The sequence below is a fragment of the Punica granatum genome, chromosome 7, assembly GCF_007655135.1.
Source record: "Punica granatum isolate Tunisia-2019 chromosome 7, ASM765513v2, whole genome shotgun sequence".
NCBI classification, from domain to species: domain Eukaryota; kingdom Viridiplantae; phylum Streptophyta; class Magnoliopsida; order Myrtales; family Lythraceae; genus Punica; species Punica granatum.
This window is the reverse complement of record NC_045133.1, coordinates 9,894,958-9,967,046: the sequence shown is the minus strand read 5'-3', so window position 1 is coordinate 9,967,046 and position 72,089 is coordinate 9,894,958. Positions and strand designations below refer to the sequence as shown.

The 72,089-nt window shown below is 38.4% G+C and overlaps 2 protein-coding genes and 1 pseudogene across 2 annotated transcripts; all 3 read right to left on the bottom strand.

Annotated features, from left to right (window-relative positions):
- Positions 1-20,280: 20,280 nt before the first annotated feature.
- LOC116214383 (caffeic acid 3-O-methyltransferase-like) lies at positions 20,281-25,674 on the bottom strand. Its single transcript, XM_031549797.1, has 6 exons — positions 25,560-25,674; positions 22,940-23,030; positions 21,406-21,461; positions 20,831-21,145; positions 20,664-20,728; positions 20,281-20,583 (listed from the first exon to the last, which is right to left on the bottom strand). Exons 1-6 carry the CDS (start codon positions 25,672-25,674, stop codon positions 20,281-20,283), a joined length of 945 nt encoding a protein of 314 aa, XP_031405657.1.
- Positions 25,675-34,944: 9,270 nt separating this feature from the next.
- On the bottom strand, positions 34,945-39,820 carry LOC116213165 (annotated as a pseudogene).
- Positions 39,821-46,362: 6,542 nt separating this feature from the next.
- On the bottom strand, positions 46,363-46,983 carry LOC116214382 (pentatricopeptide repeat-containing protein At3g26630, chloroplastic-like). The gene has a single exon (XM_031549796.1). It carries the CDS (start codon positions 46,981-46,983, stop codon positions 46,363-46,365), a length of 621 nt encoding a protein of 206 aa, XP_031405656.1.
- Positions 46,984-72,089: the final 25,106 nt, after the last annotated feature.

Sequence of the window (72,089 nt, the reverse complement as noted above, 5' to 3'; positions counted from 1 at the left end):
AGATTCTGATTTTCAATCAGATGTGGATGATAGAAAGTCTATCGCCGGTTATATATTCACCTGTAATGGAGGTGCAGTTAGCTGGAAGAGTTCTAAGCAAGAGACGACTGCAGATTCCACCACAGAGGCTGAGTATATTGCTGCATCTGATGTAGCGAAGGAGGCAATTTGGATTCGGAAGTTTGTGACTGAACTCGGTATTGTTCACTCCATATCGTCACCAGTAGAGCTGTACTGTGATAATACTGGAGCGATTGCTCAGGCAAAGGAACCGAGGTCACATCAGAAGTCCAAACACATTGAGTGGAGATATCATATTATCAGGGAGATTATCGGGAGAGGCGATATAGCTGTGCAGAAAGTAGCTTCAGCAGATAATGTCGCTGATCCACTCACGAAGGCCATGACGCAGCAGCAGCTAGAGAAACATCTTGAGAAGATGGGTCTTCGATACTGTACTGAGTGGCTCTAGTGCAAGTGGGAGATTGTTAGTGATATGCCTTAGAGCTTGATTTATGTATTTGGATAATTCCTTTTATGGCAATAAAGTTTATTCTATTATTCGTATATTGTCTATGTTTATTAGAATAAAGTCCTTAAGATATTTTGAATGCTTCATTCTTAAGAGTTAAGAATATGAGTGACGAAGTAATTTGGTAAGAATATCTTTAAACTGTTCACGATCGTAGAAGACTTAACTGGACATTATTTCTCCAGATAGATCGTCTCCTCTGTCTGTTTCCATGATTAGTATACAGATACTAATAAAGATGGAGTAGTGAGTCTCATGCTATTTGATAACTGTTATCATGACAGATATGTGGGTACTTATATGATAAGTAGTCGAACGTGACGTGCAGATAATGTTCATACGGTAATTTACTAATGTCAATGAATGTTATCTGGATCGTATTAGTGCATATAGTCCTTAGACTTGAGATGGAACGCTATCTCAAGTATAGGTAATTAGGATTTGCTACTGCTAATGTATTTGTGCTTAGCGTGAGTATTCGGCAGATAGTGGTCCTAGTTAGTTATACTTGGAGTTAGGTGTCTGATCAAGATGGGATTCACTAACCTGAGTAAACAGGGAAAATGTCCTATGGATATGATTTTTATTCTGGATCGAGAAATCCTCGGCCGGGGTAGATAGAGTTTCTATTCAAGTGCTACAGATCTAAGAATGAAATTAGAGAGTCCATATGATCGGCTTTAGAGTTTGGCATTTACCATAACTTTGGCTAGATTGAGATCTTGTAGTGAAGGGATTCAATGCATGGTATATACGATCAGAGGTTCATCAGAATGTTTCAATTATACATTCGTCATCTTTTGGATTGTCACGATATGCTGCTAGGTGTCACTCGTGAACTTTGGGAACCAAGGGCATTTTGGGAATTATGCTTTCGATTACAGAAAGAGTTTCTCGTAGTATCAAATGAGTTGATACTATAATCCCATTGCCATTTGATGATGAACCTAGTTAGTCACACACATTAAGCGTGTCTAAATCGAAAATAGAATTAATTCTAATTAAGGAAGTTAATTAGAAATTAATTATCGAACGAGGTTTGCAATGTGGTTGCAAGGGTGCTAGCACATCCTGAAACCGAGTTCAATATCAAGGATAAATCTAATTAAGGAAATACGATAGTTTCCTTATTTGAAGAGTTTCTGTAAATAGATCGTCTATTGATCGAAACTCGTGTCAAGGACTTGTTTGATCTTTCTTTCTTACAACAAGGGCAAGTCATTGGATGACTTAAATTGTGCGGACTCATTTGTGATTTATTAATTAATTCGGATTAATTAATAATTGCATTTTAGTCCCTAGGGTAAGAATATATATAGATATGTTCTTACGGTTAACCCTAGAGGTTAATTAATTGAAAAACCTAATATTAGAAAGAGAGGAAAGAGGAGAGACGGTTGAACAGTTGTTGCCGTGAACTCCCAAGGCTGATCGGAGTTCTTCTCGGATCCGATTCGGCGTTTCGGTGTTGTCCTTGGCGTCCTTGAAGAGATCCTTTCATTCCGTGACGATTCCGTTCGAGATCGGTGACCTAGATCGGAGTGTACGGGTCGAGAGGAGTCTAATCTCGGTGGAGACGTGCTTGTGTGGATGAGCTAGAGGTCGGACACTTGGACGGCTAATTTGATCGACTCGAATAAATAAAGTTAGTGAAAAGTTCGTAACTTTTTTTATGGATTCATTGTGTGATGTTATCTATTCGTTTAGAAGGCGATTCTTATGTCAAGATGTGATCTTGAAGTTTTTGATTAAACGAGCACGCGATAAAAATTTGATTTTTACCGTAATTAAACTTTCTGCTGCGTACGTGCTCGATTTTCCAACATCTTCTTCATTTCCAATGGTGCGTAGAGGTGTCCCTTGATGGAGCACTCTCCAACTCCCCGTCGGAGTCTTGCCATCTCCGGCTTCGAGTAGATTTATAGCGAAGAGTGAAGTCAGCTCTCAATTCTTTAGTTGTCGATGACTGTGACGACAGAGGATATGCCGAACCAATTATGACCAGTCTGAGGCTAACCCGAACCCTATCCAACCGACCCAGGTTGACCAGACAGTGTTTGATTCGATCCAAGCTGACCCGCTCTGACCCAATTGACCCGCTATCTGCCTGATCGCCTCCTGCTCTAACCGACCAGCACCCAACTAGCAAACCGCCCTTAACTAGTGGCACTAATGGTCTCTTCCTCCCCAGTCTATCTGACTTTGTCTGACTCTTCCCCCTTCAAGATGGTGGCTTCTACTCTATGGAAAATTGCTATCAATGGAATCCCCGCCTTCTACTACAAAGGATTGTACTCTTGGCCCAATCAATAGTACCGATTGCCTGCAAAATTGGCCTTTCAATGTTGCGCCTTTTGTTGTTGGTTTTTGTAAGTTTCAACTCATTGACAATATTCACTACTTTGAACCGATCAATGAAGTTAGGTACCTTGACTTGATAGACTAACTGGTTTTGATTAGTTATGCTACCATTGGTTTGAAGCCATCGAAGGATCCTAGCTGAATTGGTTTGAATGTCTACGGATTGTGTCGTTTAAGAATTGATTGATTATATTTGTCTAAGGGTGTCATCTGTGAACGGTTCCCGCGTCGGGTACCGATCGAAGACTCCTCTTGGCTCCGTCTTGGGTCCGTGTCTCTGTTCCCACAGTAGTAGCAGTCTTTATATGGATTATATTATGCTCTGCTTTTCGGTTTTCACTGAGTCCATATATTGTTTAGTTTCAAGAGGTTAAGAATGAATTACAACAATTGAAATGATTTATGTAATTATATCTAGATTTACTTGTGCATTAGTCACATATTATCTTCCTTTGCAGTAATCTCAATGGATCTGCTGTATTTTTCTGTTTTTGTAATGTACCATCATGAATATTTTTCCCTCAAACTAGTTTTTATTATCAATGGACATTAATTGATTATTGAGAAAAAAAGAAAATATTAGAGGGAGAAAAAGTTCCAATCATGATGGCATATAAGAAAATATGGCTAGCTTGCTTTTTTGTTTTTTATAACTTTTTTTTAGTTATAAATGAGTTCCATGAACCTAAAAAGATATAGAAGAAGGCAATATAGAAATACTAGTTTCATTAATAAGAAACGAATCCAAAACCTCTTAATCTCAATTGAAGATGATATTATTGCACAAAATCTTCCTTCTCCGCTTGTATTGCTTTTTAGGCAAGTTGATGAAAGGGAAAGAACTTGGGGCCGTGGGACCCGATTGCTCGGTATCTTCTGCATCATAAGGGATGGGATGGGACCTAGCTTGAACATCAATCAAGATCCATCAACGCTCATGAGTTGCTTGCCCTCACGTTTAAGATAAATGGCGCCATCTATACGTGTCTGGAGTAATTGGTCGGGACCATGCATGCCCCAGCTCTATCCACTCCACATCCAACCCTTCTCAAGGATTATCTATCTATCTATCTATCTATCTATCTATCTATCTATCTATCTATCTATCTATAAAAAGCTACCAAATTGCCACATTTGTTGTCGTCCTACTAAAAAATAGATGTCGATTACTCGAACTATGCTATGTTAATTTTGCTTTCCCCTGAATAGTATAGAATACGAATATGACCAAAACAAATGCTTAGACAAAAGTTATCTCGAAGTCCGAGTTCGTCTTAAGACTTCGATATGACTTAATTACCTCGCTCAGGGCCGGCCTAAGTCATATTGTGGCCAAAGGCGAAATACCAAAATAGGACCTTGCATTTATTAAATAAAGTTGATATAAAATTTTATGTCAAATTATTTTCTAATTTTTTGAGATGCATATTTACTAATTAGATTTTTATAATTAATTTTTTAAAATATTTCTTTGTCAATTGATAATAAAACTAGTCCATTGTATCTTTGTTAAGACATTGTAGATTTTAAGTAAGATTTTATTAATTTCAACTTTGAAAAACTTCTTTCTACCGAAATTACTGCTACATAAATCTTTAACATTATTCTATAGAAATTGAGGATTTGCATGTATAATTGCTAATTGAGTTTTTTTTTAATATTTTGCAAAATAACCGTTCGACTGGAAGATTTTTTGATGACTTCCATTTGACAAGAATATGTGTCTGTTTGTTCTGCTTAGTTTGTTTTAATTGGCAATTAATGATTAACTAGTCAAATAAACCTTTATTCCGGTAAGATTAATCAAGGGAATTAATTAGGATTGTTTGTTAGTTGATAGGAAGAGTTAAGAGAGATATAATTGGAAAGTCAGAAATAAAATGGGTTGATGGAGAAAAAAAAAAGGAATGTGGGAAATTAATAAGGTAATAGTGGACTAATTAATGACGGTGACAGACAAAGATATAGATTATAAAATTAAATGAGGTCTTTGAGGCCTTTATTTATAATAAAATAAGCAATGGTCCTAAGAACCCGGAGGCCTATAATTTTAGGGGCTTAAGGCGATGGCCTTTCTGGCCTAATGGGCGGGACCTCGCTATACTTTGTGACGAATATTTTCTGGTTTAGTAAGTTTTGAAATCGATATACCACATATCCACAGAGACAAGACATGTTGTCTCTCCGCCTGTCCTTCTATCTCCGGTCAACATTGAGAGACTAAGAGTGTGTTTGGATTGAGAGTTGAGTTGAGTTGAGTTTTGGTTTTAATTGGTTTGTAATGATTGTATTGTTGAATTATGAGAAAAAGTGTGAAAAAGTAATAAATAATTGAGAAAAAATAATGATTAAGTAATGATTGTGTTGTTGAATTGTGAAAAAGTAATGAATAGTTGAGAGAATTTAATATTAAAAATTGAATTGAATGGTTAAAAATATTTAAAAAATAAAAAAAAGTAATGATTGTGATGTTGAATTGAAGATAAGTGAAGTTGAGTTGAGTTGAGTTAAATTTTGTTGCGAAAACAAACACACCCTAATCAATTGCTGAGTCGATTGGCTCGATGACTTTGGTATGAGTCGCTAATAGGCATTTTATGGTATTTGTGTTAATTTCCGCAAAATGCAAATCGGAATCCTTCATTGAGAAAACGCAATTGCTTGTGTTACTTCTACATGTTCAAACTATATATTTGATGCAGCAAAACAAAGTATTGCTAATCCAAATTGCAGAGGTGATTTCTCTAATCATGATGACGAGTGTCACTACAAGAACTCCCATGACATACAAGCCGTCTCTGATGTCAAAAAACTTCGTGTCCGTGAACCCTGTGGCCTTTGCTAATTCGTCTAACTGTTTGGCGGTGTGTTCTTTGCCCGTTGAGATTCAAAAGAATTACATGGAACTCACGACATCATGGCGATCTCTAACAAGTCCTCATGCTGGTCGTCATCGCCCGAATCGTGATCGGGAGTTATGACCTTCATGACCATCAACTTCCCCTTCTTAGGGAGTGCCTTCCAGCAATTCCGCAACAGCTTCTTACACTGTTCGCCGTCCCAGTCATGGAGTATCGCCTGAAACACACATCAAGTAGTACATATTTGTAGAGAAATGTAAGGGTCGATAAGTACCATTCTATGACCATCCAAAATATGGAACTATATGGTCCGCCCTTAGGGCACAGACCAGTCTTGGTCTCTCTCGATGTCACTGTATTATTAATACGAATACGAGGCCCCATTAACATTTGTTTGTATAATGGGATGTGATGGATTATGGAGGGATGGGGTGGAGTAGGTTATGGAAGGGTGGGCTGGGTAGTTTATGAGGGGATTCTGTTAATTCTTTATAATTCATGTTTGGATAGCATCAAGAAAAAATATTGTGAAATAATATAAATATATTATTTTACTATTATACCATTTCATATAATGCGAAAAAAAAAAATAGATTTTATAATATTTACAATATATACATATAGGTATATATATATATATGTATGTCCCAAATGTATAATGAATAAATATATATATAATCATATGTATATATATGTGTATATATATAAATATATATATGAGAATCATGGTAGATAGAGGTGGCCGAACAATAGAAATAAAATATATAATAGAGTTTAGACTATATATATATATATATATATCATAGATGTGTGTATAGATAAAGAAAAGGATTTATAATATCTATATATGCATATATATACATTTAGGTGTATATATATGAGCGAGCAAATGTAATATAGTTAGAGAGGGCATTATATTGCAATTTTGTGAAAAGATGAGGATTAAAAGTGATTTTTGACAACTTATTCGTTCATAATATCGCAAACTGATAGAACGAAAATACGAGTCGTTGGTGGATTATGGAGAGTCAAGTAATCCCACCATAACTCTTCATAATTCTCTATCTTTTAATTGCCAAACATGAATTATTTTAATCTCTCCATAAAACTCTCCTCCATATTCCCCATAACACTCAATCCAAACAAAGTGTTAGCGGTGATCCAGTAGTTTCAAGAAGTTAAGCAACGGTACAGTTAAGGGACTGAATGATCTCCCAAAAATCTGAGGTCCTACATACTATTGCTATTGCTGGGACTTGACATGACCGTCTCCCCATTTCATTTATTCATGGGATTAATTAACACTGCCAATGAAAATCTATTTTTCTGACCACGCTAATGAAAACCTATTTAGAAAAAAAAAATTCAATTTTAGATGAAATGGTTGTTGGCATTCCTTCCCCAAGGTTGTTGGCATAAGTACTTCCTTAAATTAAAAAAAAACTAAAATCAATTTATGGAATCATTAAAGTAATTATGATTTAACTTCAGCCCAAGAAAGATGCTATTAATTTATATTTCTAAGTTCCACAAGAATTCTAGTATAATTTGCCAAATTCTAGAGGGAAAATTCTTACATGATCTCTTGTCATGTGATATGAAATCATCACAGTTAAACGCGGAACTCTCGTAAAGTGGATGACTGTGATCCCCATGTCACATGATATATGGTAATGTAAGACCCTACTATTCTAAAGATAGTGACTTGGTCCTACCTCTCACAAAGTTCTCTGATATGATATGATTAACAGAAAGAAAAACAAAAAAAAAAGAAAAAAAGGTTCTCTGATAACGATGCATGTGTTAGGCCACGCAACCTTATCTATCGATCTGATATTTTCTCAGGAAATATTTAATTTCGTATCATGAATTTCTTTTTTTTTTTGTCCTTTTTCCCCGGGTGAAAAAGTATCATGAAATTTGATAGATTGGATCTCTTTTTTCTCTTATTTTTCCCCTGTTAATCTCAATGTTGAACAATTTCCCATATTGCACCATGCATTATGGGTTTTGGTCTTATTTTGCTTTCCCTGCTCGAAAATTTCAAGAGGAAAACCTTCAATACTTGATCATTCTTATTTACTTTCTTTAAACCTTCTTCATAATTGCAACTTTGAAGATCTTTTAGGACTTCTCAAGGACTAACTAGAATATCACAATAAAGAGCAATAATTTAAAACTACAATGAATATTGAAAAACAGGGTGCACAATGGGATAAATGAAAAGTTAAGGCTGCAGACACGCTAAAGTCAATTTTGAGGGTGTGATAATCGAACCAAGAGGACTAATCAATGCTGTAGATAATGGCCCAAATGCACCAAACGGTGGATCAAATCGAATCAGGCTGATTCTGATAATCTATGCTGAAATTGAATATAATTACTCTGAACATCCATTAAATTACGTTTGAACATGTTATTTTCTGAAATTATTAATTTTTTAAGCAGAATTTCTATCCAATGGTTTATTCCTATTAATACTCGTCTGTTCTAGGGATTTACGATTCATGATTTACATTATTTATATATGTAACAGAACCACCATATCACCACATGAGCATCTTCCATCTCTGAAGTGATGGAACCGGTGGATATCTCTCTCACGACTATTTCCCTGTCCAAAAGCCGGAAGCATACTTGATGAAATTGTGGCTGTCCATCCCGAAATTAGCGTCGGGTAAGTAGCCGATTCCCTTCAGCCTCTCAATTAGCTGATCCAAGAACGAACGCATCTCCAAAGCATTTGGGTCTTTCTTCAGCCCTGGGATGATATTCTTCAACTGGATCCATGATTGCCCTGGGACTTTCTTCAGCACTCTCTTTTGCATATGGCTCCTAATTTTAGCCTCCTCGTCCCATCTCCCATCATCAGCCCATATGTTCGACCACAAAACATAAGGCTCGGGATCATTTGGACTAAGACTGAGCAGCTTTCCACATATCGGCCAGAGGATAGAAATGACTACCATTATGAAGTAACATTCGAGATACCGTTTTGATAAATGAACTGCTTGATCTCATCCAATTGTCCACTTCGACCATATAAATCGACCATACATGTGAAGTGTTCGACACCAGGTTTGATTCCATAAACTTCTTTCATGAGCTCAAAATATTATTTGCCTTGTTCTTCAAGTAACCCCGATGAATGGCTACAAGCACTTAAAATTGCCACGAAAGTTACTTCATTCGGTTTAAGCCCCTTATCCATCATAAGTTTGAAGAGGTGAAAGGCCTCCCTGCCACTCCTCATTGGCGGCGAGGCCCGATATCATTGCCGCCCACAAGCCAACACAAGAATCTCTGCCTCCTTCAAAGATCAACTTCGCATCTTCCAAACTCCCACACTTACTGTACATATCTAATAACGAGGATCGCAATGGAACATCCATTTTGTGTCCAACCTTATGAATATAGGCATGGAGATGTGGATCAAGTCCTAATATCTCAGTGCTGGCACGGGCGGACTGAAGGCTCGTGACAATATACTCATTCACCTCAAGCTGTCCACAGACCATGGATCTAAAAGTCCTAAAGGCAATCTCAAAGTCCCTTTTATGAACGTACCTAGAAATCAACGAACTGTATGAAACTGTATGTCTAGACGGCCGGTGGTGGGTGGAAAGCAACCGAGAGGGGGCAGAAGGAGCAGAAATGGGTGTCCACAAGAGAGGTGGCCCTTTGAGTTTGACGGCGCCTTAGGTGGAGAACGGAGGAGGTCAGTCTCATCTCTTCATCGCATTATTATCGGAAGAAATTTGGGCCACCAATTTCAGAACTTGAGAGATAATGACACCGTTTCATAAGTTCCAATAGATCAAGATCCCCATTAGCGTATTATTTTCACTTACCCCCCAACATTTTACAAGTTTGGCAAACCAGAAATATTGAGGAAAATTACTAGGCAGAGCTGCTAAGGGCAGACTTGAACCTCGGTCACCCGGCAGAGCAGAACTGAATGAGGAGCAGCTGGATGGAGCTAAAGAAATATCAGTCATTTAGCAATCAGATGAACTTATCTAATCTGCATATTTTATTATCCCTTCTCTTTTTGATACTGCAATAGTGAGAGTATTAATTTGGATGTTGCAATATGGGGTGGGATAAAGTCTTATATGTACTATATATATCATGTGGCAATGTCACAAGCCAGTAAACTATGAACATCCAAGATCCGAATGAGGTCCGGACTTTCATGAACCGACGCCTGATATGCTATCTTATCCGAAAGAGGTCAGTATTCTATGAACAGGCACAGAGTGCAAATATGCACCTCTCTACTTTGATCTTTCCTTGTATGGATTACATATGGCTAATCAGATGCTGAAGTTAAAGCATCTGTGTTTGTTCTAATGTCTTCAAATGCCGACAGTTATCCTTCTAATCAGCACAGGAAGATCAAATCGAGGGATAAGCTTGAAAAGATTATGTTCTTGCAAAAGAGAAGACCGAGTAACTTGAGGTCACGAATTCTTTTCTAATTTATGACCATAGAGTTTTGCACTTCTGTATGAATAATTGAACAGAACAAATATCTCAATTTCGTCTTTCTTTCAAGAAATTTTACATAATTCTCGGGATGTTAACCGGTAGAAGCAAGTCATCTCATCTCAATTGTGTAATTAACTTGTTGCATCTTATCTATGAGCTGAAAACATATATGAATGAAGCAATGGCTGAAGCTGTTGATATTAGGGAAAATGATGCGATGAGTCTGAGGGTGAACCAGTGAAGTGGAGGAAGAGAAGATTACTTGCAATTGGAGAGTCCTGAAAAGCACTACTGAGCTCCGCAAGTCGAAGGTAAGTGCTTGCATTCGATCAATTGCATATTTTTCTCCACTTACGTGAAGCTTAATCATGCCTCTCCCAATTTTTTCTTTACCTCATCATATCCTGCATAAACTACCAATCATACAAAAATTTCAGTTTTCCGAGACAAGCATCCGTGCAGCATTGCAGCAAATTGTCGAGTTTACATGAGCTTAGGACAAGTAGTTGGAGCAGATTTCATATGCATCTTTGTTCTCTTCTGAAACCTTGCAGGGTAAACCAAAGGAGGAGGATCCCATGTCACAAGAAGAGGCTATGGGTTATTCCGAGAACCTTGTGGACTTTCTTATGGACTTTGAATGAAAATGAAGAATGATCAATCGTTTTTCCATCGGAGATTAAAACCAGGATAGGAACAATCAATGTACATCACGATGATGTGTCGTGAAATTAGTCCTGGCATTTGCGGAGGGAAATTTTGCTAGAGTATCAGAGATGGTTTTTGCACAACTTTGTGTATTATCATTGGTGTAGTGAAACTGCATTCTGAGCTTTGCGTGAACCCCACAATCATTAAACCCAGCACCACCTGCAGTAATCATGAGAAATATAATTAGCAACGGTTCGTAATGTCTAGAAGCTGTTGGATCAATTTTTTATCGTGGAATCTACACCAAAGAAGTTGATATGACGATAAATATGTTCCGGGACGTTCATCAAGGGACCAGATAGTTTTTCCACATATGCTGGCTCTTAGGGGTGCTCATGGCTCTTATGACGAGAACTGAACTGAACCGTTTCGAACAACAAAGGTGCTTCGGTTGGTCACTTGAGTACCGATCTGATCCGAACCATTTGACATCCAAAAAACCGAATCATTTTGAACCAGTTATTTTGGTTCTGTTCAGTTTTTGTTCCTTTTGAATAGCCTTAGTGTCGAGTTTGAGTTGAAGAGAAGAGAAGAAGAATATTTTTTTCACTTAAGTTATTATAGATTGTACAATTGTATATTAGGAACCCGTATATTTGGTATTTGACATTTTCGGTAGTCTTGGATATTAGGCTCATGACAATTAATTAGTTTCCTCTTTTGTAATACTACACAGCCTATATACTGTGTCAATTGATTCAATGCAAAATAAGTTGGATTCTTCCAATAATTCTCATGGTATCAGAGCATCTGTGCTCCTGGACCGATTGAAGTTTTTATTTTTATTTTTTTTTCCTGCAACAAAATGTCTGATGTCAGTGATGATGAGAAGAGTCCAAGGTTGGACTCTAGATCATCAAAGGATAGGAAAGCAGGGGACGACTCAGTAAGGAGCATGGAGGTCCCGCCGGTTTATCGACTTGCGTCTTCTGACAGCACAGGAGCCCAGGTGATTGGGTGCACCCTCAACGGTGACAACTACCTAACATGGTCACGGGCTATGCTAATTGCGCTTCAAGCCAGGAACAAGCTAGCTTTCATCGATGGATCTCTGGAGAGACCAGACGATAAAGACCCTCTTAGAGAGAGGTGGGAGAGGTGTAATTCCACGGTCTTGGCGTGGATATTTAACACCATGGAGGGGAGTCTCCAGGCCACCGTAGCTTACACGGTGGGTGCCAGAAGCCTATGGGACGATCTCAAGGAGAGATTTTCCGAAGGGAATCAATCTAGGGTTTTTCAAATCAAGACTGACATTTGTCTTCTCAAACAGGATGGATTGAGTGTTCGGGAATACTACGGCAAATTGAAATTACTGTGGGACGAGTTGGAATTCTATTTGGAACACCCGGGCTGTAGCTGTGGAGCGAACGCAACGATTGCGGCACAGATAGAAGCAGAGAAGTGCTATCAGTTCCTTATGGGACTTACCTCGGAATTCAACACAATCCGATCGACGATTCTCAGCATCAAACCACTGCCGAACCTGAACAAGATATATAAGATGGTAGCGAATGAAGAGAGGCAGAGGATGGTCACTCGGTCGAGAGAAACCGTCCCGGCATCCGCTATCTTCCTTGCCAGAGGAGAAACAGAACACGGACGACCTGGGATTGAAAAGTTGCAGAGCTTTGGGGGAAGGGAAAGTGACCTGCAGTCACTGTGGGAAACCGGGCCACACGAAGGGCATGTGCTGGGCCATAATCGGATACCCGGCCTGGCATTTCAAGTCCAAGGCGGGTGCAGGAAAGGGGCCCAGGACGGGACAGGCCAAGCAAAATGCTGGGCTGCGAGGAAAGGCCCAAACTCAGCGAGGCCCAGATCAAGTGAACGCAGCCCAGACAGTGCAGGGAGCGAGTTCGCGAGCCGAACGCCTAGAGGCCCTACCCGACGAACATTTCCAGCGACTGTTATCCATGCTTTCCCAGGATGTCGTCGACCCGAACCTACTTGTCGGTAATAAATTTAATTTAGTGACTTTGCAGAATGAATGGATTTTGGACACAGGAGCATCACGACACATGACAGGATGTCTTGAATATTTTTTGATATCTATTCCAATCAAGGGCGGAGCACCGGTATATATTCCAAACTGGGGCATGGTGTAAGCCACCCGGGCGAGAAATGTGATAATTGTAGGACTGATGGAGATTACCAACGTGCTTTATGTGCCCAGTTTCAATTGCAATTTAATTTCGATTGCACAATTGTCAAAGGAGCTGGATTGTTATGTGATGTTTTGCTCTGATTTATGTGTTATCCAGGACCGCACCTCGAGGAGGACGCTTGGATTAGGTGAACTTCGAGGAGGGGTCTATTATTTGAAGCAAGTGGCTACTGCACCACAGAAATGTCAAGTAGTTGTGGAAGAGTTTGCAAATATTTGGCAACAGAGGCTTGGTCATCCATCTTGCATGATAAAGTTGAAGGGTATTGATTTAAATTTTTTAGAAATAAGTAATAAGGAGTGTGATGTGTGCCTTAGAGCGAAACAGACACGCTCACAATTTCACTTGAGTATGAATAAAGCTAAATACCCATTTCAGTTGATACACTGCGATTTGTGGGGACCGTATAGAGTCAAAGCAAGTTGTGGAACCAATTATTTCTTGACTATTATTGATGATTTTAGTCGAGGTGTGTGGGTTTATTTATTGCGAGAAAAGTCAGAGGCTCAGTGATTTATCATTGATTTTTATAATTTAATAAAGAATCAATTCAGTCGCACGATCAAAATTCTGAGAAGTGATAATGGGATGGAGTTTTTGTCAAGGGAGCTACGAGAATTCTTTTCTACACATGGTATTGTGCATCAGATGTCTTGCACAAATACATCGCAGCAGAATGGTCAGGTTGAAAGGAAGCATCGACATATCCTCAACGTCGCTAGGGCTCTAATGTTTCAGGCCTCATTACCGACAAAGTTCTGGGGGGAGTATATCTCAATGGCTGTCCACTTGATAAACATCACTCCGACGCCTTTACTTGATAACAAGAGCTCACATGAGGTACTTTTCGGAAAATAGCCTAATTACTCAAATTTACGAGTTTTGGGTCATTATGCTATGCTTACACACGAACCAAAGATAAGTTTGAGCCAAGGTCTCGACGATGTGCTTTTATTGGGTATCCCCATGGAAAGAAGGGATGGAGACTCTATGATTTACAGAATCGGCAGATGTTCATGTCAAGAGATGTGAGATTTTGTGAAACGATTTTTCCTTTTGCCAAGGAGGATGAAAAATCAAACCAACAAGAAGGAGGCGGCCCACTTTTTCTCGAAGATACCTCAGCTGGCCCAAGGAGAGCAATTGGACTTTTTAGGTGAATCTTCATCAGACCGGTCCAAGCGCTGGGAGAAGCCCAGTCGCGCTCGGTAGCGGCAGGCCAACACTGAGGAGGAAGAGAGGCCCAGTGATACAGATGGGCCTAGTCTAGCCCAGCAATCACTAACGGCAGATCACACTGCGGAGCGAATGGGCCGCGGTCAGGGAGGAAAAGATTGGGCAGCCTAGGAAGAAATTTCTGATCTGGGCCAAGTTGAGAGGCCTGCTGGGCCAGTTCTGGAAACAATAAGGGATAATTCCTCCCTGGGTCGAACATAAAAGAGCCCGTCCGGATTATAGAAGCTAGGGGGAGTATTATGGACGCAAAGAGGAGAATTTCGCAATTTAAAAGGGAAGGAGAATCATCCAAAAAGGGAATTTCTTCTGGAAATTTAGAGGATAGTCAAGAAGTGACTTTGCGGCGATCTGAACGGGTTCCCAGCCTTCCTAAACATTTCAAGGATTATATCATCCACACTGCTCGCTATAAGTCCCCTTCTCCTGTTTTGCCCACTACCTTGCACTCCTCAGGTACGTCCTATCCCATTGAGAGATTTGTTGATTATTCCACTGTCTCTAACCAACACAAGGCATTTCTAGCTGCAATTGATTCAAACAGAGAGCCCTCATCTTATCGAGAGGCTGTCCAAAATCCAAGATGGAGAGACGCAATGGCTGAAGAAATTCACACTCTCGAATTAAACAAGACATGGACGATTGTACAATTACCTCCTGGTAAACATCCTATTGGCTGCAAATGGGTGTATAAGGTGAAGCGTCGGGCTGATGGAAGCATAGAACGATATAAGGCGAGACAAGTTGCAAAGGGTTTCACCCAGGTCGAAGGAATTGACTACCATGAGACTTTTGCACCAGTATCCAAGTTGGTAACTTCTTAACAGTGGAAGTAGCAAAAGAGTGGCACATCCATCATATGGACGTCAACAATGCCTTTTTACATGGGGACCTGGAGGAAGAAGTATATATGAAACTACCTCCTGGTTTTTCTACTTCGAGTAATGGAACCATGTGTAGGCTTCGCAAGTCTTTATATGGACTACGTCAGGCATCAAGAAATTGGTTCTCGAAGTTTGCGAAGGCACTTCGGCACTATGGGTTCATTCAATTAGGTGCGGACCATTCCCTTTTTATTTTTAATCGAGGAAATATTTTCCTTGGTGTGCTGATCTATGTGGACGACCTGATCATCGTAGGCAACAGTGCTAGCCACTGTGAATCTTTTAAGGGATATCTGGATAGGTGCTTCCGCATAAAGGATTTGGGACCGCTGAAGTATTTTCTTGGCATTGAGGTTACTAGGATGGGCTCTGGTTTTTTTTCTCAGTCAGCGGAAGTATGTCCTTGATATTTTGGCTGAGTGTGGGATGTTGGCATCACGACCATCACCTTTTCCCATGGAGCAGCGTCATCACCTATCCACGAGTTCCAGTGATTTGTTATCAGATCCAGGCAAATACAGGCGTCTGATTGGGAGACTCATCTATCTAACTATCATGAAGCCAGAACTCAGCTATTCCCTTCACACTTTGGCACAATTTATGCAGGATCCACGCCAAGATCATTGGGATGCTGCTATGCGGGTTCTTCGTTACTTGAAATAGTCTCCCGGTCAGGGAATTTACCTGCGGCCTACTTCTCTGGAGCTCGAAGCTTTTTGTGACTCGGATTGGGCAAGTTGTCCTTTGACCCGTCGTTCTGTTACAGGATACTTCATTATGCTTGGAGGATGCCCAATCTCATGGAAGACAAAGAAACAAACAATGGTTTCTCGCTCATCTGCTGAAGCAAAGTATCGCACCATGGCAACAACCGTTAGTGAGATTATTTGGTTGCGGAATCTATTCATATGACCACACTGACTCACTTATTCTGTGATAATCAAGCTGCAATACATATTGCTGCGAATCCTGTGTTTCATGAACGAACCAAGCACATTGAGATTGATTGTCATTTCGTATGTGAGCATATCAAATCAAGAGTCGTGATTACCAACCATTTGTCTACAAGACTTCAGCTAGCAGACATCTTCACGAAGGCACTTGGTTGAGATCGCTTCCGCTTTATCCTTTCCAAGTTTGGGATTTGTAATCCTCACGCTCCAACTTGAGGGGGAGTATTATAGATTGTAAAATTGTATATTAGGAACCCGTATATTTGGTATTTGACATTTTCGGAAGTCTAGGATATTAGGCTCATGACAATTAATTAGTTTCCTCTTTTGTAATACTACACAGCCTATATACTGTGTCAATTGATTTAATGGAAAATAAGTTGGATTCTTCCAATAATTCTCATAAATGGTTCAGTTCGGTTAATCATAGTTAACCGATTGGAGATGGTTCTGCAACTAACCAAGCCGTTCTACCCTACCGAACCGAACCAAAAACAAACCAGTTCAAGTGGTTTAATTCGAAATAGTTTGGCTCGATTCAGTTCTCCAGCTTGGTTCATTGTTGATTCTTTTTGAACGGCCCTACTGGAGCTCTCTCTCTCTCTCTTTTTCCGCTTGATAAATCATATGCTGGCTCATTGATGGAATCATCAATCTTATTTATAATATATATATATATATATATATTATATAATAACTGAAAATTTCATAAAATCTCCCAACATCTATTAGAGGTGTCTCGCATCAAGCTCGGAAGACCCAAAGACTTGAAGACCCTGAAATGAGAACGACGAATTGACCGAAGGAAAGAAATAAGCAATCAGGAAAAAATTGCCACAACAAAATACTTGAATTGCTACGACAATTCGAACAGAGGCGAATGCAACAAAATTGCCCCGACAATTGTTGCTATTGCCATGGTAAAGTAGGCTGAGAGCCATCTCGGGATTTAGTTTCCATTTTGGTGCGATTCCTTTACAATTCAAAATCCATACAAAGGAGAGATATTTCAAGGTAGTCGGGTATATATCCTTATAGATAAATATTCTTGGATATATTCTTAGGGATAATTAGAGTATATATCTGATAATAGCGATATGGGTCTTGTAATCTATAAATATGGGAAGAGCCTTGGAAGACAATTTACATTGTTGAGTGAGAATCAGGTGCAATCTTTTTGAAAAGTTCTCGGGTTATTTTCTTAGAGTCTCTATGGTTCATAGAGTAAGAGAGTTGTGAGAATTAAGAGGTTTGTTAAACTCTTCTTGGGTTGGGTCTTGTAAAGGGGGTTGAAAAACACGAGTGTGATCTCCATTATAATCTTTTGTTTTCGATCTAGTGGATACTCCTACTCTATTCATGGATGTTTCCTTTGCTTTGAGGATTTTACCACGTATATTTGGTGTTATATATTTTTCGAATTTTTTGTTATTCTAATATTGTTTGGGAATCTCGTTACAACAAGTGGTATCAGAGCACATGTCTCAGAGCTATTGAAGATGTCATGCGTGAGATTCGATGGGACGAACGGTTTCGAATTGTGTCATATAGAGATGAACGCTTTGTTGGTGGAGCTGGGCCTTCAGGGAGCACTAGAAGGAGAGAGCAAGCTGCCCGCGATCCTGTCACCAGACGAGAAGATCGTGATGAGTCTCATCAACTTCGATATCAAGATAAGTAATGAGGATCGAGCCTTATTGCTGTTGAGCACTCTATTTGCGTCCTATGAGAGGTTTGTCGTCGCCTCGCTCTATGGGAGAACAAGTATCACCTTGGAGGATGTCAATGTGGTTAAACTAGAAAGAGTTGTAGAAGAAGGTGACTGTTCACTAGGGGAGCAACAACGAGGGACTTACCATGAGGGGCAGAATGAACTGTTTAAGGCGAAAAGTCCGAGAACGATGAATATGGGGGTGGCAGAGCAAAGCGATGGAAAATATGATATTCTCAGAGTTGCAGCGGATAGGGGGATAAAGACCCTCACTACATCGAGTCGGTTAGGTACACCGTGGATTCTTGATTGGGGTAACTGTTATCATATTTATCGTGATAAAAATCGATAGAGGGTGGTAGAATTCTTATGGCTAGTCACACATGTGATATTGTTGGGGTTGGTAGAGTTAGAATCGAGATGTATGATGGTAGTGAGGTAAGATTGTTAGATGTTAGGCATGTCTTGGTTATAAGGAAAAAATTGATCTCGTTAGGATGTCTTGATGGTCTTGGTTGTAAGTACAGGATCTAGGACGGGGTCATGAAAGTCCTGTAGTTCTACTGGAAAGACTGTATGTCTTGCAAAATAAAACAAGATTTACTTAAGCAATTGAGTGGACTTTAGAAGAAAAGTACCTGGATGTTCTTGGGCACGTAAGGGTGAACTAGTGCAAAGAGTGCAAGATGGTTGGTAAGTCTTCAAAATCCCTTGTGAAAAGTTGCCTCGACCAAGTAGTGTAAGAGCGCATCCCAGGTGAATGTGGAGCCTTGTTCGAAGGCGACATCTTGGAAGAAGGTAGAGTTTGAAAACTCAAGAACACCTGAATCTCAGCCTGTGGTGATAGAGGATGTTCAGATGGAAAGATTTGAGAGGAGACAAAATTCTCTATGGAGTAGTTCGCGAGCAAGAGACAAGCAAGGGAGCAGTCAAAGCTGCTGAAGAAATATGGGCTTGGAGAATTAGTGGATTTGGAGAATGCTAAAGTCGTGTCAAATTCGACTTGTCTCATGGTCGGTGAAAGTTATGTAGAAATTCCAACGAAGCCCGACACCTCTGATAAGTCCAAGGGTGGCTTGGACTTAAGTGGCACGTGCAAGAGTAGAGGTGGAGCCCGTGAGGGCAGAGTTTGTGAGGGTGGTGATGGAGCAGTCGAGTATGAAAAAATGCTAGATCATGTTTTGGCTCGATGCGAGCCAAGGTGAAAATTTGTTAAAGGTATCTCACATTAAGCGCGGAAGACCCAAAAGACTCGAAGACCTAGAAACGAGAACAAAGAATCGACCGAAGACAGAAATTAACAATCAGGAAAAATTGCCACTACAAAAAACTTGAATTGGTACGACAATTTGAACAGACGCGAATGCAACAAAATTGCCGCAACAATTGTTGTGATTGTCATGGCAAAGTTGGCTGAGAGAATGAAGATCTCATAATTTAGTTTCCATTTTGGTGCGATTTCTTTACAACTCATAATCCATACAAAGGATAAATATTTCAAGGTGGTCTTGTAGATATCCTCAAAGATGAATATTTTATGATATATTTTTGGGGATATTTAGAGTATATATCTGATACCAAGGATGTAGGTCTTGTAATATATAAATATGGAAAGAGTCTTAGAAGGCAATATACATTGTTGAGTGAGAATCACATGTAATCTTCTTGAAAAGTTCTTGGGTTACTTTTTTGGAGTATTTAGGCTTCATAAAGTAAGAGAGTTGTGAGAATTAAGAGGGTGGTTAGACTTTTCTTGGATTGGGTCTTGTAAAGGGGCTAGAAAACATGAGTGTGATCTCTATTGTAATCTCATATTTTCGATCTAATGGATACTTCTGCTCTGTCTGTGGATGTTTCTCTCGCCTTGAGAGTTTTACCACATATATTTGGTATAGTTTATTTTTCGATTTCTCATTATTCTAATCTCGTTTGGGCATCTTGTTACAACATCATATATCAAATCATATGTGATATTCTAAATATCAATGCAATATTTACTAATGTAGGTTGGTTCAAGCGGTTCGACGCTTGTTCCGATTAAGCAAGTTCTCGGATTCGAGTCTTTGTGAAAGCATAAAATCTACGATTGGGAGGTGGACCAACTTGGCTCGAACTAGATTAGTCAAGGCCCAATAGGCTTTTAGAAACCAGGGTACACAAAAATTAATGCAATATTTGATGAGAATTACATATATATCAAATCAAATTCATATGTGAACATTGCATATATATCAAATTCGAACGTGAATACATTATCACTTTGGTGCGCTGCTTTAGTAAAGCTAATGCAGAGGCGGGATGAATTCAGAAACGAGAAGAAGCATGAAGTAACACGAGTAAGGTGTTGAGGAGACCATGCAAGTCCGAAGCACGGATCAAGCCTCCTTAAATAATTCCATAATGGCGATGCCATAGACTTTAGAAGTGACTCGGAAGCCCCTGAAACCCGCTCTTTTAGCTAATTCCTCGAGCTCCTCCATGGTACGCTCTTTTCCGCCAGGACAAAGAACCAACATCAGGGAATCTAAATGAAATGCCACCTTGGTGTCGATGCTGGTGTCTGGTATCTGGGGAAGTATATGATCCGCCAAGATCACCTTCCCATTTTGTGGTAGCGCATCGTGACAGTTCTTCAAGAGCTTCATTAGCGGTTCGTCTCCCCAGTTGTGAGATATCCACTGCATCACCATAAAGTCATTTGATGAGATTAAGGTAATGTTTGATGATGACAATATTCTTATTGTTGCATGGTTCTCACCTTCATGAAGATAGCATCTCCTTTAGGAACACTAATGAACATGTCTCCTCCAACGTGTTCGACACCTTACTAGCAGTTAACACAATACCATTACACATAAGATCAAATAGTTATCGAATGATCGAATTTTAAGAAAACAAAGCAAGGAATCATATCATTGTGCTTACCAGGGTAAGATGGAGCTTCGGCAATCACATGCGGCAGATCGAAATTGATGCCCTTTATGGAGGGGTACTTAGTGACGATCAGGTTAAGCATAGTACCTGTGCCGCCCCCGACATCAACTATGGTCCTAAGGCACATGAAGCCCTCATACGTCTCAAGGATCTTCTTCTGGACGATGCTGGTGTTGTCCGACATTGCCCCATTAAATACCTCTTTTAACATTGGGTCTCCGGGGATGTAATCAAACAGGGTCTTCCCACCGTAGGCCTTGCTGAAAGGCAGGCCACCCTCCAAAACTGCATCTTTGACATGATACCTGCACAATATGGGGTGGGCAGCTAGGTTTACATAATAAATAATCAAAAGAGTGATGCTAGGGTACGAGAAACATCGTTAAACATAAGTGTAATTTTAAGGATTCTCTAAAGAATAACAAGAAACTTATTATATACGAAATAACTTTTTTTTAGAATAGTTACAAATGTCCCTTTTTTTATTTTTTATGTGAACCAAAGTATCTGAAAGTCCAATTAGACGCTAACTAATCTAATCAAGTTTGGTCGGTTTACTAAAATGTAAAGCTCTCCCATCAGTGAATTTTCTCTATTCACAAGATTTGAACTCGAGACCTTACTGAAGGAGAAGAAGCGTCGAATTGCTAGAATCAATCTGTGTTTAGCTTTTATCTCAAATAATATTTTGTAATTAATATTATACAAAATACTCGATTGACCTATTATACTTAGCAATAATCATTTCTTTGATGAAACTTTAGTTTTCTTTTTCTTGTTGATATATAATTAATAACGATATCGACATATTAATGCTAAGAAATTAATGCATGAATCTAAAAAGTACAAAGCAATGTATAAGATCAATAACATTAGAAACATGGTTTATCAATTATTTCCTGAAAGACCATAACGAAGATGTCATGCGATTGTTTAAATCTAATAGTATACATACATACATATATATATATATATATATTAAAATGTTATTCATACTAAAAAAATTTAATTACTTCTAATTGTTCCGCTAAGGAGTGTCAACATTATGACTGATTCAAACGATAAATTGATGAAGATTTAATCTTTCATTATAATTAAAAAAATTTGTGGCTTATGCATCTAATGAGGTGGATAATTTTTCAAATAAGTTGACATTATTTTAGAAATGACTATCATACTCATATATCTATAGTATTTTAAAAAAAATTTAATTACGAAAATACAATTTGTGATAATTGTTAACTGACTTAGACTTAAATAAGTAGGAACATCTTTTCAAATTCTGGGACTCGCGTAGGTACGTAGAAATCCACAAGTTGTGTACAGTATAAAATAGGTTTAATAAACAAAAAAAGGCACAAATTTTTCATATTAACAATTCTAGCACAAACTTTTTTCGATAACCTAAAAATACATGAACTTTCAATTTGATAATAATTTTAGCACGTCTTCAAGTTTTCCGTTAATTTAGACGGAATTAAGGCCATCGAAGGCGCCGATGATTCCAATCGAGGTGAGGACACCAGCAACCCCAATCCGGGGGTGTGGCCAGAATCGAGACCCCCACTTATCAGAATCGGGAGAAACCTCAAATTGGGAATTCTTCCGATTCCACCAGGTGGAGCCACGACCCCGACCATCACCCCCTCGCTGGCACCCTCCTTCGATTGGGGTCATCGGTATCCTCTGTGGCCTCGATTCCGTTCAAATTAACGAAAAATTTGACGTCGTACTAGAATTGTTATCAAATCGAAAGTTTGTGCATAAGTTCATGTTAGAATTATTAAAATGTGAAAAGTTTGTACTTTTTCATTATTAACCCCAAAATACTATATATATCCCAAATTCAAACGCGAAATTCCAATGCATTGGATCTGTGACAGTTGCTCGCGTGTACGCTGCGTCAATATCTGTGATCAGTTGCAGGCTATTGAAAAACCAGTCATCGACACCATCAAGGTATTTCGATTGTTGAGGGGTTGGATGACTCATATGAGTCTTTCAAGACCACAATGCTGAGGTCACCGATCCCATCCTTTTGTTGAGTTGATACCTCAGCTCTAGAGCTACGAGCTCAGAACCAGACTCATGAGTTGATACCTCAGCTTCAGAGCTACAAGCTCAGAGCCAGATGCACCTTGTCCGTTGCCAATGCCACTGCCAATGTTCCAAAACTCCACCAATGCGTTTGCTGCTCAGGACAATCCTCGACGAAGAGCTGGTAATTCCAGAGGCCGTGGTCGAGCCTCCTTCAACTCTAAAGGACGGGGGTTCAATCAAAACCACCAATGGAAGTCGGCAGTAGATGAATAATTAATCTGGTAATAGACAATCAACCGATGGTGGTCATGCAGCTTCCTCTCAGCCTAATAATGGCTGACCTCATATAGTCTGCCAAATCTGGCCACGATGCTGGAGCAGGTTCAACAATAGCTACCAGCCCAATGATATACCACAGGTCCTCGTGGATTTACACATCACTGATTTGCAGGAGGAATGACAACCTGACACTAGTGCCATTACCTACATCACCGATAAACCACGTATCTTAACTGATCTGATTTCGTATCATGGTCCTGGAGATGTAACTATCAGCAATGGTGATAAACTACAGATCAATCATATTGGTAAAGGAAAAATCAGATAGACTTTTCCGCTTCGTAATGTCTTGGTTGTGCTAGAAATACAGAAAAATTATTATTTGTTGCTCTGTTAACAAGGGATTATCTATGCTACTTTGTATTTGACGCCAATGGTTTCTCTATCAAGGACTCCAGGACGGGACATGTGCTACTGATGGGGCCTAATCACCAAGGGCTCTACACGAGCAAAGATCCACATGTGTGTTGCGGCTGCTGAACTCACGCGGCATCGTTGCTTGGGTCATCCCAGTAGTTGTGTGTTGCAATTCTTATGGAGCAATAAATTAATGTCAATAAGACATCCAACACACTGCGTGTGAGTTGTTAGATGAGTAAGAGCTCTAAGCTCTTGTTTTCTTTGTTAGAAACTCAGTGTTCTTTTCTCTTGGACAAGTTACATTGTGTTCTCTAGGGGCCTGCTCTTGTTCCATCTATTCAGAAATATCGTTACTATATAGTCTTTATCGATGACTTTTCTTGATATTGTAGGTTGTTTCCTCCAAAATATAAATCGGACTTCTTTGATGTTTTCCGATCTTTCCAAAAACAATTAGAGAATCAAATTGACAGAAAGATCAAAATCTTCTAGTCAGTTGGTGGTAGTGAATTTCCGAGTTCAAGTTTCATAACTCATTTGCGCGATTGCAGGATCCAACACCGAATTTCTTGTCCCAACAATCCTGAACAAAATGGAGTGGCTGAGAGGAAGCATCAACATGTTGTGGAACTTGACTTGGCAGCTCTCTGTGAGGCCTCTATGCCCATGTGCTATTGGGTGGATGCCTTTTCCACGACCAACTATCTTATAAATCGACCTCCGTCCATGCGACTTAGGTGTAAATCTCCTTTCTCAGTACGTTTTAACAAGGATCTTGTACGGTTCTTCGTGTCTTTGGATCATGTTGCTACCCCAATCTTCGCCGTTACATGATTATTAAGTTTGATCACCATTCGTTGCCTCATATATGTTGGGAAAAATCCACAGGCCTACTTCGGACTCAAGTCTATCTGCAACCTAAAAGATTAAGCCAATAGGTTGATAGACCATTGTCTCTTATACACCTATGGATTTCCCCTCAACTTTTCATGTGGGATTACCTCCAATACCCGCCTTCACCATTCTCTATATAGAAGAGAAACCGTCACAACAATTCTCTCCCTTCTCGATTATGTGGTGGACTTCGTCATAATCCTATTGATACGACGGCAAACAACACACTGGACACAACTAACTTTGAGCCGGGCTTCTACTTCCGAACTCAGATATCAATTGTTAGGACCTTCACGAGCCACGAGTTCCACACTCGAGCTAGGTGTGATGTGGGTTTCCATACATAACGTGTGCGCTTCCCCATGATCGTTACCCTGGGCTTTGATACCACTTGTTGGGAAGGGTGTGCTCAGTCAAATAACAACGCAACGATTAGTCTTCCTTCCCTACTAGTGTAATCGAGATAGGAACCAACCAAATCAACCAACAAGCAGTAAAGAAAAAGACACCTAGAACTTTTACGTGGAAAACCCTGATGTAGGGAAAAATCACGGGACCAACTGTAGAATTAACGATCCACTATTAAGGAAGATTACACAATGTTTTTCATCAAGGGTAAACCTTTGGATCACCAAACTCAAGAGATACACTCTCTTGGATCGTTCAAACCCGAAATTCGTCCCCCACAAGGGTGGTTTATAAAACCAACCACAACAGCACCTAGAGAGCTTGAATACGAATTCTGACCGTTCAGAACTTAGCCCCACGTGTCATGAAGCTGCTGCCAAAATTTCGTCCCGATTGTAGTTCGTTTGACTTCCCGATCGAGGTTTGATCTCCAGCTGGTCGGACTGAAAATTTACATTGCTGCTCTCTGTACTTTGCTGCTGCTTTCTGTGCTGATCTGTTCTACCGCTCAACCTCTGTTTCCAGCCTCTGTTTGAGCTGAAATTAACCCTAACAAAGTGGATCCTTGGGCCTATTAAAGCCCGATAAATGCCTAACATGATTTGAGCCCAACTTTCTCCAAATTGGAGGGATACCCAACAAACTCCTCTTCCTGACTATTTGGAGGCTTTGAACATACCCGTTATATTCCGACAAACATGTAGCTTCTCCTTAGCGAGAGATTTTGTCATCATATCAGCTCCATTCTCGTCAGTGTGCACTTTGTCTGGTTTCGCTAACTTAGACTCCAACATATCTCTAATCCAATGAAACTTAATATCGATAGGCTTCGACCTCGAATGGAAAGTGAGATTCTTGTAAAGATGAATGGCGCTTTGACTATCACAGTGTAGAACATACCTCTCTTGCTTCAAGCTCAACTCTTGCAAAAACTTTTGCAACCATAACATTTCCTTGCAACCTTCGGTCACTACAATGTATTTGGCTTCCATTGTAGACAAAGCAATGCACTTTTGAAGCATTGATTGCCATGAGATAGCTCCCCCTACAAAAGTCATCAAGTATCCCGAAGTGGATTTCTGAGAATCGATATCTCCTGCCATATCCGCATCCGTGTAGCCTACTAACTCCGACTTACTTGTGCCAAAGTGCAAACACAACTTGGATGTTCCTCTAAGATACCTCAAGATCCACTTAACTACATTCCAATGTTCTTTCCCCGGATTGGAGAGAAAACGACTAACCACACCAACATAATGAGCTATATCTGGTCTTGTACAGACCATGGAATACATCAAACTCTCTACAGCTTATGAGTAATGAACTTTCTTCATCTCTTCTTTCTCCTTCTAACTTGTAGGGCATTGCTTCGAGCTAAGTTTAAAATGAGAAGCAAGTGGTGATGAAACTAGTTTAACATTACCCATATTGAGCCGATCCAAAATCTTCTCAATGCACTTCTCTTGAGAAGTTTGAGTTTTTCAGTGTTTTCGAGATGGAGGAGTCTATGGGATCTAAATGCAACCAACTACTCCTAACAATATATTCCTAGTCTATAGCCAAAAACATAAGGGATTTTGCCACTTACATTGCTCCTCGGGTCGTGTCTATTTCTCGAGGCATGTTATTTTTTATGAAAACATGCCCTGCAAGATGTCCCCCCAGAAAGCCGCAGTACATGAGCAAGCAGTTTTATCATGGGCTGCTAATAATCGCTCTGCCTCCTCTGGTGCTGTTTTGCACGAGCCTCTTGAGAGGGCTCAGCTCTTTGTGCCCGTTTCTGTCACAGAGCAAGGCTCTCCTAAGCAGGCCCGTGACAAAGAGACCCCTGCTCCGTCTGTTTCGCAGCCTCCTGATGTTCTGTCTGATGCACCAGACTCTTCCTTGCATTCTTCACCTCAACATACAGCTCCTGTTCTAGAATCGGAGTCAGAAACGGAGTCAGAGTTGGTCTCATAAGTTGCCTTGTCTCCACCTCGCTTTACGCATCCTATGGTTACACGGCTTCAAGCAGGCATTCAAAAACCCAATCCAAGGTATGCCAACATTGCTCTAACAAATATACTTGCTGCTCCCCGATTGGTGAAGTCTGATGTTTCTCATCCAGGCTAGAAGGCTGCTATGATTGAAGAATTGAATGCTTCAACTGCTAACCAGACTGGGGAGTTGGTTCCTCAAGACCCCTTGATAAATGTTGTGGGTTGTAAGTGGGTTTTCAAGTCAAAATTGAAGGCCGATGGCACACTCGACCGACTTAAGCCAGGCTGGTCGCCAAAGGCTTTTCATTAAGAGCCTGACATTGATTTTTTGGAGACCTTCAGTCTGGTGATTAAACCTGGCACTATTCATCTTGTGTTGTCTGTTGCTATAGTTTGTGGTTGGTCTCTGCGCTAGCTTGATGTAAAAAAATGTGTTCCTCCATGGATAGCTCATCGTGCCTGTCTACATGGAGCAGCCTCCGGGGTTCACTGACCCTGCTCACCCGAACTATGTCTGCAGGCTTAATCGTGCTCTATATGGTCTGCGGCAAGTGCCACGTGCCTGGTTTGATAGGTTCAGTCGATTTCTCCTTTATGGATTTTTCAGCAGCATTGCTGATCTTTCATTACTTGTGCTTCGATGTGATGGGTGCGCTCTTCTGTTGCTCCTTTAAGTAGACAACATCATCTTAACGGGTGACCTCCTTCTCAGATGCAAAGACTCATTGATGATCTTGCTCGAGTTTTCTCCTTGAAGGACTTGGGACCGCTCCACTACTTCCCAGGGGTGGGAGTCTCTTGGTCCAGTGAAGAAATTTATTTGTTTCATCGGCAATATGCTATAGATATTCTTACTCGAGCTTCTTTGGAGCATTGCAAACCTATCTCCACACCTATGACGATGAAGCAACCCACTCTTAAGAATGGTGATTGCCTCTATCATGATCCATCGCATTTCCGAAGTTTGGTCGGTGCGTTCCAATATCTTACTCTCACAGCACCTGATTTAGCTCTGGCGGTTAATGTGGTCTGCCAGCATATGCATGCCCTGACCTTGCTTCACTTTCAAATGCTGAAATGAATCTCGCATTATGTACGTGGCACACTTGATCTGGGGCTTGGAATTTTGTCATAGAGTTCCCTCGAGCTCTTTGCTTTTTGCAGATGCCGATTGGGTGGGCTGCAAGGACACGTGGCGTTCAACAACAGGATTTTGCACGTTTCTGGGGTCGAATTGTATTTCTTGGGTAGTAGCTAAGGAGCAGCCTACTATTGCTCGTTCATCTACCAAGGCCTAGTATTGGGCTCTTACTGTATTCGTCCGACCAAAGAAGGTCGCTCTTGGTTCTGTTGTCACTCAGTACGAGCCCTCGTCTCTACAGTTGGCTGATATCCTGACCAAACTGTTATCCAGGGATATATTTGTTGGTTTACGCCTCAAACTCGGTCTCTGTGGGAGTTGCCCACCGACAAGATTTTGTGGTGATCTTGCTGATATGCATATGCTAGGAACATATCTTGTGCTACCTTTATCCCTTTGTTCTTCCACACGTGGGCGCGCATACTCATAATCTGCGTTTTGATATCAAATTGAATTTCCATTGGACTTATACGGGTCTGGACCAATTTCCGCTTAAAAACTCAAGCATATAAGTGATGGTAATCAAGTCTCATATAAACCCATAGTTATTTTTTCAACTTCTTCCATGTTGGATTAATATTCTCAACAAAATCCACATGATCTACAAAAATAATCAGCATTCGAATGGGTAAACTCGACATTCTTCCACCAAAAAGTCCAAGAAGATATATTTTCGGGGCGTATTTATGGTATAAATAGTGGATACTAATTTTGAAAAATTCTACATGGATACTATTAATTGCAAAGAGATTTTCATTTTTATCCCTCTTAGCTAGAAAAAACTAAAAAGAAGTATAGTGACAAAAATTAATTGCACCCACTTTCTTCTCTTACTCTTTCACACATATAGAAATAAACAAAAATTTAGCGAATAATCAAATGCAAATCCCACAAATCTCTTTCTCATCTATTTTATATATACCAGTTCTTGCGCGGGATTTGCACTTTTATTTTTTTATTACATTATAAGTAATATTCTCCCAAAATAATTGACTATCAATAATCGCAACCAACATCTCTTAGTCATGTGAAAATTTTGAGATTAAATAACAGGTCTTAAAAGAAAAATACTTACAACTAATGAAGAATTACAGGGGCAATGATGTTTCTTGAGTCCTGTTATTTTCTCTCGTTAATTATTTTTATTTTTTTAATTCAATAAATAATTTATTTTCTTTTCGTTTCTTAATTAGTTGTTTTCAATATCATGAATATAATTGATGGACATGGAACATGAAAGGACATTGCACCACGAGCTGCGGGGAAGGCCAATTGTACGCTCTTGTTGAATGAACGGAGGACTCTCGTTGGGAGGAGGCTACTTTAAATATATATAATATATAAAAGCCGAAAGAACTTCTGAAACACTTTCGTTTGAAAACAATTGGCTCTTGGTTGTTTGGCTCTTTACCTGCTCGGAGTATCATATCAAACCATCTCTGGCCATTAATTCCCACTCGGAAGGTCATATGGAACAGTCTCTGGCTATCAATGTGAGAATGCACCATGATTCATCATTTTTGAACCCTCAGCTCGTAATTGTTTGTTTTTACAATTGCTCAAAAAATTAAATTCTTTATAGAAGGTTCATGTAATTAATTAATTTTTAGCATTGATATATGGAAAGTACATCTGTATTTCCTGCAAGTTCATGAACTTCGGCCAATCAATTTCCCTTTTTGAGAGGTCGTGTTGCGCCCTTCATCTCATTTCTTGGAGGATTAAAAGATGCTTAGGACTTAGGAGCATAGACACGTCAACGGGACCTCAAATTCCACAAGTCAGCCCCTTTGGTTTTCCCGGCATCTCACGCTCCATATATATTCCTCAACTACCTGCATACATAGGACTTTTGAGAGCTCAATCTCTCCCTTCAAGGATCAATGATACTCTCGCTCAAGCTCGGAGATGCAACAATGGAGGTGTTTGCCTTTTCAGATACCGAAAATGCAGCAGCAAGCATTCTCTATCACTTCGGTCTACAATCTACTTCCACTTTCTCGTGCAATTGCTCTAGATTATTTCTTTCTTCGAATCTTCTTCTTCTTCTTCTTCTTCTTCTTCTTCTTCTTCTTCTTCTTGGTGGGTTGGGAAAATATGGACTAGGAAAGAAGTTGGGTGGAAATAATGAAATTTTAAATAACTATTAGAATTGTTCATGCAAAATAAAAATAAAATACTAAATTAGCAAATAAATCTTAATTTAAAAAATTATCTTTGTCCATAAATTAGAGATTTTTTTTTGATATATTAATTTTCTTACTATCATACTCACGCAAAGCATGGGTGGGTCAGCAGCTACTGTAAACATTAGACCTAAAATATCAGAATCCAATCTTTTTCTCTTCCTCTTGCGCCTCTCGGCTCCTGGTGCTTTTACAATATATATTGGATTCAATTCTCAAATCTATATCAATTATTTACAAATAAGCCACGATTCGTAACAGAATTCTTTCATCACTAATATTCCGCCAGAGGTGCTTGTTTTCCTTTTAGTATTGCAAGTGTAATAATTGCTTGTTTATTTGAAATTTACGGGTTATTAATAATTTAGGTACTTTAACAATTTTGTGGAGTCTTCACCTAATTAATTAATGGGTTGCTCTAGAACTCTAGAATCCTTAAAAAATCCTAAAATACCACCGACTCCAAGTCCATCCATCAGTCATAAGAATCAAGGCGCTCCTGATCGCCAATACTGATATAAAATTACGGCTCAATTATTGTGATTTCAAATGTTTTTGCAAGAATTACAAATATGTTGTCTATTTTATTATATTAATAAATTTAATTTTAAAATTCAAATTATATATGGATTCATGTGAGTTAATTGAAGCGAATTTTGTATCATTTTTAGAAAGATTACAAAAATGAAATTGTAAGGAGAACTAGTCTTGCTATGAGAGCAACAATCACGTGGATAATAGACCAAGAGAGAGATGTACAATTATGTAACACTGCTATAATTACCGAGATTACCAAGGGATTTCCCAGGGGTTTTGTATCCCTCGCTAATCCTTGCCAGGGGAAAAAAAAAACCCTGAATATTACCGACTGATCTTCCGAGGGTTTTTTCCCTCCGTAAAACCGAGGGATTACCGAGGGAAAATTCCCTCGATAATCTGCCAACCCAAGCTGGCACACATACGGGGGGAGCATGCCCTCCCGCTAGGTAAGATTCAAACCCGAGGTGCACACGCACTACCACCACGCTATGCCATGTCCTTGTGTCCTTCGTATGCAATTGTTTCTACTTATAATATACATCACTGTATTTAATTTTTTAATTACCTTCTAATATTTTTATTTAGCAACATAAATTTGTTACAATTTTTTCTAAAATAATTAAAATTAATGTTAATTATTTACTGTATAGTTGTATTTATGTTGTATTTATTTGATATAAATACCCCATATTAATTTTTTAGGTTGATTTCTAATACTATTTATTTCATTCTTTCCTTTTTTTTAACTTGTCATATACGATATTAAAATGATAAGAAACTATCAAATGCATTTATTTATGACTAGCGCTCCGAGCGTAAAAATAATCTTAGTTAGTTTTAGTGTGTAAACTATTGTTTATTAACTAGGAGATGAAATTAGCATGTCCATTTCCTACACCTAATTATATTTGTATACTTATATCTATATATTTTAAAAAAAACTCAAAATTTTAAATAATCAAATTAATTAATTTCATATTTAATATAAATATTTAACACTTTCAATCTTGAATTAAATTATTTTATATTTAACTAACAATATATTGCTCTCTTCAAGAAATATAATTTATATGTGATATATATCAATACAATTATTATTTTAAAGCAAATAAATATTTTCTCATTTGATTTTTTTTGTGTGAACCCTCATATTCGAAAGCTTAATTGGGCTCCAACTAGTCCAGTCGAGCCGGGTCGACCCACTAAGGGGTAAAACCAGTGTTATCAGAACCGGACCGGATGATGAACCGGAAGGGGTACGGGGTCATGGGTTTATGGGTCCAACCGGGGGTTCGATGGGTCGGACCGCTCGTTTATTTAAAATAAAATAAATATTCATATTATTAAAAAAATTATGATAATTAAGATAAAAGTATGATGATTTTAAAGAAATATAACAATAGTATAAGAAAGTATCTATATTTAATATTTCTTACTTCAAAATAAATATTTTATTTTAATAAGTACTTAAAAGTAGAGTTAAAAGAACAAAAAAGTGGTGGTGGCTTGGTTGGTAGTATGCTAATATGAAAAGCAAGAGGTCATGAGTTCAAATCCTTACACAACCAACCAATTTTTACATTAAATAGGAAACCCATAAAAACCCATAGAACCGGCCGGTTTAATGAAATTTTGCTTAAAACCGGCCGGTTCAATGGGTCCGGCGGTTCAAAGCTGCCATTTCGGTTTTTAGGCGAACCGGACCGGACTTGGTGCCGGTTCCCGGTCCGACCGGTCGAACCGGCCGGTCCGGTCCGGTTCTGATAACAATGGGTAAAACTCTCACAGCATAAATTTTTTACATTCACAATGACTCGAACACGAGACCTTATTTAAGTGGAACAGGCGTCACACCGTTTACCGAGAGCTTTTTTCCTCGGTAAATTATTTTTAAAAAATAATTTTTTATTTTTTTATTTTTATTGAGGGAAAAATCCCTCATTAATTTATTTAATTTTACGAAGGGAATTACAAGGAATTTTCCCTTGGTAATTACCTAGGAAAAAATCCCTTGGAAATACCCCAATAAAGTTTCCGAGGGACGCATTCCCTTGGTAATTCCCTCAGTAATCCCGGTATTTTTAGTAGTATAAGCAAACTTGTCCTAAAACCCTAAAATTTCTACATATTTTCAAATTTTAAATATTCTTATTGATAGCATTTGGTATCTTATGGATTATCTAAATATATATTTATAAGAGTATAACGATTGTATCTTGCACCCACTAATCTCGAGTCCTGGATTTGCCCTTAAAACTATACCCAGAAGATAGTTGGCAATGTCCCCGAAGGTAAACGCGGCAAGCCTACGAACAGAACGAGAAGAAGAAACGACAGGACAAAAAACAGGGGAAGAGGGACAAACTGGTGCTGAGGAAGACAAAGTAGACAGCAGTGTCGATGCCAGAGATGGCGATGACGTCCTGCTCAGTAGAGGACAGGACCTCGCGGATCCAGGCAAAGGGGTTTGCGGGAGGCATATCCGCATTCAACGGGATCGAGGCCCTTGAGGATGCAGTTGAGGTGGTAGACGAACTTGTTGCCGGCCTTCCTGGAGAGCCAGGCCAAGAGCAGCATCAACACCACGAATATCAGGAACGACGTCACCAGCGACGTCATGAACGAGCTCAAATCCATCCTTCACTCCACTAAACTTCTGCTAACCAACTACTTCGGATCTCCTCTTCTCACAAGTGGGTATAGTGCAGAACCGTCAAAGGGACATAGTGGAAGAGGAGGAGTTGATATAATGCAAAATATATAAAGGGGATCAAGTAAGGAAGGAAGCAATAGCAATACTATCCTTAACAGTTACAGCTTCTTCGATTGAAAAAATTAGATGCGGGTGTTCCAAACTTGATGTAGTTTATTGTTGGTTTGAGTGATTGTGATAATAATTTGATTGTGATGATTTGGTTCGACTATTATAAATGAATACCTGTCTAAATTGAACATTTTTTTTATATGCTAAATCCAGAAAATGATTTAAAAAAAAAACCTTTTAACAATGTGAAGAGGATTTTTTTTTTTGGGTCTTAGTATAATTTAGTTTGGCTACAGCATTGATTTTTCTAAAATAGTAACGCTATAGATATTATAGATATAGATAAGATTGAAGAACGTGATGGAAAGAAGAATTCATTGGAAGGACATTAATGCGAAAATGAAATAGTGTAGCTTCAAAGTGTAAGGAGAAGACAAAAAGTATTTTAGCGCCAGATTGTGGGATTTTAGATGCTTTATGTCTTCAATTTTCTTCTTGCTATAAGAAAGTATAATAAATTCGCTAAATTGATTTGAAAGGCCTTTGACTGAACTGTTTAGATTGAGGGAGATAGTCCTTCGTATCTCCAATAAAATATCAAGCTCTCCTACTTGCAGAAGTAGTTCCTCAATAATTTCTCCCTTTTTATCCTATATATTTTTTGATAAGGTTAGCACACATCTTCCTCCTATTGCATCTACTTTATCTTTTGTACAATTGTTTCGTATGATGGTTATGTTCACATTGGTAAATATATTTACCACTATAATTTAATGCGTTAATTCACTAATTTTTCAACTCAGCAACTCCAAATTTAAGAAGTTTTATTTTTTTGGATAAGTGTTGATTCTTCTATTAATTCAAACAAATTTACATCAGACAACACTCGCCCAGTGTAAATTAACACATTGGTTGAATAAGATAATATAAGATAATATCATGAACTTAACATAATTTTTTTTTCCATAAGGGGAGGGAGTCATGAAATGTTGAACATGTAATACAATTCATTCTATACTATTGCGTTATCAATTTTCATATAATATATTATAACATACCAAATTATGGCATATAGAGTTATAGAATAAAGGAATTACATGATTACTGAAACTTGCCCTGATAGATGTTTGTTGTTATCTAAAATTATGATTTGTTTGCTCATTTAGAGCTTGAGGTTTTCAGGTAGAGTTCTTTCTTATATGTGTGTATACCTTTACTAGCACCTTATCTGAATAAGCTTTCGCTAATCAATCAACGCTTTTTTTTTTTTCTTTCCTAACCAGGATCGAAGATTATAAACCCCATAAGGTTTAGACTGCACTAGAGAGCTTGATTGCCCTTTTTATTCTTTTTCATAAGTAAGAATTCATGAACATGATAATCTATAATAATAAAATCAAAATATCAAATAAGATAGATTAGTTAACTATCAGGCCTTAATTCAATTATTTAAATTTCAATTCTTCGAAGTCACTTTGGGGTGCAAATGATTTTTTACATTCCCAAATAATTACATATACGTGACATATACAAATATATTATGCATAACAATATTTTTATATTTTGTTCAATTGCAAAATACATATAGTTGGATATTGGAAATATATTGTTTAACTTCCTCCTCGGTCTTACATAGATACTTCTTCTTCAAGTGGAAGATGATGAGAGGAACAATGCGGGATAACTCAAGTCCGTATTCAACAAAGAACCTGGGAATATCCATACGTCAACAGAGACAACTTAGTCAACTGAAGTAATTACGATCACATGTTTGATATGATCATCACTCGATGAAGAACTAAAATCATAAGAACTAAAGCTGAATAAAGCCTTTAAATCTTACTTGAGAGCCACATAAGTGAGGAAAAATGTTGCATTTCCGGGAAGACTGTATGCCAGAATTCTGATGACGGAGTTTGGGTCCTTCTTGATCAGCTTGAATGTAGAGAAAAGGGTCCCACCAACCGTGACACCAATGAACACATTCAACACCGAGAAGTAGAAATACTTCCCGGAGGCAGCCCTCTCTATGTGGCTTTGAGAGGGGATGCCCTCGGTCTTTGATAGGAACATTAGGAACTTGGGCAGCACGGCAAGGAAGACAATCAGCGCGATCTGGGGGAGGTAGGCCTCGAGGACCGTCTTGATCGCAGCTTGGTCCACTATCACTTTTAGGAAAGGCAGCTGCTTCCTTAAGTTCGCCAAAGTTGTGAACGCAGAGATGAACCCAATCGGGATCATGTAGAAGAATATTGTGAGGGCCACAATCACATACACAACATTTTGCCTTATTTGGCGGTTGAAGAACTTTATATTGAGGTCAGTCCATATCAGCAGCCGGGGCTCAGGAGCATCCATCACTGTCCATGCATCAACAATTTGAGCGTGGAGACTCTGGGCTGCTGAGGCGGCAGTGACTCGGCTTGTGAAGAATACAAGGGCCGCTCCCTGTTGTTTCTCCCTCAGGGTTGCCTTCTGCTCAGCTTCTAACTTTGGGAGGAGCTCCTTAGTCTTCTCATTGTAGTACTCGATGCTATCAACTTTCTCCCCACAGAGGCCCAAGAAACCGGTCTTGTCCGTGGGCCGCGTCCCTTCAGGCTTGTCTGTGGTCTCGGAGTCTGCATAGATTGCCTCTGCCCGTATCAGCTTTTTCTTGTACCCTTCTAATTCTTCATAGATTTTGTTCGCCTGAGAAAATCAGACACTAGTAATGTTTCAATAGGCGTAAAAGTATTTGGGAGTACAGAAGTCCTAAAGAAAACTCACCCATTGATCTAAGGTATGAAAGAATTTTAAGAATTAAATGGAGTTGTCAAAATTAATGATACACGAATTATACTACGATCTCACGTGAAAACGTGTTCATTCCTTTGTGCTAAACATGGCTCCAGAGGATAGACTTGCAGTTAAAATTACGTCACTGTATGACAAAGTTCACAAAGTTCGCACAAGAAATGATTTAAAGCAGGCAAATAAGCAAGACGCTGGCACCGTGCAAAACTTTTAGAAGACACTTGTAAGATCTTTTCATTTGACAGGAGAGTTTACTAACTTACCTGTCTGTTGTTTGTGACAACCATTGACCGATAGAAAGTTTCTGGATAGATAGATTTGAAGTACGAATCAATCTGCTCCTTCCTAGTTTGACCTTCAGGGAGATCAGGAATGTCCCTAACAAGAACAGCGAACTGCTCGGGTTTCACTTCAGGAGACACCAACGCGTTAGTTCTCAGGTCAGATACATGCTTGTATGCCTTCCATAGCAAATAATATGTGACGAAGGTAACCCAGTATGTCGCAATGAGGAAAGCCCACAGCCTATTTTTGTTCTGCTCATTGCAAAGTAGAGACTGACTTAAAAGTTAGCGCTGCCACCAATGCACGTTCTTCATACAAACTAGTGCAAATTGGAAAACTAAGGTTGTGTTGCATAAGATAGTTTAGAGTTAGCAGAGCTACGACGAAAAAAGGGGAGAGAGTGAGGGAAGAGAGAATGGGCCAGAAATCACTTTATCTAGATTGAGCGATTTAGCACCTAATTTGTGCCAGCAGTGCCCGACAGGGCCAGACTAGAAAGATACGGCAGTGGAATTACGTGGAGAATAATATCAAATGGACCCACTACCTTGAACATCACACAATCAGACATACATTCAAAAGCTACAGGCTCAACATCTAGATGGTTTAAATCCGACACATTAGAAAAAGCATGAAGTCAAACAAGAATGTGACACAAAAACACGTACTACCAAGCAAAAAACGTAGAGAAAGCTTCAGGAGCTCACCCCAATGTTTTCCATTGACAACTTGTCTACGTCATTGAATGTGCCATTGCTCATGGTCGAGTTGGATGGCTTTGCACTGTTGTCAGTGGCAGCAACAGGAAGGAGGACTGGCAGTAGCAGAAGCCCAGACAACACTAATATTCCCAAGACTGAGAGACAACGAACAAACAAAGAAGGAAGAGGTCAGAAATTTCTCTTAGAAACACGCCATTTAAAAGACAAGCTACAGAAAGTACACTTTAAAACCAACAGTGCTTCCTATCTATACCGAGAACGCATGGCTTCTGAAATTTAAGCGCTATCCTTGTGCTTTCAGTGGCACAAATTTCTCATATGGCAGGAAGTGACTCGATATGTAGCAGTAGAGGACTTCCATTAAGACGATCAAACTTTGCTTTATTCTACTAACCAATAACTACTGACTGATTGATCCATGAATTTGCTTAATCTTCCACAGATTCCATTACTCATTTGTGCATGTTGAGTATCTGTTTATCAGAGTCAATTGCAAAGAAGACTAAGCACCACTTGATCTATCTCGCCCCGTCTAAACTTCAAGAATTACATGGCCAATGGAACGCATAGCAATTTATATGTCAGTCAACCATTAACAATTGTAAATATGTATCTGATAATAGTGTCACTCCACGTTCCTCGTTATGCTGAAGAATAGGGGTATGCATGGATACCGGCTATACCCGGAACCGGTTGAAACATACTCGTTACTGTAAGGTCTGAATAACTCCATTTGAAAATAGGGTAGGATCCGGATAGTAATTTAAGAAACCAGTGAAAATAAATTTCGGTTCCAACATGCAAGGTACCCACGAAACTAGTACCCAGGACTATATTTTTTCTAAAAAATTTATTTTATATTTACATAATCCTCTATGTGTGATATAATAGCTACAGAATTCCTAATGAAAACTTAATTTGCTTTGTCTACTAAAAAGAACTACATCATCATTTTTTTATTAAATAGCTACATAATCTTTTAGTTGCGTATTTGCTTTGTTTATTATATAATTTTAAGGAGAGTTACATAATCCTTTAGTTCTGTGGATAGATGTGATCCGATTAATCTATATCGACATTTATTTGTTTTAAGTGATTGTGAACTAGATCTCTTCGATTTTAGTTATTTATTTCATTTATTGTGCAAATAAAAAAAGTTACAGGTTCCAACAGGGTACTTGGAACCTATAGTGTAATTCAGATTCTGGATATGTTCCGATTTCAGGTTCTAACAGGGTAAAGTCCAGTTTCAAAATCTTGAAACATGTCCCTTACAGAGTGGAGTTCGGGTATCGCAAAAAAAATAGGGTACCCGAACTCGCACACCCCTACTGAAGAACACCTAAACTTAAAAACTGCAGAATTGCAAACTCAAGAATATGTACAAGCGAGATCGTCTTAGTGTTATGATTTCTCAATCTCGTTTAAAGCCCGAAAAATGGGAAAAAATAACAAGAGAGCAAAAGTATATATGGTAATCCTTGCATGTTCAGTTGTGAAATATGTAATAGAAGTAAACTATTGGAATAATAAAGCTGCAAAGAGGAAGGAAGCTTACGAGACCAAGCCCATAATAAGGAATTAAATAAACAAAAAAGTCAAATCTATGGATTTGATTTAACCACCAACTTCCAAAATGGAAAGAAAAAAAGGACAAAACTGGGACCACACCCAGAAATCTTTTCACACAAAGTAGAAACACATGTAAGCAACAATAGAAAATGCACTTGTACTGAGATTTTATGGCAACAGCTTGTAAACATGTAGTCAGCATATATTATCATCATTCAAGTAACTTGCGAAGCGGTGAAAATCGAATAAAAGTGGCTAAAGACTCATGATCTGCTATTTAATATTTCACTGCTCCATCCATGAGTAAGCACGAGTACCGACTTTTGTTGACTATTATCGTATCCATTTTGAAGCACGATTTGTCACAGTTTCACATGGTATCAGTGATGGACTCCGGATTAGCTGATTTCCTATCCCATCAAATGGACTATAGGTGGAGAAGTGTTAAAACATTCATCAAATCGCTCAATCAACATGATCTACAAGAATAATCAGCATTCGAACGGATAAAATCGACATTCTTCCACCAAAAATCCACGAAGATAATCGAATTAGAACTACCCAGAAGATAGTCGGCAATGTCCTCGAAAGTATCAAGTAAACGCAGCGAGCCTACGAACAGAACGAGAAGGAGACAAGGCAGGACAAAGAACAGGGGAAGAGGGACAAACTGGTGCTGAGGAACACGAAGTAGACGGCAGTGTCGACGCCAGAGATGGCGATGACGTCCTGCTCAGTAGAGGAGAGGGCCTCGTGGATCCAGGCAAAGGGGTTGCGGGAGGCATATCCGCCTTCGATGGCATCAAGGCCCTTGAGGATGCGATTGGGGTAGTAGATGAACTTGTTGCCGGGCTTCCTGGAGAGCCAGACGAACAGCAGCATCAGCACCACGAATATCAGGAACAACAGTCGCCAGCGACGTCACGTATGAGCTCAAATCCATCCTTCACTCCACTAAACTTCTGCTAACCAACTACTTGGGATCTCCTCTTCTCTCAACCGGGTATAGTGCAGAACCGTCAAAGGGACATTGTGGAAGAGGAGAAGTTGATGTAATGCAAAATATATAAAGGGCATGAAGTAAGGAAGTAAGCAATAATATATATATACGCGGGAGGGACACAGTGAGTCTGAGGGGGAGTGTGTGACTGAATTGATTAGCTGAGTGGTGGGGTTGGGGGCTGTGTGTGTGGGTTTTTTTTTTTTTTTTTTTTTTTTAATGGGGACTTGTCCAAGATTCTTGTTCTATTTACTCAGCAAAAAAGGAATCTTGTTCTCTTTTATTACTCTGCTGATATTCGTTTTCGTGCTCAAATTGGTGTTGTCGCCGTCGGTGGGATGGATGGATGGACGATTACAGCAAGTTCAGTTACTTTATTAATTGGAGAGAGAGAGGGGAAGAAGATTGAGGAAGAAGGGATAGTTGCATTCGGCTGATGGTTAACAGGTTCATATTTAGTGAAATTATTTATGTCACTAATTAATATATAAGATTTTTCTTTTATTATAATAGGTATTTATCCTCCTTAATAGTTGATAGTGCTATCCCTTTGCCCATTTCCCATTTTGCACCTGGGACATTTATCTTGCTTCGGTCTTTGATAACAACAACGTTCCATATTGGGAAAAAGACAATTTTGGTCTCAATTTTTGGCTTTTTATCGTTTCGGTCCTAAACTTTTATTTTTTGCTATTCTTGTCCATACCTTTAGCCTTTTTGACACTTTGATCCTGCAGTTACATTTTCCGTTAACTTTGCTAAAGCGAGCATTTGCAAAACTAAAAGAAAAAATTTAATGTAGTTAAAATAGAGCAGACCGTAGGGACGAGTGACTGCATTCTCTCCCTTTCTTTTAAATCAACATTAATTTCTACCGAAAAGCAATAATTAATTTAGTTAATTTTTTAATATTTTATATTAATATAAAAATTGATTACATTCCTATTAAAAATTTGTATCACATAATATATCTAACATAATGCCGCCGTATCACGAGTATACGATCTACTTGTTTCAAATTCGTCATGGCACGTGTACTAATCAACGCAAATTATTGTATAAGGGAAATTTTTAAATGTTTGTCCTGTCGCACAATGATGTAATTTTGCAAAAACCAATAAAAATGTCACAAATAATAACAATTGTGTTAATTACTCACGATTTCTTAACCATACAATTAAGCTACAATCTATATACAAGTTATTAATCTATACTCCATGGTATCGTGCGATGAGAGGCTTCCGTTTTGTTCAATAAGAGCCTTCCACATAGATTATTTGAGCAATTCATCAGCTTATGGATAGTCATTTCTTTGCATGCCAGTTCATGTATTCAGATCACTGGCATCTACAAACAAAATTTGTGAGAGATCCGTCTAATCTATCAATGATTTTTTTCGATTACTAAGAAGATCATGGGTTTAAAATTAGTATAAATAGGGGAGCAACATATGAAGCGGCATGACAGTGAATATCAAATTCATCTTGGTCTAAGCGAAGGTCATGTTGCTACACTCGACTCCTTTCTTGTCTATTCAAGAAAATCATGGTAAGTAATGACACAATGAATAGTATCATCTCCATCTTCACCTTCCCTCCATCATCATCCAAAAAGAAAAAATTATGCGCACTATTGATGCATATTATCTTTTGTTCATTGAAATTATTAAAAGGAGAAAAAAATTCAATTATGATGGCATATAAGAAAATATGGCTACCTTACTTTTTTTTTAAAAAAAATAATTATAAATGAGTTTCATGAACCTAGCAACGGATATATAGGAGAGAAGAAAACAGTAGTTTTGGAAGTTTCACTATCAAGAAACACGAATCCAACATATTTTAATCTCAGATCGAGGATGATATTATTCACAAATTCTCCGTCTATGCTTGCGTTGCTTTTTAGGCAAGTGGATAAAAGGGAAGGAACTTTGGGACGTGACGTGGGACCCAATTGCTTAGCATCTTCTCCAGGGGATAGGGATGGGACCTTGGTCGTCAAGATCCACCAAGGCTCATGAGTTGCTTGCCCTCACGTTTAAGATAAATGGCGCCATCTATACGTGTCTCGAGTAATTGGTCGGAACCATGCATGCCTAGCTTAATAATCCGCTCTAGATCCAATCCTTCTACATTCATCGTCGTCCTACTTAAAAAATACAAGCGCAGTAGCGCATATTTTTACCTAATAATAAAAAAACTTCAAGTTCGATACTTGTGATGATATTATTTGTATTCATTTATTAGTTATTTAATATTTTTATTTTATTGTGTTAGACTTATGGGTATCTCTTGTAATCAAAAAAATAAATATAATTTCTTATGGGAAAACAAATGATGTCTCTTACCCTGGACCACGCAAGAATTAATTTACATTCCCTGAATCATAAAGCCGATCCGAATACAAATATGATGACCAGAACAAATGTTTAGAACGAAAGAAGTTTATCTCCAAGTTCGAGTTCTTGCTAAACTTCCTGATGAACATTTTCCGGTTTCATAAGGTTTAAAATCGGTATTACCATGGAGAAATGTTGTCTCTCTGTATCCTTCCATCCCTTGTCAACATCGAGAGACTGATCAATTGCTCAGTTGATCGGCCCCATGATTTGGTATGAGTAGCTACTAATAGCATTTTTTTATGGTATTTGTGTTAATTTTGACGAAAAATGCAATCCTTCATTGAAAACATACAAATGCTTGTGTTACTTCTGCATGTTCAAACTACTTCTTGATGCAGCAATACAAAGTAATGCTAGTCCAAATTAACTGGTAGTTTTCCATATCATGATAACGAGTGTCACTGTACTAGTAAATAAACCCCCTTCTCCCACGTCGTGAAATTTTATCGACAAATTTCCACCTCATTAAACTAGTGATGGGGTTTCTTCAAGAACTCCATGACATACATGCCGTTTTTGACGTTTAAAAACTTCTTGTTCGTGAACCCTGCGGCCTTTGCTAGTTCGTCAAACTATTTGGCAGTGCATTCTTTGCCGTTGAGATTCAAAAGCATAACATGGAACTCCGACATCGCCGTAATCTCTGACAACTCCTACTACTGGTCGTCATTGCCCGACTCATGAGTGGGCGCCGTGACCTCCATGACCATCAACTTCCCCTTCTCGGGGAGTGCTTCTTGGCCCAGCAGTTCCTTAGTAGCTTCTTGCATTGCTCGTCGTCCAAGTCATGGATTAATTAATGCCTGAAACGTACATCAAGTAGAAGTACATATTTGTAGAGAAAAATAAGGGTCCACATACCATTCTATGACCATCCAAAATATTGGTAAACTATATGGTCCAAGAGGGGGGCGCAGATCGGTCCCCTGGTCTCTCTCGATGCCATTGTATTATTAATTCGAGGTTCCCATTAAGTGCTGATCCAATAGTTTGAAAAAGTTAAGCAGCGGTATGGTTAAAGGACCGGATGATCTCCCAAAAATGTGAGGTCCAAGATACTATTGCTATTGCTGGGACTTCACATGACCTTCTCCATACTTCATTTATTCAAGGGATTAATTAATACTGCTAATGAAAATCGTTTTTTTATAACGCTAATGACATTCTATTTAGACAAAAAAAAATGAATTTTAGATATAATGTTTGTTGCCATTTTTCAACCAAAAAAAAAAGTTCATTGGCATAAGTACTTCCTAATTTTTTTTTAAAAAAAAAAGGAAAATCAATTTATGGAAATCATTAAAGTAATTATGATTTAACTTCAGCCCAAGAAATTAAGATGCTATTAATTTATACTTCTAAGTTCAATAAGAATCCCAGTACAATTTGCCAAATTCTACGGATAGTGACTTGGCCCTACCTCTACCTCTCACAAAGTTCTCTGATATGAAATGATTCACAGAAAAAAGAAAAAATGTTGAAGGATACATATGTTAGGCCACGCAACCTTATCAATTGATCTGATAGTTTTTAGGGAATATTTAATTTTGTATCATGAATTCTTTTTTTTTTTTTGGTCCCCTTTTTTTCATCATGAAAAAGTAATATGAAATTTGATGAACTCCAAGGATTAACACAAGTGGTTAGGACGTGCGTATGCTCATTAAATAGTTCAAAAGGTCATAAGTTCGAATCTCCCCCTTGTGCGCGTACCCCTTGGTGAGGCTAATCACACATGTGCTTATACATGGACTTACTTGGATCTGTGGGTTTGTGGGGTGTTTATAGACCCGAAAAGAATAAACTCGTCGTTATCAAATATATATATATATATATATATATATATGAAATTTGATGCATATTCTTTTTCCCCTTTTAGTCCCAAAGTTAAACAATTTCCCATATTGTACCAGGCAGTATGGGTTTGGTTCTTATTTAGCTTTCCCTGGCAGCTCGAAAATTTAAGAGGAAAACCTTCATTACTTGATCATTCTTATTTACTTTCTCAGAACCATCTTCATAATTGCAACTTTGAAGATCTTCTAGAACTTCTTAAGGACTAATTAGAATATCACAATAAAGAGCAATTATCTAAAACTATAATGAATTTTGAGAAAGAGAGTGTATCACAGTGATATATATCATCGCTTGCTAACCTATTAGTTTCATTTTCTATTATCATGCTGAAACTATTAGTCTCATTTTATTAACTATTAGGTTTTTCACTTCATTGTACTAGGTTCATGAGTCTCTTATAAAAATGAAAAAAAAATAATGGATATTTTAAAATTTTGGGCCATGGTGGAGAAGTGGGACAAAAACCCCTACAGGGTCCATAATGGAATAAATGAAAATTTAAGGATGCAGTATATGTCCAAAGCCTAGATAATGGCCCAAATGCACCAAACAAATCGAATCAGGCTGATTCTGGGACCCGACCCATATATACCGATATAGCGTTAAAAGCAACTGTAATCTATATTAAAATTGAATGTAATTATTCCGAACATCCGTTAAATACTTTTAAACAAATTATTATTCTTACTATTATATATGAAATTCCTTATTTTTAAAGCAGAATATCTATTTTTCCTATTGATACTAGTCAGATATACAGATTTACCATACATTATTTACGACATTTATGTAACAGAACCAACATATCAAATTACCTTCATCCTGATTGTCTCTGCAGTGAATGTAACATGTCTCCGGCCACATGCTCGATGAAATGCATGCAGATATCTCGACTTGCCTTCGTAGCTAGGAGCGTCCAGAATGACATGCGGCAGATCAAAGTTGATCCCTCACATATGCAGACATGCAGAGGTAATCAGCTGAAACATAGTTGCCATTCCATCCACGACATCCATCAGCTCGTTAACTTCCTCAAATCCTTTGTACATTGCCAAGACCCTTGAACAATGATTCTCGACCAAAATGACATTAGTTCATTGAAGGACTTGTTCAAGCTAGAGTTTCTTGAGCCAAGTTCAAAAAAATCTCCCATCTGTGAAGTGAAGAATTAATGATGGATTTTCCAGGTCGAGAATCGCATCTTTAAGCATGGTCATCCTTTCCAATAGTAAACCCACACCATCATAGGATATAGTTGGATCTGATCAGCACCCACACGATGTCATCAGCGTTCTCTGCATTCACCGCCAATCACGACATGAGCATTTCCCATCTCTGAAGTGATGGAACCGGTGGATATCTCTCACGACTCTTTCCCAATCCAAAAGTCGTGAAGCATACTTGATGAAATTGTGGCAGTCCAAGCAAATTCAGAGGTTTTTCGTGACTCTGATCGGCATCCCAGGGCCAGTGTTCAAGACTCCATAAGCTATTGCGAGCTTCTCGCTGTGAAACCCAACCAACATTTCCCCTTCTTCTTCCACATCCTGCATCACTAATTTAGCTTGGGGTAAGTAGCCAATTTCCTTCAGCCTCTCAATCAGCTCATCCAAGAAAGAACGTATCTCCGAAGAATTTGGGTGCGTATCATCTCCCATGACAGAAGTATAGACAATATTCTTCAATTGGATCCAAGATTGCCCTGGGACTTTCTTCAGCCCTCTCTTTTGCATTTGGCTCTCCTAATTTTAGCTGCCTCTTCCCATCTCCCATCATCAGCACATATGTTCGACAACAAAACATAAGGCTCGGGATCATTTGGAATAAAACTGAGCAGATTTTCACGTACCCATTTCCCTGACTCAACGTTTCCATGGAATCGTCTAGAGGATAGAAATTACTTCCACACTGAAGTCACATTTGAGATACCTTCTTGGTAAATGAACTGCTTGATCTCATCCAACGGTCCTTTTCGACCATATAAATCAACCATACATGTGAAGTGTTCGACACCAGGTTTGATTCCATAAACTTTTTTCATGAGCTCAAAATATTCTTTGCCTTCTTCAAGTAGGCCAGAATGGCTACAAGCACTTAAAACTGCCATGAAAGTTTCTTCGTTCGGTTTAACCCCCTTATTCATCATAAGTTTGAAGTGGTCAACGGCGTCCCTGCCGCTCCCATTGGCGGCGAGGCCCAATATCATTGTAGTCCACAAGCCAACACTGGAATCTCTGCCTCCTTAAAAGATCAACTTCGCATCTTCCAAACTCCCACACTTACTGTACATATCTATTAGCGAGGATCGCAATGGAACATCCATTTTGTGTCCAACTTTTTGGATATAGGCATGGAGCTGTAGACCAAGTCCTAATATCCCAGTGCTGGCACAGACGGACAGAGTGCTCGTCGTGACAATATACTCATTCACCTTGAGCTGCCCACAGACCATGGATCTAAAAGTCCTGAAGGCACTCTCAAAATCCCCTTTAAGAACGTACCCAGAAATCAACGAACTGTATGAAACTGTCTGTCTAGATAATTTCTCATGGGACTTCTTATTATTTCGGATTGTCTCAGACCCAGCGGGCAGTTTCACGAGAACAACATTGGCCTTAGCCACCTTTCCACATTTACAGTACATATCAACAAGAGAAGTCCTTATGAAGCCATTAACACCGATTTCGCATCTTATAACATGGCCATGAATCTGCATTCCGAGATCCAACAGAGTTAAAGCAGCAGCCAAGCTCAGAACTATTGAGAAAGTGAACTCATTAAAGTTTGGTCCCAGCTCCTTCTCATATAGAAGCTCTAGAGCCATTCTCTCCTGCCCATTTTGCATCAGCCCGTGTGTGATCATGTTTCAACTCGCAACATCCTTAAAGGGCATTGCCTTCTCATATAGAAGCTCTAGAGCCAGTCTCTCCTGCCCATTTTGCATCAGCCCGTGTGTAATCATGTTCCAACTCGCAACATCCTTAAAGGGCATTGCCTAGAACAAAGCCAGTGACTTTTCGAACTCACCACTGTTCACGTATCCACCAAGTTTAACATTCCAGGTCACAATACTGATCTCCTCCATCGAATGAAACAACCTCTGCGCAATGTTAAACTCCCCACATTTTACGTACAAATCAAGAATAGATTTCCCCAGGACAGAGTCCACCTCGACTCCATTCCTCAAAATCTATCCATGAACTTCCTACCCGGGCTTCAGCTTTGTTAAGCTCGTGCAGCTCTTGAGGACGGTCGACAAAGTGAAATTGTTCGGTCGCACACACCCTCCACTTGCATACTCCGAAAGAGGTCCAGGACCGACGTGGGAGAAGCCCCGGCCTGAGAAAAGCTCGAGGGAAGGGTCGTCCATGAGCGAACGTCCCTGTTGGGAATTTCGTCGAATAGACAGTGCGCATCAAAGAGTTTCCAAGACTTCACGTACAAGGTCAGCACGTAGTTGGTGGCGGACAGCTTCTCAAGGGAGCAGTTATTGATTCGTGGAGTGGCTCCAGCGGCAGGTGCACCGGCGGGTAGGCGACTGGCAGTGGGCGGAAGGAACATAAACGACAAAATTGACAATTTGGTCCCTGAAAGATACACCTAACTATAAGTTGGTCCCTAAAATATATTGTGTGCACTAGTTAGTCTCGACGTTTGAAACTTTAAAACAATTTAGTCATTCCGTTCAATTTTTTTGCAGGTCCCTGATGGAATTTGATGGCATGGCTGTTATATGTTGATGTGGCTCATTAAGTGCCACAACAGCTTGTCTGGAAGCCAAACCCCCAAAACAAAGAACAAAATCAGATTCCCCTCAAAACTTCCTTCCCGCTCGTTTGAAAACCCTAATCCAATCATCAAATTCGACCAAACGCCGCAAGAATTTTGCAGTTTAGAGCAATGTTATCAGAACCGGACCGGACATCGAACCGACCGAAGCATGAGTTCATGGGTTCATAGATTCAACCGGAGGTTCGATGGGTCGGACCACATGTTTATTTATAAAATAAATAAATAAATATTATTTTAAGAAAATAATATAAAATACAAAAAAAATAGTAATATATATTAGATAATAATTAATATGTGTCCAAAAAAATATAAGAAAAAAGATTATTTGCATCTGATTGTAAATGATTCGTAGAAAAGAACTGATAATCATTTGATAGTGCCCAATTAGTCAAGAGTTGAAACTTTTCCAATGTCAAAAGAAATCGCCTAAAGAGATGGAATGGATTAGAAACAACATACAACACATGAGTTATAACTCATAAGACCAAAACAACCTCAGCACACATTTCTTCCCATTGCAAATGATTCCATCCAATTTCTTCTTTTTTGGATGCGATATGAACTCGATCGGCACATACCTAGCAAATATAATTCGCATAAGTACCAGCTTCAGTTCCAAGTATCAGAACTATGAATCTTCACTATGATAGTCAACGAAAGTACAAGTATCTGACTCACATGGTCCTCAATCTGGCAAGAGAAGGTAAGATTATGCCAATACAAGCATGAAACAAGCAAAATAATGATACAACAACCCCAATTTCATGCATATCACAGACAAAGCAAGTATGATGTGGTTCACTATAGACATTTTAATATCTGCAATTGCAAGTACAAACAGAAGTAAATTAAGTACTTGATAATCGTATGCTATGATAAAAACTGCAAGCCCCGATATAATGAAAGCATTTTTCTATCGAAAGGCATTTTTTATTAAACTAGTGGATAGAGCAAAAGATAATTGGAAAGTTGAACTTGAGAACTAAAGTTTTCATCTAAGTTCAGTTTTGTATCCTACTAATAGGGGTGAGAAAGACAGATGATGGTTTCTCGAGACTTTGTTTCTCATTTCACAACAAGAATTTTAGTAAAAGATACCGGTGTTTTCAAGTTTTAACATCACCCATTCAAGAAGTCATGAGATTTTGGAAAGAGTAAACATAGTTAACCTAATCAAGTGAGGACTGATCCATCTAGTTCTTATCTAGTCTTGGAACCATGACTATAACGAAAATTTTCCTGTTTCTCATCAGCTAGCACATCATTTACAGAACCTATTAGTTCAGGTTGATTGATTAATGTCTGTATTGCCAGTTTCAAGAATCATTCAATCAAATGTGTTCTAAAGAAAATCTTTCTCGAAAATTTGGTTTGAGATCCAAACCGGTTGGACCAAAGTCAGTTTAGACACATTATATGTTGCTGGAAAACTTATTCAAACTGTTGGAAATACAAGTATCACAAGAAACTTTCTTGTGCCAGACAACTTTCACACGGCATTTCCAAATTCCATCACATACACAGATGCCGATCATAAGTCTAATTCATCAAAGAACTCTAAGTCTAATTTAGACCGCATATTATCAGAAAATCAACCAACCAATGCCTCAATTTGTCACCGCAACCACAAGCAAAGGAGAAGAGGGAGAGGAAACTTGAACCAAAATGGGTCGACTCTGCTGCCACTTGATTCTCCAGTAAGGGTCGACTTTGCTGCTTGAAGGAGAAGAATTAGAGGAGCGACGAACTGATGAAGAACAACAGGAAGAATCTCGAAGATAAACTATGCAATTTCCGCTCAGGTCTTGGGGATTTCGAAGGAGAAGAAGAATCAAAGGAGCGACCGGTCGGAAAGCTGATGAGCTGATGAAGAAGAATCATAGCTGAAGGAAGAAGAACGCATGAAGATGAGCTGATGAAGAAGAACAATAGAAGGAAGAGTCGAAGAGGAAGAGATGAACTCGAGAAGAAGACGACTAAGGTTGGAAGGTTTACGATTTTTTCCAGATTTCAATTCAACTCTGCAGTCTGTTGTCTGTATTTTGATTTCTGCAATTCCGCTCAGGTCGGGACGCAAGGAGTTCAAGTTGGATTCTGCTTAAAATTGCTGAACCCATGAACCGGCCGATTCGAATGGGTTTGATGGGTTCATGTAAAAACCGACCGATTTTTAAGGTTCACCGATTTTTTTATGCATTTCCAGTTTTTAGGTGAACCGGACCGATCATAGGTTTGGTTTCCAGTCCGACCGGTCAAATCGGCCGGGCCGGTCCGGTTCTCATAACAATGGTTTAGAGTGTCGCTTGTGATCTTGAGAAGTTGCATTCGTGATTGTTGGTGGCTTTCGTGTGAGAAGCTACTTCCATTGTTACTGTGGGAGTTGGCTCAAAACCTGTAGTTTTGCGTGGCATATGGGGAGCGTGTCAATATATTTGTCTTAATTTTTTCAATTATTGCCTTGATGAAAGTGATTAAGGCATTGTTTTTGCTGAATGTGATCCCAAAAACTCTCGATTTTGTCTATAAAGGGAAGCGTGCTGAATTGTATTGCTTTGAGTATTGTAACTAATTTTATTTTTGCCTGCAAGGGTGTGGAATAAGCAATTTAGGGAATTTTTTTATTATAATATTTTGAACAGATGTTCGAATGCTCATTGGAGGGACCAAAGTTCTCTCTTCTTTGTTCTTTTAAGGTTATCAATAGTTATAACCATTTGTTTATATAGATTACAGGGACCAAAGAGAAGCAACCTGACTTATGTCTTCTTTTTTTTCTATAATTATATAGAGATTTGACCGATGGTGCATTAACCTCTTCACTAATTTGTTTGATTCTTGTTAAAATTGATTAATCAAATTAATGAGGTTTGCAAGCTGAATTATTAGGTTTAACTTATTATATTGTTTGGTTTTATGAAGGAATGATGATGAGGATGGTGAGGAGGATAATCTTGAAGTATATGATCTAGATGGGCAGGAGAACCATTTTGAGTTTGAAAGCTATGAAGGTACTGAAGATGTTGGAATGAGGAGATGGAAAGAACATGTTGATTTAGACATTTCCTGAGATCCAAAAAATATATTTAATGATTATGAAGGTGATGATCTGGTTAAGGTCATTTGGGTGAAGAAGAAGAAGAGGAAGAAGAGCATCTTGGAGAAGGATCAGAATTTGAAAATAAGGAGTAGATACTTGTCAAATTAGCACCAACAACAACTGATATGGTCATCTCAAGTGATGAAGAGGAAGGTTATATTTCAGAAGAGTTAGTGGATAGGAGTGTCTCTAATGATGACGAGAGTAAAGAGGAGTTAAGAATGTATCTTGAGTCTAATAAGAATGCCACGTTTGGGGAAGTTCAATTACAACTGCACATGTTATTCCCAAACTTCACTATGTTCAAGAAAGATGTGATAGATTATAATATAGCAATAGGAAGTGTGTTCAAGTTTGTGAAGAATGACAATGAAAGGGTTAGGGCAAAGTACAGATCAGAAGGGTGTCGATGGGAGATCTTTCGCTCTTGTAGCAAATCGGTAAACACTTTCAAAGTAAAGAAGTTCGTCGAGCTCCATACTTGTACTAGGGGATTCAAAAACAAACAAGTTAATAAGAAGTGGTTGGCTGCTCAGCTTGTTGATGAATTAAGATCATACCCAAAAATTAGTAACTGATGCTTTTGAGTGGTTTAAAAGGTATAGAGGTATTCATGTAGATGACTGTCAAATATACAGAGCAATGAGGTTTGCCAGACAAATTGTAGAGGAATCTGAGAAGTTGCAATATCAAAAATTGTGGGACTACTCTGAGGAACTTAGGAGGAGAAATCCTAACTCTACATTTGGTTTGATTGTGCATGCACCTACTTTAGAGTTGCCACCAACATTTGATAGACTATACATTTGTTTTAACGCAAATGTCCAAGGGTTTAAAGCAGGCTGTAGGCTTTTCCTTGGGCTGGATGGATGTTTTCTAAAGGAGTATTATGGAGGGCAGTTACTATCTGTTGTTGTTCAAGATGACAATCATCATTTTTATGTGATTGCATTAGCCGTCGCTGAGCAAGAAACTAGGGATACATGGAGTTAGTTTTTGACAAATTTGCTTGAGGATATTGGACATTACAGAGAGAATTGCTGGAACTTTATATCAAATCAACAGAATGTACCCATCAATTTACTGTATTTTTTAAGTATGGACTAAAACTAATACATTAATTGACAATGAAGATTCTTGCAGGGTTCGAAATTGACTTTGGAAGAACAATGTCCTGGTGCTCTACATAGGAATTATGTGTTGCACATATGAAGGAACTTCTATAGCAAATTCAAGAATATGGATCTAACCAAGCAACTCTAGAAATGTGCAAGAAGTACCACGATAGTGGAGTTTGGACAGAATATGATGATAATGAAGAGAGAGAATGAGGCTGCATGGCATGGCTAAAGAGATTTAAGTTGGATGCTTAGAGCAAGGCTGGATTTAGTGGTCATCTTAACAATGACAATCTACTAAATAATACATGTGAACATTTTTACTCGAAGATTTCGAAGTTCAAAGGTAAGCCAAGTGTTACAATGCTTGAAGAGATTAGATATTATTTGATGGGGAAGATGAATAAGCACAAATTAAGGGCAAATAGCTATATGGGACCAATTTGTCCAATAGCAAATAGTAGACTAGAGAAGTTTAGAAAAGATAGTTCACAATGAACCCCAGAATGGGTTAGTGATACAGAGGGGTACAAATTTGAAGTATGGAAAAGGCCCCAATGCAATGTGGTAGATTTATGGGCTGAAACTTGCAATGGTAGAATGTGGTGGTTAATTAGGATAGCATATGCATATGTTATTGCTTGCATGGCTTACAATAATTGGGAACCTGAGAAGTATGTTCACTCATGGTATTCTACTTAATGATGGAGAGCCATTTATATCTCGTACATTCAACTAATTACTGGTGAAAATGATTGGTAACACACTGAACTGCCACCAATTAAACCACCAGCTTTCAAAAGACCATATGAAAAGGCATAAGCAAAAGAGAAGGAAATTAGAGAGTGACGCAAGCAACTCATCCAATGCAACAAGAAAGTATGGAGAGACTCATTGCTCTAGATGTGGATGGACTGACCACAACATAAGGAGATGTACTAATAAAACAACTAATGATGCTCCAAATAAAAAGGGAAAGAAAAGAAAAACTGGGGGCATTGCATCTAAAATGGCAGGCCCTAATGCATTTGTTTCATAGGTATAACTATTGTTTATTATGTTAAGTATGATTTTAAATTCAATTGGCTTCGTCTTATCTTGCTCTTTTGGTAGGTTGAATCACCCTCAGGCCCCTCAAGAGTATCAGGATAAGCTACATTTGCTTCCATTATAGGCTCTCAAGCCTTTGGCATCTCAGGCCAATCTGTTTCAGAAGTATAATGACTTTTTATTATGTTAAGTATGATAAATTCAATTGACTTTATCTTATATTGCTCTTTTGGTAAATTGAAGCACCCTTAAGCCCCTATGGAATACCAAGACAAGCTGCATATGCTTCCATTGTAGGGTCTCAAGTCTCTAGCTTCTCGAGCCCTATTGTATCTGTTTCACAGGTATAATAACTGTTAGTTATGTTCAATATAGTTTGAAATTTAATTGGTAATGACTTGTTACTTTTTTGGCAGGTTGAAACACCCCCATTTACCTCAGGAATATTAGAATCAATTCCATCTACTTCACAATCTTCTGCTCAGGTTGAATGAACTCACATTGAGTATAGAAATTATTTTTACTAAGGAAAGCCAACATATAAATCTAGTAGTTATCAATGCCACTACTTGACTTCTTGTTTTTATAGGTTCAACAAGGGACTTTTAGCTCAAGAATTGGGATACCAGCAAACGAATGACCTAATTGGAGGCCTCTAACACCATTTAGTTCATCTCCAAGTCTAAGCACAATTCCATTCAGGTTCATTGCAGCAATGATGGGTAGAAGCAATTGGAGTTTTCATGCTAATAGATCCCATCCTATAAAGCCACGAGTACTTGCACCAGCTTCAACAACTTTAGCATAAACTTTCCATGTCATCGCATCACAAGGATCAAACACCATCAACCCAAGATCAAGCTAAGGATATCATTTTATTAGTACTTTTGTTACTACTTCATGGGCATTAACTTATGAAGAAACTCAATAAGCTATGTTGTTTTTTTTTGGTTGATATGTGGTGTTAGTTGGGATATATCATTTTATTGGTGGTATATGATACTGATTTTACTAGGATATGAATCAAATGGAACATACTAATCAATAGCCAGTTTTTTGTATCCAGTTAAATTGACTATGTGACTTGCTCTTTTTGGTTAATAGAATATGTTGCTTCTTATCTCAGTTAACTACCACTTATACTTCTTATGTTTGGTGATTGGATGAAAATATGTGACATGGGAGCACATTCTTTCATTACGATGCAAAAGTCATGCCTTGTTGCTTACAATATTCCCTACTTAACAAACTACCATATCCTAAGACAAACACCAACTAAGATTAAAACAATGAGGAATCAATAAACAACATGCAATTTTCAACATTTTGTTTTCATGTATACATTTGAATTTTCTTCTTTGTCTTCTTCATAAGCTTGTTATCTTGTCCATTTTAAGTTTGTTTCTCGTGGGATGTAAAAGAAGCTCCAGTCCGAGGTCTTGTAGTCTGTTGCACTTCAAGCTGCTCCTCATTATCAACCCATTCAAAGTATCCACAGGTAAGATCACTTCTTTTGCATAAAGGATAACCAAGAAAAAACCTACCATAACTTTGTTTCTCAGTAGATGTTTGCAACGGGAGCTTCCTTCTATACCCACAGAGACTGACTAATTCCTCAATTGGTGAAGAAGCTGTGGACTTTTCAACATATTGTTTTTTCCCACTTCACTGGCTTCCTTCACATCCTATATCTGCTATGGACTATGCTGAGATGGTTGGAAGTGTAGATGGGTTGAAGCTGCAGATGGTTGGAAGTGCAAATGAGTTAAACATGCAAATGGTTGGAAGTGCAAATGATTGGGGTGAAATGTGTTTATAGGGTTTTTCTCTTGAAATCTGGGAAAGGAAGGAAGGAATATGATTTGGTGATTTTATTTCGTGGGTTTGTGTTCCTTGAGTCCCAGTGACAAAGCCACATCAGCATATAATGACCATGTCATCAAATTTCGTCAGGGGGCCTGCAAAAAAATTGAGCGGAAGGACTAAAGTGTTCTAAAGTTTCAAAATTTGAGACTAACTAGTATACACAATATGTTTCAGGGACCAATTTACAGCAAAATTGTCAATTTTGTCGAACAGAAACGGGTGCCAACAAATGAGGTGGCCCTTTGAGGTTGACAGCACCTTAAAAGGAGAACGGAGGAGATGAGTCTCATCTCTTGGTCGCATTATTATTGGAACAAATTTGGGGCACAAATTTCAAAACCTAAGAGATAAATAAATGTCACCATTTCATAAGTTCCAATAGATCAAGGTCCCCATTAGCATATGATTTTCACTTACCCCCCAACACTTATAAAGTTTATCGAACCTGAAATATCGAGGAAAATTACTAAGTTAAGCTGCTAAGGGCAGACTCGAATCTTAGTCACTCGTCAGAGCAGAATGTGAAGTCTTAACATGGGCCAGCTCTATGGAAAGTTATTGAAGCTGAATGGATTGTATTTATCGGTGCTCTTATACTGCATGATGTTGTGAAAGGGCAACTTATGACCTGCTATTTTCTCTCGGGTAGTGGAGAAGTTGGAGATAGAGTTTCATCTTGAGTTTACAAGAGTGATGTTATCTCAAATGGCGTTTGTATTTTTCTCACTGAAGATAATTTTCTTTGACTTACGCAGTCACAGCATTGAGAAGTGCCATAAATACTGACGGTGTTCTTTGCACGAGACTGAATTCCTATCGCTTGCAGGTACATCTTTTTGACGAAATCATGCAACTAAATCCAAGTTCTTGTTTTCGGTTGTGCACTTTGTTTATATTTGTTCATTTGTCCCTTTCATTAATTATATGTTTCTGCAGCTTTCTATGTGATATTTAGTAAGAAGAACAAGACATAAAATAGAAAGGCATCATCTTTATAAAATGTTCGTTTATAGATTAATTCTAACGTCTCATTTCTATCCTCTCCTCCAAACATTGCTTTAGTTTGATCTACCTGTGGCTTATTATACAGACATCATTCTTGAGTTCATTTCGAGCCCGGACCCTGCATGTCGGAATGCATTGAATTAGACGAGCTCCTCTACGGCATTGTGTGAAGTGTGAGAAAGACGATGATTCGATTGAACATGTATCAGTAGTAGTGCCCACCTTACTATACTTACTTAAGACTCAATATTCGGGCAGCTTGAACCTGCCTCGGGGCTAGTGGCAGCATTCCTGGAGAGGACTATTGGCCAGAAGGAACTGGAGGAAGCCTTATAAGGAACGACCGTCTAGATGGCAAAGGAGGAGGCTTGATTCTGAAACGGTATCTTTTAATTTTCTCTAGCTAACTATCTATGCCACTGATTTATTATGGTCCTTGATAGTGCAGGTCTTTCTAAAAGCCATGGCCGAGACGGGGCAAGTGATGCTTTGCGGTGATCATCCAACATTAACAGAAACTTCTCTGTATGAAGCCAGACGACATATCTTCAAAATGAACAAGAGATAAACAAAGTATTTGTGAATATGATTTTGGTTGGCTTCATTACTGTTCTTGAGATATACATATACTGAGCAGATAGTGTACAATAGGAAAGTATTAAAGATGAAATATTCTACACATATATTCTATATATGTACTATCTAATTATGTGAGATTTGGTGAATGGAGATCAAGAACTGATATCCCTTATTATCCTTTCATATCTTTGTGATTCTCGTGATTCTCTTCATGAATTATTTTCCTTACACTCCCATTCAAACCGATCGTGGGTAATTCTCAAAGGCCAAGTTTGTTTCGTATGTTAATAAAATTAGCCCGAACCAGCAGTTTAGTGAAAATATCTGCCACTTGAAGTGATGTGGGAACAAACCGTGTAACAATGGACCCAAGAGCTACTTTCTCTCATACAAAATGATAGTCGATTTCCACATGCTTCGTTCGAGCATGAAAAACAAGATTTGACGTTAGATGTAGAGCAAAAATGTTGTCGGTAAAGAGCAATAAGGGTCGCAGTTGATACACTCCACAATCCTAAAGAATGTAGGAGATCAACGATAGTTCGGCAGTGGCCATTGCGAGAGCTTTATATTCAGCTTTGGCAGTAGAACGAGCAACAATTGGTTTCTTCTTGACTCCCCAAGAAATACAGTTAGCCCCTAGACAAGCACAAAACCCAGTGGTTGATCTTCTTGTTTCTTTGCACCTAACCAACCCGCATTTGAGAACGCATGCAGATCGAGGCTGCTATTTGACAAAATGCAAAGGCCAAGAGAAAGTGATCCCTGAATATGAGTATATGTTTGACATGTTGGAAGTCAGCCAAAGTCGGGGAATGCATTTTTTGAGAGACAATATTGACAGAGTAAGCTATGTCTGGCCTGGTAAGAGTTAAATATTAAAGAGCACCAACGAGACTTCTATAGTAAGGAGCTTCCGAATAAGGCTGGTCATCTAACTTCCCAAGAGGCTGCTTGAGTGCTTTTGGAGTCGCAATGGCTGTGCATTGTCCCATGAGAGCACGGTCAAGGATATCACATGCATATTTCCTTTGGGAGAGAAAAATGTCATTAGAAGTTCTACTAACTCAACACCCAAGAAATAATGTAATGGGCCGAGATCTTTCATGGAAAAGACACATCTAAGAGAGACAATTAAGTCATGAATTAATGAATCAGAGTCCCTTGTGACGATTATATCATCCTCATACAGAAGAAGAATAAAAATGTGTTGATCACGATGATATACGAATGGGGAGGGGTCGACCAAACTACATTGAAACCCATATTGAATAATAAAATCACAGAATCTTTCAAACCAGGCCCTCAGAGCTTGTTTAAGTCCATAGAGTGCACAACGTAGAAGAAAAACATGTGCAGGACGTGTATCATTACGGAAGTGGGTTGCTCCATATAAACAGGTACATCCAGAGTTCCATGCAAGAATGCGTTTTTAACATTAAGTTGTCGAATAGACAAATTTCGAACAACAGCTAGAGTGAGAACAATACGGATTGTACCTGGTTTAATGACTGGACTAAAGGTTTCAAAATAATCAACCTCTTCTTCTTGATGAAATCCCTTAGCCACTACTCGTGCTTTAAGTCTATCCAGAGTACCATCCGCCCGAAGTTTGGTCTTAAACACCCATTTGAAACCAACCACGTTCATCCTATCAATGCGAGGAACAAGCTCCTATGCGTGATTTTGACAAAGAGCATACAATTCTTCGAGCAGTACCTCCTTCCACCTAGGATGTTTGAGAGCACTCTAGACACTCTGAGGTTCCACTAGAATATCTAACAGAGAAAGATTAGTAAACTTGGGATTGGGTTTGGATATACCAGCTCGAGCACGAGTGATCATTGGGTGCAAACTTGTAGTAGGGGGAGGAGGAGGCTAAAGAGCTTATGTCTCAGTGAATGTCGTGGGAGCTGGAGCTGGGGGGAAGTTCACGTCAGCTGGTTTTGCATTAGGAAGCTGATAAGGAAAAGGTAAACTAGAAGAATTTAGAGCTACAACAAAGACATTTACTGAATTAAAAAGTCGAGCCCATTCTCGTGTTTTTGTCCATATCGAAGACTCCTTTTGAGAAGTAGATTGCTCCACCAGTGAGGTATTCTTGAAAGGGAAAGAGCATTCATCAAATATGACATGTCATGAGATATAAACTCGACCAGTAGAAATATGCAAGCATCGATAGCCTTTGTGTTTTTCATTATACCCCAAGAAAACACATGGAAAAGACCACTGCTCAAATTTGTTCTTCGAGTAATGTTGAAGATATGGATAACGTCGATAGCCAACTACTCAAAGCATGGAATAATCGGGATTTTATGGAATAACACCATGTATGGACTCTTCATCATCAAGGAGAAAGAAGGAAGCCGATTATTAATGAAGACAACTGTGGTGAAAGCCTCAACCCAATAACTTAGAGGCATAGAGGAATCATACATCATTGCAAAGCCTAGTTCAACAATCAGTCGATGTATTCGTTCAGCCATGCCATTATGTTTTGGTGTATTCGAACATGAGATAAGGTGTTGAACACCACAGCTAACTAAATGTGACTAAAAATCAGATCCAACAAATTCTCCTCTACCATCATATTGAAAAATTTTAATTTTGCGATCAAATTGATTCTCAGCCATATTTTGAAAAAAGATTAAAATCTGGAAAAAAATTAAACTTCCTCTTCAAGGGATAAATCCAGCAGTAGTGTGAGAAATCATCAATAAGAATAGCATAATATCTAAACCCTTGTATAGATGAAATTGGGGCAGGCCCCCCATAAGTCAAAGTGAATTTTCTGTAATGGAAAAATACTCTTTGAAGTACTACAACTAAAGGGCAACTTGGAGCTCTTCCTTATTTGACAACTATCACAAAACTCGTGATTAGTCTTATTCATTGAAACAGAAAATTGTCCTAGCTTCCTGAGATGTTGCAGGACGCAATCATTAGAATGTCCCAAGCGTCGATGCCATACATCAATAGATGCAGACTTATTTCCATGCAAGAAGAAAGTTGCCCATCCATTGCTCTTGTCTCTGTAGAGTCCATGATCCTTAGTTCCCGTGACCAAGACTTGATTTGACTTTGAATCCTTGACATAAAATCCAGCACTATCAAAGATAGAGTAACAAGGATAATCATGTGTTAACTGTGAGACTGACGGCAAATTCTTCTTAATCTCAGGTACCACTAGAACATTTTTCAACTTGAGCTGACATGGTGGTTGGTCAATATGGCTTGATCCAGTATGTGTAATAGAAAGAGCAGCACCATTTCCAACCATTAAATTATCTGAGCCACAATAAAAAACCATATCATGAAGTTTACCTAGATCATTAGTAACATGAACATTGGCTCCAGTATCTGGGTGCCAGTCCTCCTCAGCCACATCAGAGATCTCTAAGGCTACCTGGGCTTGAGGGATGCCATTAGCTTGATAGCTATTGTCAAACCCGTGATAGCATTTCAATGCAGTGTGCCCTCGTCTCCTACAGATTTGACAAGTAGGAATTATGGGCTTGTGAGGACCTCCCTGACTCGAGCTCCTCTGATTCTTTTGCTGAGTCTATCGAGGTTGACTTGCATGATTAAAATAGTCCTTTCCACGAGAGTATCCCTTGCCTTTGCTAGAGCTACTATTGTGCGCACCCGAATTTCGTCTCGTCATGGCACGCATGCGCGCGCCTAAATGCAACGCGGCTTGGGAGTGTCCACCTTCCCGGGGACGCGCGACGGACGCACGTGAGAAGGAGTCGCCACTACCTGTTTACGACCCGAAGGTCAAGGGCCGGTGAGTTGCCCGGGCCTAGGGGTACGGGGTACACCTAATTGCTAAGGCATATGGTCTGCGAAACCCGAGATTCCGAATTCGGGGGTTCTGTTACATGCGAGCCTATATCTCGCATGCCCTATCGATACTCTAGCTTGTCTAGGCTTGCCATTTTTATTTAATTACCGCTTAATTAAGTTCCGCTCATCTTACACGTTTTGACACCGTAAATTCGAAAAAACACTCTGACCGTCCACTCTCCGACCGAGATTTTACATAAATATATGTATAATATAAAACCTTACATTGTTCTCTCCAATAGATAAATAAAAATAAAAAGCTACAATGACTAGATCCCGGTCGGTTCGCATTCGGCCATGATTTCACTCATACTCACCGTATAGTTTTGGAAAATTAACCGAAAATTAAATTAAATGCGCACTCGGTGTATGGGGGCATTGGACCCCGTGATCGACGGTTATAGGCGTTGGACCCAGTGTGAATCGAGTCCTAAAGGGTCGGGCACGATCCGCATAACAATCAAATGCAAAAGATGTAACAAGCAAACTCAAATAAACAATCAATGGGGTTTTGTTATCGCCGAATTTACGTGGATTAATTGATTATTAACCGAGGTATCTTGGCATACAAATCCTACCTTAAAACAAGCAAAAAGGGTGATGGATAGGGTATGTAGCATTCGGCATTATTTTAACGGACCCGACAGACGTGATGTCCATAGTCAAGTCTCGAATGTGTGGGTTGTTTTTAAATTATTCTGTATCGTGACAATATGGCTTTTACAGATTAAAAGTATTTTCACCTAAAAACCCAAAACCTAACCCTCTATTTGACTATTGCCCATGTTTGATCTAAGCCGAGTTTGTGATTAATCCGTTTTTCCTTGTTTTGACCAATTCTATGCACAAACCTACGCTGGGATTACGGCAGGACAAGAACCGGTAATCATGCCCTTGAATCGGTAAATATGTGTGTGCATGAAAATCAAGATTACGTTGTACGTATCTCGGTGCTTTTGAAATTGTGAATTTTAAAAAGGGCATAACTAACAGTTCTTGAACTGTCGACGCGATTACAAATTATTAATCAATTCATGTAATCCATTTAAAGAAATCAAGTAATTTAATTTAGCCAAATTTAACGTCCTGATTATCCCGTGTGTAGAATTTTAGGTTAATTAAAAAAAACTTGCCGAATGCTTTAGTCTACAGATTTCGAGCCGTCGAGATGGCCATTAGTTGACCGCCCGATAAACCCTAATTTCCGACATGGTCACATAATTACAAATATGAAATATTTAAATGGGGCACATACATTGTCGGTGGGTGATCCAAGTAGAAAAGGGCCGGATATTTTAGAAAATGTCCAGGGGACTGAATTGAACGATTTTAAAAGAGTAGGGACTGATTTGAAAATTTTGAAAATATTGGGGACTGATTTGAAAATTCTAAAAAATGGGGACTATAAAAAAAATTACTGAAAATGTCCTAGGACTTATTTGAAATGAAATTGAAAATCGGGACTGATCTGAAAACGAAGATATGGCCCCAGGACTAAACTGAAATAACTCGAAAAGTTCCTAGGGGTTCTTGAAAAATTCTGGGAATTCCAGGGCTGATTGGAAAATAGTAAAATGAATGGGACTTGATTGAAAATAAATTTTGAAATTCGGGGCAGATCTGAAAAGGGTGAAAAATGGCCTAGGGACTAAACTGAAACAACTTAAAAAGTCCTTTGGGGTGCTTGAGAAATTCTAAAAAATCCAATGACTGATTGAAAAATAGTGAAATGATCGGGACTTGGTTGAAAATAAATTTTAGAGTTCGGGGCAGATCTGAAAAAAAAATAAAATGAGTCCTCTGGGCTGAAATGTGACAAAATGGAAAGTTCGTAAAATCGAGTTCGGGACAAATCCGATCACCCACGCGACCCAAGAATACTCATTTCACATTATATCCATCAAGCAAGCAATAATATTCAGGAAAGGAGCCATAATCATGCCACTAAGTTGAGAATTTACCTAGTCCGAAAGTTTGGGGACGTTTCTGTAATATAAGAAAACTGCCGGACGGACGGGTCAGGTCGGATCGCATCGGTCAGCCCGTCCGAAGGAGGAAACCGCCCGGAGGGGTGTTGGGCTGGACTGGATTTCGGGCCGGACTGGGACTTGGGCCGCGAAAGGCGTTGGGCCGCGGCTGACGGGCTGGGCTGGCTGGGTTGGACCTGCAATGGAAACGCAATGGGCCGAAGCCCGTTAGTGGCGGATTCGTCGGACGGTAACGCTGGCAGCGCCGAGCGGCTGAGAGCGGCGGTTCCGACCGTTGGGCGTCGCAACAACGGCGCGAAGAGGAGCGGGTGAGTGTTCTGAGCGCCGCATGGGGGACGCCGGTTCCGATCTAGGCTTCACCGGTGGCCGGAACGGTCGAGATTGCGGAGATTTCACGGTTTTCCGACGCGGTTCCAATCGAGCTCCGATTTGCAAAATTCCCCCAATCCGAGAAGAATTTCGCGATTTCTTTTACTGAGTTCTGTTCCTCCCTTCCCAAATCGCATTTCTGTTCCATTTAATTGCAATTCCATCACCTTTCCGTTGAGATTTCGACTGATTTGGCCGAAAATAGCGGAAATCGCGATATTGGGGTTCTGGGCTGGCCGGGGATCGCGGGCAGCCGGCGAGCGCTGCCCGGCCCCTGCCCGAATCTCTTTTTTTTTTTAAATTAGGGCCGGCGGGTCACGGGCAGCCGGTCAACGCTGCCCAGCCTGCCCGGCCCTGCCCGACTCTTTTCTTTTCTTTTCTTTTCTTTTCTTTTCGTTTTTTTTACATATTTAATTTAATTAAAAATAATAATAATAATTTTTTTTTAAGAAAAGGTGATAAATTGGGAAATGACAATTTTGCCCCCCTCGGAGCCAATGGACCGAAATTAGGTGCTGACAACTATAATCACTGGGAGTTTGAGCCACAAAGGCAACAGAATGTGAAGGAATGAGATGAAGGATGTTCCTATTGTGCAACTCATAACCTTTGAGCTGAAAGACAAGATCAACATAACTTGGGAGTGGTGGACGGAGCATGGTAGTCTTGAAAGACTCATATTTGTCTCCGAGCCCTTTCAATTGCCTGAATACTTCGTTAACATCTGAAACAGGCTTTCCAATTGCAGAGAGTTGATCACAGATAGACTTAAAAGTACCGAGATATTTGCTTAATGTAAGATCTCCTTTCTAAATATGTTGGAGTTGACTAAGCAAATCAAATTCTCGTGCAATAGAGTGCTGGGCAAAGTGCTCAGTAAGAGCCTTCCATACTAGTGCAGTGGTTTTTAGCCCAATTGCAAGCCCCAACACTTCTTCAAACATAGTTCCCACAAGCCACGACTTAACAAGCCTATCCGTACGAACCCAACCAGAGAAAGCAGGATTTGCAGCAGTAGTTCCTTCATCAGCTCCAGGAATAGTCTAAGCTGGTGCTTCAGTTTCTTCGGTCAAAAAACCAAGAAGGTCCTGACTTTCAATTGGAGACACAACCTGTGTTTCCCATAGCAAGTAATTGTCTTCATTAAGCTTAATGGTGACAAAATTTGCCACATTAAGATTTGAGGGGAACAGGTAAGGGGCGGTAGCATTGGCCATTATGTGAGTAAAGGGGAAGAAAATAACTCCTCCTATGGCTCTAATACCAAATGAACAAGAGCTAAACAAGGTGTTTGTGAATATGATTTCGGTTGGCTTCATTATTGTTCTTGAGAGATATACATATACTGAGCAGACAATGTACAATAGGAAAGTATTAAGATAAAATATTATGCACATATATTATACATAAGTACTGTCTAATTAGGTGAGATTTGGTGAATCAGGATCAGGAACTGATATGCCTTCTTGTCCTTTCATATCTTCGTGATTTATTTCCCGTACATTCGGGAGAGAAAGCTAGGCATGGTTTTTCTACTTGCAAATAGTTCATTCTTCCAATAATTGGATTTTGACCTCCCCCTTTCAATCTTTTTTCGACCTCATAAGCATCTGAGATTAGTTTGCTCAATTGGAGCCACAATGGTTTATTTGATTTTCATTTACATTGCAAATTTAATATTTTTCCTTTCTTTCTAGGCTCTAAGCAGAGCAGGAGAAGACTGGAGAGGATTGGTCCAATTGTGTACTAATCAGAACAGGTAAAAGCATGGAAGAGGGATATATCTTCAAAGAACTATTAATTTTAGACAACTCTGAAATGAAAAACTAATGATTGTCCAACGATTCTCTCATTGAGTGCAATCTAATAAAAGGGCAAAAAGAAAAGGTAAAAAGAAGGATGCCTATCAATTAATGCTGATATCATTTAAATTTTTCAAAGCAAATATAACGGGAGACTGGTATCAGTAGACATCTTGAGGTTATCATCGCATGGCAAAATGGCTAGGGATGCATGGTACATCGGAAAAGAGAAACTAAGGCTTTTAATTTTAAACAATTCTGCAACAAAAAGATTTAGGGCTTGTTTGGTTACAAAGTTAAACTTTATTTTACTTTACTACAAACTTTTTAAAATTTTAAATGACCTAGACTTTTTAATATTTTTCAAAATGTGCCACATCCCTTCTCTCCTCTCTACCTGATTTTCTTCCAAATCTCCTCTTGCCCATCAAGAAGTTTCAGTTCTTTCGATTCGACCCAGAAAGATCGATTCTTAATTTCGGGCAATCAATCATGGATTCGAGTTCCCACGCAATTTCTTTCGCGGTGTTCCTAAAGGACTTCCAGCTCTGCATATTCTCCTTCCCCTCCCTCCCAGAGATCGTTGCCTTTGCCTGCACGCCCTCTGCGTGTAGCGAGTTCTGGTGCCTCACCGCCGCAGTTGTCAGCCCAAGCCGTCTTTTGCCTCCTCACCACCGCCTTTCATGTTCTTCGAATGGGAACCCTCGTTTCTCACCGATTCAAGGGTCTCCCCCTCCTAGGAAGGCACCTATGGCGTCGTTAAGTCGTTGTTCCTGTGGTTGTCCCTCTCTCCAAGCAACAAGGCTGTGAACTTCCCCGACCCCAATGGGGAGTTATTTGAAGGGTAAAAGCAAAATTATAATTCCATTCCGTTACCAAAGGCACCATTAATTATTGTTCAACTATTCTCTCATGGAGTTCAATCTAATAAGGGGGTGAACAAAGAAAGGTAAAAAGAACAGTTCAATTCAAATGTAATGGGAGACTCTGACGTCAGCAAACATTGAGAGGTTATCATCGCATCACAAGCAGGCTAAGGATGGTACATAGGAAAAGAGAAATTGGTTTCTGATCAACTATCACAGACACAAAGGGGTAAGGGAGCAACATAAAAGAAGTGGATGAAAGGAGAGGGAAATTCTACCATTGGTACAAAATCTTTTTGAAATGTAACACTTTCATACATAATGTAAAAATTGTAATGATTTCATACAAAATATTTATATTATGTTTCGATGTTGAACAATCCGTCAATTTTTGTTGACGTAGCTTCATGGTAGCAGTTGACATGTCCAACAATGCTAACGTGGCGTGCCACATCATTAATATATCAAATAAAAATAAAAATAAAAAGTGGGAAAATATAATAATATTTTAGAAAAATGATAAAAATTCTAAAACATACAATAAAATCTAAGAATTTTATATTAAAATTATGTTCTTTCAAAAAAGTTTTGAAAAACAAAACTAAATAAAAAATTAAATAAAACTTCACAAAACTATCAAAAAAATCCCAAAAATACTAAATGAAGATATTTTTAAAGAAAATTTAAAATCACCACTAATCCATAAAATATAATAATCTTTTTAAAATAACAAAAAAATTGGAAAAATATCATAAAGTTTCAGTAATATAACAAAATTATTTCGAAAAATACTAAAATTAAAGAAAATTTTTCTATAAATTTTTTTAAAAAGACTACATAATCTTAAAAGTACAATGAAATTTTTAGAAAAATACCAAAAAAATTGAAAAGATAATATAAAATTTTAGAAAATAACAAAAAAACTCTTGAAAAATACTAAGCTTGTGTTTGGTTTTCGAGTTGAATAAATGATTCAACTCAACTTGATGTCGTACAATGATTACAAATGTTGACAAATATGTTAATGTGTGAGAATATATATATGTATGTATATATAGATGTGAAAGTAGATGGAAAATTTATTATTAAAAAATAGTTAGAAAAAAATATATGTGAGAAATTATTATTAAATGGCTGAAAAGACAAAATAGAAATAATTATATTGTTGAATATAGGGAAGAATATAGTTGATTTGAGTTGAGTAAAATTATTATTTGAAAAACAAATAACTAAATGGTATTTTCGAAAATTTTAGAAAATATTATATTTTTTGAAAAGCTTTGTTATTTTTCAGAATTTTTTTTTGTATTTTTCCAAATTTAGTTTGTTATTTATTTGAATTTTTTGTATTTTTACATTTTTTTATATTTCTTAAATTTTTATTGTATTTTTCAGATTTAGTGTTGTTTCTCAAAAGTTTTCTGAAAAAAATATATTCTAATTTTCTTAATTTTTTTAATTTTTTCTTTTTATTGAATTTTCAAAATTTAGTGGTGCATTTTGAAAAAAGTTTCATGAAATTTTATTGAGTTTTTTAAAAAAATCTTCTGAAAATAATAATTTTAAAAACTTTTGTTATTTTTCTGAGATTTTATTGTATGTTTTGGATTTTTTTATCATTTTTATGAAATTTTATTGTATTTTCCCTTTTTTATTTTTATTGTTATATTAACGATGTGGCACGCCATGTCAGCATTATTGGACACGTCAACAACCATTGTGAAACCACATCGGTATAAATTGATGAATTGTTGAACATTGAAACATAACATAAACGTTTTCTATGAAATCGTTACAATTTTTAGTTTTTGTACGAAGGTATTACATTTCAAAAAAGTTTTGTACCCATTGTGGAATTTCCCCTGAAAGGAGATGAAAGAAACTAATTAGTATGTTTCTCCGGAGAAATGAACAGAGAGAGAAGATGAAAAGTTGCATGTAATTATTTGAAGGGTAGAAGCGAAATTATGAAATGTGGAGAAGCACTTCACTGAGCTTCATATTTTCATATTAGTAATAGATTTATTTTGTTCAATTTAGACTACATGTTCAGTATTTTTGTATTATGGGCACTCCATTTTGTTCTATTTACATGTAAGATTATCGTTTAAAAATCATGATTTTGTTCGAGTTTGGGCCTCATTAAATTGACCATTAAAATCCAAGCTAGTGGTGGTCTTTTTCTTTTTTCTTTTTTTCTTTTTTGACCTCAAATTCCCAGATCATTATTAAGACTTCGAAATTCAAAAAACTGGTGTGACCATTTGCACCCCTAGGTTTGACCAATGATACCGTTTAAAGAGCTCTATAACCTATGGGCGCCTATATATATATATATATGTATATGTATATTTATATATATTACCATAGTTGATTAAAATCCTCTTAGTTCTCTCATACCTGTCCAATTTGTCCATTAAGTCCTTTGAATTATCATATTAGTCTCCCTCTTTTTTCCCTTTTTCTTTTAATCTTTTGGCTGGATCATAGTAGTCTCGTAATTCCTATCTCCTTCGAAGGTGCCTGAAACCTAAAATTTATGCAAAAACTAACCTTAAAAACGTACGAGATATACACTCGAAACCTCGTATTTGCATGTGACTTTTTTTTTCCCTTTCTTTTTCCAATTTGTTTTTCATTTTTAATCACTCGGTTCTTCTCTTAGCACTCCACTTCTCTTTTCTCCTAAAACGCATGCCCATAACCCTGCATATAAGTTATATAACATAATCCGTCTTAGAGATAGGCGACTTTCTTGGGTATCGGAGGTTTCAAGTGAAATACCAACGGATCTTCTTTTGGCAAATCTAGTTCCGCGGGTATCGGATGTATTCTCAGATATTCAAATAGTCTTATTATTTGTCTATTCTCTTCTTCTTCTTCTAGCATTATAAATTCAAATCTTGCTGAGTTGCTTGCAATTGGACGTGCCCTGCAAATCTCTTCTTCAAACTTCATTTTCCTTGGTTCATCTCTCATCATCGAGTCGGATTCCAGGATGGCTTTATCCTGGATTACTAAAGCTACCGGCTCACCATGGAAATATCAGAGCATACTCTTGGACATTCAGCTGTCTACTATGCTCTTCACTTTAGCTCGGTACCAATACTCTCGTGGAGAATCCAATGGTTTTGCGGATTGTTTAGCCAAATCGGGTGTTGATATGCCTTCGAATTTTATTGCCTGGTTGTAGGGGTTGTCTTGTATCTCTTTTATAAGTATCTCATTGTGCTTTCGCTTGTTTGTGGTTGAAGGGGTTGCTTCTGATTCTTTTGTAAACCTCTTGTGAATTTCGCCTCATAAGATCACCTCTATTAATGAAATTTGAATGAATTATCAAAAAAAAAAAAAAGGGTAGGCGACTTGTTCATTGAGTGTGGTATTCATGAGCATTTTGGATGATCACACGATACTTCCCGAAAATCATATTGTGATCAACCCCCGTTCTATATGCTTCTTTTTCCTTGTCTCCCCCAAGGGAAGATCCCACAATAATATATATATATATATATATATATGATGTGATAGAAAAACTGAGAATGTGGAGTGTTTTTGGAATTCAGAAGGAAAGGCAGAAACTAAAGAGCTTCATAAATTAACAGAAGTAGGTCATGGGCTTGGTTTTAGGGCCAAGCTCCAGCCCAAAGGGCCCAACCAAATTTTTACATCAGGTACATCAGGCTTCGAAGAACAGTTTCGATAAGCTCCACACAACCGCATTCATGTGTATCGCAAATCAAAGCCATTGGAAAATGTAGGAAATTCAAGCCTAGAAAATCGTATACTAAACTCAATTAGAAGTTTAGGGTTATCTGATTAAAACTCTATTAACGCCTCCAAGATCGGGCAGAATGATCACAACCTGGTCAATGAAAGGACTCCACGGCCTCGGGAATTTCCGTTCGTGATTGCTAGTAGCAAACTGGCAGTCACCTACAACAATAGCAAAGAAAGTAATCCCTGTAGTGGGTTTTGCTACGAGATCGAGCAAGACCACACTCTTCACAGAACAAAAGCCCTTAACCACTCTCTCACTGTATGGGAGCAAATTCTCTCAATGGATTGATCGTCTAACCGAATAGCTGGTATTATCTTTTTATATTCTATTGTTACACAGACCCAATTATGGATCCCTCGAATATCTGTACATAATCATCCTGCCCAAGAAAATATCTCATTTATTTAGAAGGTTATAACCAATTGATTCTAATCGATCCCACCAGTTACTAAGGCCGTATTCGATTGACCTGAATATTTCTATAGAAAAATTATGTTCGAAAAAGTTAATTTTATTTGATGATGGCGTGGTTTACTTATTTATTAGCATAAACTTATCAAGAAAACTATTATGTAGTTATGAATTGAGTGATATTACTGCCTTCCGTTAAAACTGAAAAATTTTATCTTAGTCACAGTAGTTACACTGATGAAGAGAATGAATTCGGAATGGGCTAATTACGTAAAAATGCACAACTTTTTCTTGAATTCTTAATTTTAAATCGACCTTTTGGAAATAGCACATAAATGCATAACCTTTCGTTTTAGTTTCAAACTCTAACACACCGTTAAATATTCCATCAATTCTAATAGTATTGGCTAACTAGCCATTAATGGTGCTACGTGTCGTCATATTATTCGATGAATGAACTCCACATCTTTTATTAAATAGTAATAAATCTAAAAATTAGAAAAAGGGGGAAGGGTTGGGTTGAAGCTAAGGAGAAGGGGGGCACGGTGATGGCCTCGATTGCGATCACCACTTTCCCCAATTAGGGTCGGCGGCCATGATGGGGTCGTCGCCAACCCCGATTAGAGGGGCGGTGGCCTCAATTGCAGTCCCCACCGAGGTCACCGCCGACCCCAATTGGGTTGGTGATGGCCGCAATTGAGGCCACCGCCGCCGGTCCGTTCTCTTTTTGTCTTCAGTTGACCCTTCCTCTACCTTTTTTTTTAAAAAAAAAATCAGAATTATTTTTATTAAATAAAAAAATATAAGGTCCACTCATCGAATAATATGGCAACACGTGACACCGTTAATATCTAGTTAGCCAATACCGTTAGAATTAATAGAATATTTAACGGCGTGCTAGATTTGATAATAGCATGAAATGTCGTGCATTTTTATGCTATTTTCGAAATGTTATGCTAAATTGAAAATTTGAGCAAATGCCATACTACTTTATGTAATTAGCCAAATTCGAAACTATTAATATATCTTTGGGTTGAGCCGGCAGTTTGGACCGTAAAACCTTGACGCAGCTGAGTAAACCAACCCCAGAATATCGAATCCGAAATGGGCTGTTGAGAAAGACAATCCGGAAAGGAACCAACTTGGCCGATGGTTCTGATTCATTTCCAATTTGACTTTAATGTTATCTCGGGATAGCCGGGCCCTGTTAGGGCCAGAGATGGATATTTTTTCTTCTTATGTAAGCAAAAATGTGCATCATACAACGCATCGGGTTTGCAAGCTCACCCAATTTGTGTGCTGTGGATTGATGGATGGATGTCACCATCTAAACCTTAATTTATTAGGTGTGGCCTACCAAATCTAACTGATGCCTTTGCAAGATCTCAAAAGTGCTTTATATCTGTATTCCTCTCTCTCTCCTCTCTCTCTCTCTCTCTTTCCCTCTCTCTCCTCCCTCCCCATATCGAAATATCTTCACTCAAATCACTGATGTGAAATGCAATTACTTTATGTTAATATGAAATTTGAGATTTATCTGCGGATTGTGATAGGTGATTAAGGCTTGTGGACATTAGCAATAAAGCAACATCTGACATGACACATAATTTTCCTACTGAAATATAATATTTCCATCGAATTTCAAATCGTGTCACAATATCGATCAAATTTAGCCAGAATTCAGTTCTTTTAGAAGCTGATAACTTCAAATTTTAATATCTTATGCAAAGAGATTACTCTATTCGAAATGTACTCTAAACGTCAACAAAGTGTTATTTGAGTTACAGTTTCAACTTCAATAAAAAGAGTGACATAAATTCGAATCTCGAAAAAACATACTTGTTGAGAGGAGAAATAATTTTTAATATTCGATCTCCTGAAAATTACGAGAATAGTGGAATATGCCCTTATTAGGTAACTAAGAATTTTCAATTTTAACTCTTGTTGTGGGAGTATGTGTATCACCTATTAGCTAGGTTTTCTATTTCTTTATATCATGTTCATGAACCTTCGTGTACTAGAAAAAAAAATTCTAAATAAGAATTGAGTTCATTTCAATTAAATTTCCAAAAAAAAAAAACAAAATAATAAGTTTGGATCACTATAAAATTTCTCATTGGCAATAAGCTGTCGGGCGTTGTTTCTTTTAATTTCGAATTGGTTGATCAAGAAAAAGAAAATGTACAAAAGGTAAAAAAATAATTGCCCAAGTAATGTCATTATTCAAACCTGGCCATACTTTTGTGCTTTCTGGCTTCAAGAGTTCAGAGGGGGGTCGCTTTCAATTGATGTTTTCTCGCGGAAAAGAAAAAGCGAGAAAAATAATTTGGGGTCCCATTCAAACTGTGGAAGCCGAAGATCCTCATCTTATTTTATTTATATATATATTTTTGCTGGAATAT

Excerpts from the sequence above, each read along its gene's own strand:
- LOC116214383 (XM_031549797.1), bottom strand. The coding sequence starts at position 25,674 with ATGTTGGAGTCTAAGTTAGCGAAACCAGACAAAGTGCACACTGACGAG. Across the intron at positions 23,031-25,559 it reads TGTTTGTCGGAATATAACGG|CAAACGCATTGGTGGAGTTT; the intron begins GTATGTTCAAAG and ends TGTCCTGAGCAG. Across the intron at positions 21,146-21,405 it reads TTCACTGATGGGAGAGCTTT|GGTATCATGTCAAAGATGCA; the intron begins ACATTTTAGTAA and ends CCATATTGTGCA.
- LOC116214382 (XM_031549796.1), bottom strand. The coding sequence starts at position 46,983 with ATGATCACACACGGGCTGATGCAAAATGGGCAGGAGAGAATGGCTCTA.